The 71,472-nt window shown below is 42.7% G+C and overlaps 3 protein-coding genes and 1 long non-coding RNA gene across 4 annotated transcripts; 1 reads left to right on the plus strand and 3 right to left on the minus strand.

Annotated features, from left to right (window-relative positions):
• The first annotated feature begins 3,933 nt into the window (after positions 1-3,933).
• Positions 3,934-20,044, plus strand: LOC136641198 (F-box/WD repeat-containing protein 12-like). Its single transcript, XM_066616885.1, has 10 exons — positions 3,934-4,063; positions 6,706-6,743; positions 10,180-10,340; positions 10,872-10,993; positions 11,881-12,090; positions 12,430-12,606; positions 13,456-13,663; positions 14,714-14,901; positions 15,012-15,139; positions 19,738-20,044. Exons 1-10 carry the CDS (start codon positions 3,971-3,973, stop codon positions 19,835-19,837), a joined length of 1,425 nt encoding a protein of 474 aa, XP_066472982.1. The 5' UTR covers positions 3,934-3,970; the 3' UTR covers positions 19,838-20,044.
• A 7,155-nt stretch (positions 20,045-27,199) lies between these two features.
• On the minus strand, positions 27,200-28,330 carry LOC136641935 (uncharacterized). The gene is made up of 2 exons (XR_010793929.1): positions 28,047-28,330; positions 27,200-27,280 (listed from the first exon to the last, which is right to left on the minus strand). It is a non-coding gene; the product is annotated as an uncharacterized lncRNA (long non-coding RNA).
• Positions 28,331-39,136: 10,806 nt separating this feature from the next.
• On the minus strand, positions 39,137-45,756 carry LOC136638939 (tripartite motif-containing protein 54-like). The gene is made up of 4 exons (XM_066612967.1): positions 45,583-45,756; positions 42,375-42,533; positions 41,349-41,519; positions 39,137-39,679 (listed from the first exon to the last, which is right to left on the minus strand). The coding sequence occupies exons 1-4, from the start codon at positions 45,754-45,756 to the stop codon at positions 39,137-39,139; spliced, it is 1,047 nt and encodes a 348-aa protein (XP_066469064.1).
• Positions 45,757-48,838: 3,082 nt separating this feature from the next.
• Positions 48,839-67,235, minus strand: PTPDC1 (protein tyrosine phosphatase domain containing 1). The gene is made up of 9 exons (XM_066616357.1): positions 67,151-67,235; positions 61,822-61,993; positions 60,901-60,981; positions 60,617-60,735; positions 59,633-59,770; positions 57,216-58,351; positions 53,511-53,693; positions 50,612-50,722; positions 48,839-49,078 (listed from the first exon to the last, which is right to left on the minus strand). The coding sequence occupies exons 1-9, from the start codon at positions 67,233-67,235 to the stop codon at positions 48,962-48,964; spliced, it is 2,142 nt and encodes a 713-aa protein (XP_066472454.1). The 3' UTR covers positions 48,839-48,961.
• Positions 67,236-71,472: the final 4,237 nt, after the last annotated feature.

Here is a 71,472-nt window from a genome sequence, read left to right on the forward strand (position 1 = left end):
CCTGGGATTTCTTCCTTATCTGAAGCATCGTGCACATTCAGGAATTCTCAGCTACTTAGCGTTGCCAAAAGTTAAATAGTTGTAATAGCTTATTTCCTGGCATTATAGCAACTGCCTCACTTTTTATTTATTTTGATTGTTCTGCAGAAGGTCTGAAAAATAGTTTTAGAGAAGCATTTTATTATTTTTCTGTGTAGCATCCCAAACAATCACATCATGACATTTTATTGAAGATGAGTCCTCCCAAAGAGCTTGTCTCCTATCTGGTTGCTAACTGTTCCCCCCATTGACATCTATGGTTTCACAGGCATTTTGACTTTCCGACAGTTCACGGGAGTTGACAGATCATGCCGTTACCTCGGAAGGGCACTTATCATGGTTAATCCACCCACCAAGGTTTTTCCTCAGGATAATGGCAGTTTGGGTGATTCATCCTTACAGACCCTGCCCTTCCTTATTTGCACAAAATATCCTACACCCTGCAATAATTTCTGGGTCAGGCATATGCCACACATGTGATTTCCTTTTGGACAGAGAGACAAGAAAAGATCAAGTTAAAGGTCAGCCTCCTAGGTCAACCTACTCCACTTCAACTTCTAGGTCATTTCAAGAGCTCCTAATATGATGTTATCAGATCAGTGAATATTCTCAGGGGTACAGCAGACATGTCTGGGAGGCAGAGTTTACTGTTGCCTTGCTGAGGGAGGAGAGGGGAAAATAGGACTGCTGTTGTGCTGGAAAATTTCACTGTTTCTTTCTGTCTCTAGTGGAAAACAGTTATCACTAACACATCCTGGCATGTAATTTGCCTCATTTATTATTGTCTAGCATTAGCTTAGAAATGCACAATAAGCACTAAGGTACTACCAAGGGCTGGGGTTCTGTAAGGAAACATCACACAGAGATGCCAAGAACTTTCAGTTTTTTCTCTCTCTCTCCCAAATTGAGACATGCCTTCAGAACTCTGCAAAATATAATTCAAGCAAACCTTAAAGCTGACAAAGAAGGCCTAAGAGAGTGAACATTCTGAGGGCATCAGAGGGAGTCCCATAAAAATCAGTAAACTTCTGTTCCTGTTGCGTTATGGATCCCTATAGCATGGAAAAATAACAAAATGTTTAATGATGTCACCATAACAGATTAAGGGCACAATCCTAACCCCTTATGTCAGTGCTTTCCAGCACTGGCATAGCGGTGCCAATGGGACGTGTGCTGCATCCTGCAGTAGGGTGTCACTCACAGGGACCTCCTCAAAGTAAGGGAAGGTTTGTTCCCTTACCTCGGAGCTGCATTGCCCTTATGTCAGTGCTGGAAAGCACTGGAAAGCACTAACATAAGGGGTTAGGACTGCACCCTAAGTGAGGTTATGATGTTTAATAAACTCATACAAATTAATTAAAATTTTAGCTATAGATGCAAAATTGGCCTCTGATCAACTGATGAGGCTGACAAAAGTGCAACATTCAAGTTTCAAGTCTTGCGAGTTACCCACAACTCTGTAGGGCACGCATGGGTGCCACTGACTTCCTTGCCAATCCAGACCAGATAAAAAAGCCCCTTTCAAAGATTACTTGTCCTGCCAATGTCTAGTGGAAAATAGAAGATGGTGTGTCATTCAGCTATGACTTTCCTGGAATTAAAAGAACCACAGGACTGAGGCAAGTGATGGTGACGAACTAGGCTGGTATACACAGCACCAAGCTGGGGTTGGGAAGAGGGAGGGGCCTTTGTGGTTGCCCAGGTAAAGTTTGCATTTAACCAATTCTGTCTTGCTGTTTGTCAGACTATATGGAGACATTGTCAGACATTGTCAGACATTGTCAACAGCAGCCTGTAGAATCAGCTTATTCATCTCTGAGTCGGAATGTGCAAGCTCCCAAGAATGACTGTAACACAAACGCGTCTCCTAGAGCTTTGAGTGTCTCACTCCAGATTTATGATTTCAAACCGCAAGGCAGGAGGAGGAAACGCGAACCACGATCATTGGTGCGACAACAAAAGCAACTACTGTATCCAGCATCACTGGGCAGGACCGCACGTGCGCTCAGTAGGGGAAACACCGCCCTTCACGGAGCAGCAGACAGGTGGGCGTGGTTTCCTTCCCGGGGCCACGCCCATCGCGTTCTAATTAGAACCCTGGATCAAAATCCATGCGAGGGGTGACGGACTGGAATGCTTGTCGCTGTTAGCAAGCCAGCCAGGAGGGGCCAAAGTGAAAGAGGTCGTGATTACTCATTTAACAATAAGTAATCACTTACTGGGTTGTGCTTTTGCCAGGGTGACCAGATGCAAAGGTAGGCAGAGTGCTTATACTTTAAACCATCGTATAGAACAGGGCTGGGCAAACTTTCAATTTTAGGGATCCTGGACCTTGTAGGAGAAAGAATGTCAGCAGAGAATGTCCACAATTCTGCAGGAGAGATAATGTCAGCAGGTGCAGTGCAGCTTGTTATCTGTGACAAGCTGTAAGGTGTGAGATGACAAGCTGCATCTGCAGAAATTCCCTCTGCTGTACAATTGTTAAAGGTTCAGGATCCCTAAAGTTGAAAGTTTGCCCATCCAGATCCACTGCATAGAAGAGGGAATTTGGGCAGGTGCAGCGTTTTAAAGCCTTCCATGTTGAGCCTGCACCTGCCCAAATTCCCTCTTCTATGCAGTGGTTGAAGGCATAAGCAAAGTGGTTAAAGGCACACTGTCCTCCACTGTTTTTTGCGCTTCTACGTTGTGAAATGTACATTCTAAGTCAACCGGGAGCTGGAGCCTCTGCGTGAGTCTAGAATTTCATAAGTCTATGCGATGCCCATGACACAATTTTCAGAGAAGGCACATCTGAACGGAACAAGGAGGTTCAGTTCCAATATTGATGTAAGGCTGCTTCCGGTTCCCGGTTACAGATTTTTGAACCTGCTGGATGGATGGTACTGGACTGCATTGTGGAATTGCACAAGAATCCATGTAAACTCTCAAAGCTGATAGGCGCCTTTTCCCTGTAGAGTCCCCTGCCCTGCCAAAGTGCAAAGGAAGCTAGACCAGAGGATTGCAGCTTTCCCCCTGCAGATCCCCTTCTCTCTTCATTGAGGCTCCCGTTCCACCAGTCAGCAGATGGACACACAGTGTGTGATGATGAGAAAGGCGTGGGCGAAGGGTGATCATCACGAGGATTCTAAAGTCTCAGGAGCTGCTGCAGACACTTCTTTGCAAGGGACGTAACTTTCAGTCAAGGCAGTTTTTCAAAAGTTACTTTATTTCCCTAACCCCTTTAAACCTCACATTTGCTTACATTGCAACCCTGCATATGTTTCCTCAGTACATCCCACCATATGCAACGCATTGCAGCCTAGGACCAGTGGCGTAGCTAGAGGGGGTGCCCAGCACTAAGTTTTGGAGGGAGCCTCACCGCGGCGTGCAAGGAGCCATTCCGAAGGGGAGTGGGAGGGCAGGGTGACCAGATCCAATGGAGGACAGAGGGCCTCTGCCTCTGCACAGAAGAAGGAATTTGGGCAGGTGTAGCTTTTTAAACCCTTCCATGTTGAGCGGCACCTGCCCAAATTCCATCTTCTATACAGTGGTTAAAGGTATAGGCACTCTGACCTCCATTGGATCTGGTCATTCTGGAGGAGGGTCTCTGCAAAACTTAGAGCTGGGCACCCCCTCCAGCTACGTCACTGCTTAGGAGTTGCATCCGTTAGGACTTTGATCAGCTACGGAAAGATGATTATTCTTAACAGTAGGATGGGCGGCGCTGGTGCAAGCGGGGATACCCATCCTTGAGAGGAAAAGGGGGTTCCAAGGCTGCGTGGGATCTGCCTAGAGATCTTCCCCGACCCGTGGGATCTGCAACCGCAAGGCAAGCCACAGAAAGCGGCGTGACGCCTTCGCCCCGCCTTTGCCTTTGCAGGGGGTGGCGACACAAGTAAGAAAGCTGCCGGTAGTTGGCTTGGAGAGAGCGGGCGCTCCGGGAGGGGAGACGATGAGTGGCGATTCGCTGACCTTAGACTGCCTGGCCCACGTCTTCTCCTACCTGGAGGCGCCGGATTTGCTGAGAGCAGCCCAAGTGAACAAGGTACAGTGTCAGCGCAGGGTAGTGTCAGTGCAGGGCTCTCCGGTGCGGGGGGGGGGGAGTGGTGCCTGCGGAACGCCTGGCTACAGAGCTCGTTTGCGAGATCTGGGGTTCAGCTGAGATCTGGGGGCGACGCTTCCTCGCCATCGAAGCCACTGCAAAAGCCTCGCACTTTGCAGGGTGGATCTCCGCCCCGTGCCACTGTGTTCCCTGAACGTGCCTTTGCAGGGGGCGGAGCAGGCGAGGCATTCCGCAGGGTACACCCAGGCATAACTTCCTGGTTGGAAGACTGCGGGTCGCTCATTCGCAGTGCTCTGTGGGGACATCTGAAGTCTCCCGAGCTCATCTGGGTGATGACAAGCCCTGCTGAGCCTTCATCGCAGGGACAGCCGCTCCCACAAGGGGCACTCAGGCTGCAACAGTCTGTCTGGCCAGTAAATGAGATCAATAAAGGGCCCTGAGGAGCCATTCCTAAATCAGCCCAGCGCAGGCACCAGCTTGCTGGGGGTTGTAGGGCAAAGCCCTGCACTGCCCCCCCCCTCCCTAGTGTACCCCACTCAACCCTTGATGGCACATCTGGTGTTGCCACTGCCACCTGTACCAAGCTGAGGTTGTCTGGATTCTCTGCCTGGCTGACTTCTCACATCACCCAATCCAATTCTAAACCATGTGTGTGAGTGTATGAGAGATTTTCTAATGTCCCAGAGACCAGCTGATTATGACATCTTATGTCACCTTCTGCTTCCCTCTAGACCGGGCCCCATGCTGAGCCTCATTTCATCATATGCCTGACAGTTAAGATTGGGTAGCCCCCTCAGAAACAGTGGTCTCCTAGAAATATTGTGTGGCCCTCCCTTGGGAGCCATGTGGCCCACCTTGAGAACTAGTGATCTAAGCTCCACATTGGACATTTCTGCAGTTCAGTGCATTCTATACTTGTGGTTATGTGACCTGCAGAAACAACTGCATTAACATATGCAAACATTTTTGTGCTTCCATTTGTACTGAAGGTGAGAGGGAAGCACCCTATGCAGACATAGCCAGTAGTGTACCCAGGAGGGCAATGGGGGCAAATTCCCCTTGGGGGGGGTGGCACCCCAAACCACTCTCCCCACCGGTTTTGTCAGTGTGATCTGGAACTGTGCTGACAGTCGGTACCTGACTGCATCTGAGGGCCATCCTCCCCTTCAAAGACAGGGGAGAAGAGGGTGGTCCTCAGAAGGGCTGGGTAGCTGGCCAGAAGTGCTCCAGTTCTGAAGGAGGCACATGCTGTTTTTAGCTTTGATGGAGCCTTTTGCACCATCCCTAAGCAGCATGAGAAGCTTCATTGGAGCTTTTTGACACTGCTGGTAGCAGTGTCCAGGAGGCGAGCATCGCTTCTAGGAGGTGGGTGGCACTTGCCTTCTAGGCACCGCTTCCAGTGGTGTGAAACAGCTCCAGTGGAGCTACTTTCATGCTGCTTAGCAATGGCGCAAAAGGTTCCATCAGAGCCTGGGCTGCCTCCTCCCCCCACCCCCATGTTTTTTTTCAAAGGGGGAAAGGAGGAGGCGTCATGGAAGTAATTGTGCTGACAATGACGTTACCACAATTACTTCCGGATTCGGGGTGGCAAATGAGGGGATGGCCCCTTGCAGAAAAACCACCAGGACTGCAACTGGACATAGCCACAGGCATAAAGCACCGCCTCCCCAAATTTCACAACTACATAGTCAACTACTTGGATTAAACTTACAGGAGCTGCTTAAGACTTGCCTGCTACTTGAATGAACAGCTACAATGAACATAATGCTGCCAAACAGAAAGAAGAAACGTTTAAAACATTGAGAAGATAGCAACTTAAACCAACAGAATTGAACATAGCATTGAATTGCTATGAGAAAAAAAACCTGCTTTTAAACTGCGGGGGGGGGGGACACCAACAAGCTTACCATGGTGTGTGTGTATGGGGGGGGGTGCGTCCTGGAGTGTGTGTTGAGCTTCATGCTCATGAGATGGGGACCATTCTGGTGGCCTTGCATTTCCCTTTACTTGGTCGTCGATCAGAGCCAAGAGCCACTTGCCTGCTTGTGAGTAAATGGCTCCGTTTTGCTTTCCATAGGGCTCGAAAACTTTGTCATCTTGAAGGGAGGGACTTCCTTCTCAGGTATTTTGGTGGGGCCTGTGTTCTTCGGATTGGGACCATTTCTCTTGGCCTGCCCTTTGAAATGAACTGAAGCACATTTACCTACTCATGAGTAAGTGCACAGTGTGGCTCAGTTTCATTTTCCATAGGGCCTGGGAGGGAGCAGGGATCAGAGGTTTCCGCTGGATCCTATTCCCCTTCCCAGGTCCGATCCAGCAACATGGGGCTGCACATGCCTGCGCCAGCTGGTGCAGGACCGAGCAGCCCTATAGCAGCTGCATGGACTTTTTCTGGGGCAAGGGGTCAAAATTCCCTTTCGCTCAGGGAGACCTCCAGCCTCCTTGTTGCCTGCACTGGATACAATGGTGGCTATTTTGGCACCGCTGCATTGCGGCGCAGGCAGTTCAGATAGGATTGGGCTGTGAGTATGTGCAGCGAATTTCCCCAGGTTCCACAGGCATTGCATGCTTCAGTCCAATGAATTCTGGGCTGTTGCTTCCTAATATCTATGTTTCCCTTTTAGACATGGAACGAAGCAGCAGATACCACTTTTCTTTGGAGGTGAGTGCCATTTCTGTCATTTATAAGAATGTATTGGATGTGGCATATTAATTGGGACAAAATCAAGTGTGAACATGACACTTTTCGCTAAGCAAAAAATAGTTTTGCATTCATGAAACCAGTAGTGATCGCGATTGTGATTTTGAGGGGCTCCTCAGCATGAGGATGCCTGGTAAATGGCAGCAAGCCCCTGCGAAACCTCCAAAGCGATGCAATCCAGCAGGTCGGGTCGTTGCCCTTCAGGAGGCAAGGGCCAGGGCTCTCTGGCTGGGGCATTGCAACGCCCCAGTGTGAGAACCACTGGACTAGAGAATGGATTATAGTAAAACTTTAACCCAGTGATTTTCAACCTTTTTCATCTCACAGCACAATGACAAGGCACTAAAATTGTCAAGGCACACACCATCAGTTTTCTGACCATTGAGGAGGCACACTGCCCTGACAGCACCTGGCCCTACCCCAGTGGCCCTACTCACAAATGATCCTTCCCAAACGCCCGCAGCACACCTGCAGACCATCCACGTGTGCCACTGCACAGGGTTGAAAATGGCTGCCTTAACCTATCTCCTAAAGCACAGTTAAAGTCAGTTGCAGTAAAACAATAATAAAAAAAAATAGCTCCTACATTTGCTTCAGGTGGTTGTAAATTAGAAAAACCAGTAGGGACATCATCTGTAGCTGTGTTTATTTAGCATTTGGACTATTGTTTGAGTCTCTAACCGTGTGGGCATTTTTCTATGTAAACTTTTAAACTCAAAGTTGATTAATAATCAGACTTGGCAGCTGTCCCAAGAGGCAGTATACTTGTTACAGCCCAATCCTAACCTGCGCTGGAACAGGCAGGCCAGCTGGTCTATGGTGTATCCAGCATAGGGTTTGAGGTGGCTCCTGTGCAATTTGGAGTAAAGGGTTTATTTCCCTTTACCTCATGTCATGCAGCAGCCACCTCAATGGGGCTACTGCGCAAAATCACTGGCACAAATCTGAGCAGCCCAGTATAGTGCCGGGCTGCTTGGGAGTGGGGTTAGGATCCGGGAAGTGCTGGAGGCCGGTCCCACCCCCACTCCTGGGCCCAATTCACCTGTCAGCCCTTCCCCACCCAGAAATGCCCCACCTTCCCTCTGTCTTCTCCAACCATCCCCCCCCCCAGGCCAGCCACTGTTGACCAGCACAACCTTACCAAGTGTCAATGTATGGGGGCTGGATTTGGTCTCTGTGGAGCAGCGCGCATCTCACACCAGCCCTGCCAATTCCCAAGTTGTCACAGATGTGTCTTACAGAATGTTTGTGCTAGTCCAAGAGTGTTCTGGATTGCATCCTTAGTCATCCTACTATGCTTCCAAAGGTTAGTGGTTTTCTTTTTAAGATAAATTAATATGTGTAGTGAGTGCAGCAGAATTTGTTTCTACTGCTTGTGTTGTGTGACACTACTGCAAAAGTCTTGGGCTATGATATGAAGGCCCTTCTGTTTAGTAGCAGAATTATAAACATTTCTCTGTGGGTCCAGCCCTTACAAAGTCACCCAGCATTTGGATGAGGAGGGTCTCTAAGAGGAACTTTATCGGGGTACAAAGTTTCCTTTGGGCCCTTCCAAAGGGGGAAGGGTGAAACAGAGTGGGGGAACATAGGTGATTGGGATGGGCAGAACAGGGATGGGGAGGTGCAAAATTGGGCGGTTGAGGGTAGCAACATCCACAAAGATATCTGGAGTCCAGGTTTTGGGGCTTCCCAATGCAGAGCTCAGACTTGCCCACCTGGTAGACCTGGCCTCCCAGCAAACCTGGCCTCCATCTTTTGCTCTCCATGACACCAACTGAGATCCCAGGAAATTAGTGGGCCCCATCCTTTGGCTGCTAGGCCCCTTTTTGACCCTGGGCCCAAGTACAATTTGCCCCCGCCAGTGGCTTCACTAGGGTTTATGTCACCCAGTGCAGGAAGCCAGTGTGTCACCTCCATGATGAACCTCCTCCCACGCAAGCAGGATGGGCCAGGGCGTCACCCCAGGCAGTAGTCCAGCTGGATGTTTTGGCATTAACTTTTGATAGAATCAAGATATTTCAACGTGGTTTATTTCATTGCGTTCTGCATGAAATCACACATCGATTGATATATAACATGATGGTATTATTCCAAACACCAAGATTTTGAAAATTCTGGCAGTAGTGATGTCACTCACCTGTGCGTGTTATCCCCCACACTCCTTACCGACACCACACCCCCCTGCACCCCCCTCTCATAGGTCTTGTGGATGAGTCTTTCCTCATACATTTGGGTGTCTAATCTTTCAAGAAGAAACTTTTACAAGAAGCTTTGGGATTGCTATGTAACAGCAACAAACTAATGGCTCTTAGCACTTTACTGAACAACATCTTATAATAATTCTAGTTATTATTTATACATAACTTTTTCAGATTTGAAAATATTCCATGCCAACGGATATGTAATGACAGTTCTTGGTCTGTTCCTATTTTTTACCCTTTTGTTTTCTGAGATGCCTCAGCATTCTAAAAAGGCTGCTTCCTGTTGCAGTAGGTATGCTACCTGGAACACTTTAAAATTTGTGCCAGGGCAGAAAGCCCACATGGTCAAGCAGACTTGTTGTTCTGTTGATTCACTATCTTCTCATCTGACTTTTCCTAGCAAGCTCACCTCCTGGGAAAGCCAGCCAATTGGGCATCCAGGCAACTTGACTGGGTCCAAAGTTGGTAGGTATACCCAGGTGGCAGCAAACTGTTCAATTAGATGGACCTTTTGCATCATCAATCCTCAATTTTTTAATCACAAGGATGCTTAGACGTATTGCCCCAGTCTGTCTTTGAAAGTTGCTGCTGTTTTTGTGAAAGTGTGCCTACTCACTGTGTGAATGAAGAAAGTTGCTAAGGTAGAGAAAGTAGTAAAGACTTGCTTTATTTTCAGCTTCTTTAAACCTCCTTGCCCACTTTGCCAATAACCCCCCTTTTCATGCCTATTCAATCTGTGCCTTATTTTTATCTCTTGTCTCTTCCCACCCATTGTTTGTTTTTACTTTTTTCCCTAACCCTTTAATAAATGTCTTACGCTTTACTGATGGACCGATCTGGGCCACGTTCACTAGGGAGCAGGTTGCCATGCATACCAGATTGCTACACCCCACTGCTGATTTTCTTTTAAGGAGTTAACCTGGGAAAGAGTTTTGTTTGAGTTGGCCTCTTTCCCTCTGGGCTTTGTAATCTTGGGTAGTGGCAACAAAAAGCCTACTTCTTTTTAATTTTTTTTAAATTCATTTCACTCAATCCAAGATGCTTCAGCCATCAGTTTTTCATCTCTTGGAAGCATCCCAACTGAAAAGAGTAATTAGCACTAATTTTTTACCAGTCTGAACCAACTACTCATTCAAGGAGCTATGGAGAGAGAAATTTAGATTTCAAGATAATGGCAATCTAACTTGTATTTCTAGAAACATGTGTCTGAATCAGTGGTCCTTCTGCAATATCTCAGTGACCCCAGGAATGAAGACCTGGAAAAAGTACTATCTCCATCGTTCCAAAATTGAAAAAGGAATGCTGTCAGGGCGGCCTGCAGTTGATTACAAATGTAAAGCCATGAGAGAACATGAAGGTATGTAAAATGTGGCTAAAAACATGGACATTTATTTCCTATTTTAAAAAAGAATGTTTACAGCTTCCTCCCCATACACACATTTTTTAATGTACTATGTATTATGTTTTTAAAGTGTACAGAAGGAACTAGCTTGGACACCAGAGATGTGCAGGTACTATGTGCCATCACATTTACCAAGAGGCAGCTACTCTCTAAGCTCCTCAAAATCTGTTCTAAACTGCCCCACGTTTAAGGAACAGTTTGGTACAAGAGCTGTTCATCTGATATATAAATTTTGAAGTCAGAGAGTTTCCCTAACAGCAGTAGCAAAGTTGCCCATTTTCAACTCAAGGGATTTTAAACACAGCTAGTGTGTGTGTATGGGTAGGGGGGGAGTTGGGCTTATTGGTGAGCTGCTTTTAGGGAGATACTAAGAATACCATGAGTGTGCTGCCCGCATGTACTTAAATGTGCTGAGTTAATGGAGTTTCACCAGGATTGTACATATAATTGCATGTGATCAAAGAAAATTATGTTATGTTGTTGTAGGAAGAATCCATGCAATGGCTTACCTATCAGACAATGAGCACATGTATGACACAGGAAAGGTCAAGTCTGTTGTATGTTCTGCATCTCTTGATGGTACTATCAGGGCATGGAATGTCCAAGAGGTAAGATAAAAAGTGGTATAGAAGATGATTGTAAAGAACTGACATGTATCAGCACTTCAAACATGTACAAATTTAAAAAGCAAATGAACCAAGATTTCTAATTGGTGGAAATAGGCAAATCCATATACAGTGGGCCCTCCTTATCTGTGGACTTGGCCTCCATGGATTTGGGATTTGGGTATCTGCAGATGCCAGGGCTGCACCTGGAGGACCTCAGAGGACCTCCCGATGCTACCAGAAGTTCCAGTCCCCTGATCAAACAAGGAGGACAAGCTAAACTGTGATCCAAAAGAATTATCCATTAATTGAAGTGATGTAAATTTTATTTAAAAATGTTGGCTACAGATCAAACTTTGAAACATAGAACTAAGAAACCATGAAGACAACTACGGGCCCAATCCTATCCAACTTTTTAGCACCAGTGCAGTCGTAATGCAACCCTGATGTAAGGGAACAAATGTTCCCATACCTTGAAGAGGCCTTTGTGACTGCCTCCCCACCACAGGATGAAGTGCATGCCCCACTGGTTCAGCTGCACTGGCACTGGAAAATCGGATAGGATTGGGCCCTAAGAGTCCAATCCTGAGCTACCCAGGACGCATGGCTATGGCGGCACCGAAAACGGATGCTGCCGCATCCTGCACCCCCAAGGCAGCCACGGGCGGCACCTTGGGAGAAGGGGACTTTTGTCCCCTTCCCCCGGGTAAAGGGAGTAGCCCCGCAATGGGGTAAAAGCCTCCGAGTCAGGCAGCGAGCCTGACGTGAAGTCTTTGGATCCAGTGGAGCATCGCCACAATAGTGTCAGGGCTGACAAGAAGTTATGTTTTTTGTTTAGAAAAAATAGTTATGTCGGTGAAATCTTATTTATTGTATTTATTTGTAATCAGGGTTCACAAATTTGGTCAAGTCCCAAACAGGAAGCGCCAATAATAAATATGATTACACTCCCTAAGCACAACCTGGCAATCACAACAGACAGCAGTGGGATGATCAAAGTCTGGCATGGAGATACAGGGAAAGAGCTTGCAGCATTTTCAACATCATGTCACTCAAATTCTATGGCAGCCTACACAAAAGACAACAAGCCGTTCCTAACAGTAAGTACAACAGTAGTTTGAATTACTGACAAATTCTTCAACAAGATTCCTTGTGTATATCTGTATAAAAATACAGTCTACTAAATGTTAAAGCTGTAGAAAGAGATGGAATGAGATAGACTAGAGTAGACCAGGGTGCACTTTGTTGTCTGGGATTGTTTGCAAGCACCCCATCCCCCAAACAACAAGCTGATGCCAAATGATTCACCAGACATTGGTAGACTGCTGTCCACCTTCCATTACTACTGATTTATAGTAACAATCTTCAAAGGTTGATCATGGCTTTCAAGTTGCTCAGTCATTAACCATATGTCTAAAATATTTTCCCCTTTGATTTAGGTAGGCACTACAGCAGGCATACTTTATACCCTGGCAGTTATGGATCTAAGCCAGATTTCACGCACAAAAGTGTTTGAAGACTATGGCATAAATTTGTCAGACTGTTCACCAGATGGGCAATGGATAGTTGTTTTTCCGACTCTGACTGAACCACACAGTGGTTTAATACCACCAAAGGTATTGTTATGCTGCTGTGCCTTACATATTTGTGGAGACCTTCCTTAAACTTGCTTAAGCAAAGCAATGCTGCTTCCTGTTAGTCATCCTCTAGCTACTTATTTGAGTTCCTAAGTCACTTTGGATACCATGGCTACCAAAAGCTGCGGATAAACAAATCCACAATTTTTGGCCCCTTTTGAAGGGGACCAGAACTGCACTCCCCTCTGGAGGGCTGTCTGAAGCCTGCAGAGGCAGCATGTGTCCACCCACTGCCTCTACTGGCTTGTAGAGCCAAAAGAAAACCAAACCGGAAGTGATGCTTTAATGCCTTTTAAGACATTCTGAGGCCCAAGGAAGCCCCCCCCCCCACAGTGCAGCTTCAGTTCCCCTCAAGGGTTTAGGTGGGGCCAAGTAACTTCCATTTTACTCAGTTCTTCAAACTGTCTCCCTGGAAGGTCAGTTCAAACCCAGCATCTCTTGTAGTGAAGAAAAGTGCAAGAATTCATTCCACTTCTCTGCAATCTCTACATCACCTTTCTGTTTGTTTCCTTGTTAAAACATCCAGTCAAAACATCTTAAGAGTCTTGCCTTTGACATATTTAAATAATTTTTGTTTGCCTTGATGTTTTTAACTCGTTTGCCACCATATTCTTTTTTCATTCCAAGGGGACTTTGTATTGGTGGTTTTGAACAGCAGCTCCTGCAAATGTCTTTGAAGTTTGACAGTTTCAAAAGCCATTTGTGATGAGATTTAGACCTCTACAGTTCAGCAGAGAGAAGTCCCACTACTCTGCATGTTCAAACCCTTAGATGCATCTCAAGTAGTTTTTTGTATCCCAGCCTCTGATTCTTATTTTTATATACCAGGTGCTTTACACACATGCTGCAACTAACCCAGAAGATGATGAACTGATGGTATCTAGTCCTTTACCAGTGTCAAATCAGAGTCTCATCACCTGCTGGCTACCTGGAGAATCAGCAAGGATAGTCACAATGGAACCAAAAGGGATAGATTTTCAGATAAAGAGCTTTGATATAGTTATCAAGAAGTCTAAATATAAAATGAATATTACAGGTAGATTCTGTTACCTAATGAGATGTTTTCACTTTTTCAGTATTATTCCAAAAGGTATCCTGAAGTATTAGCTATTCCTTTTCTAATAGCACAGTCCTATTCATTTCTACTCAGAAGTCCCATTGACTATAATGGGACTTACTTCTGAGTAGACATGCATAGGATTATGCTGTCAATTACTCTTTCCAAACATCCAGTGATAATGGCTGCAACTTCTAAGGGATACTGTTTAGGTATCCCTTACTTGCAAACTGATAAACCATGATCTCAGTGTGGGAGAAGGGTAGGGTGTAAATGCATTAGATAAATAAACAAACCGTGAGAGGTCAGACACATTCACTTCTGCAGCGCTGCAGTATCAAACCACAGCAAGAGCTAACAATGCTCAATCACAAGGCTGGCTGAACCCCAGCTCAAGGCCCGGAACCAGGGTTCAGCAGAATCCTTCCCTCCCGTGACCAGCATCTTTATTTCTAGAGTGCTGCAGAACTTGATGACCCCAGATCGGGATGACACAACAGTCCAGCCAGTCACGTCTTCACGGAAATCCAGGCACAACGCCCACTGGGGCAATGCACCATAGAGGCAACTGGGGACATGACGTCCCACAGCACTCTGGAACTAAAAGTGCCAGATGCACCGGGGACCTCATTCCTGGTGCGCAGCAGACGCCACTTTGAGCGCTACTGAATCATAACAACATTTTGTCAGAAACAACTACAAGTCATGCAACCAAGTCATGCATCTAGTTCTTCAGGCTATCTACTATCTTAATTAAAATATTAGTCCATATCTGTTGTCACTCCTGTTCAAAGTGGCACTGACAAAGAAAGAATTCCTTAGGCATGAGCCATCATGAAATTTTAAGACAAATGAACAACTAGCTCAAGGTGCACAGGTCATGCCAGTTTTCAGTTTAAATTGGTTAATGTTGGGAACAGCTTCAGTACTCTTTGAAAAACAACATAGCCATTGCAGTACTAAACTGTGTATATAAACGAAAGTGTCTTAAGTGTGTATCTTTTAAGTTTTTGCTTTCTTCTGCAACAGCTCACCAGGTTGCAGAATTCATATTACCAAATCCAGAAAAATGGATACGAGAAAGGACTATGAAGGGATTTGGCAAACAAACCATTCTTATAGCATCTGGAATGGATCTGAGAGTTTACACGTTGACTGGGGCACACTTACATACTTTCAATGATCACAGCCCCTTTCTGCTTACATCTATCTGGGTGGTATATATCATTACTATACTACTACTACTACTACTACTACTATTGCTACCACTACTGTATGCTACGCATTCTTCTACTAAAAGTGTTTTGGTTTCTGTTTGGGCGCGCAGGATCCTTTTCATGTTGTCACAGCAGGTGATGATGTCTCTCTCCGTGTGTATTCTTGGAAACATGAGAACAAAACCTCTTCACTGATCAGTCGCTATCAATTACTAGGAGGATCCAGCCAATGGTCACGGTAAGGGTTTAAAAAAGACAGTTTTCAACTGCCAGTCTAGAATTTCTATTCATAGCCTCCATTGCCAAAATAACTATTTATTGGGGGGGGGGGGAATTTCAAACATGAACACAATATTAATGCCCACAAACCCAGTGATGGTGGCATACTCTAAACCAGCAGTTTTCAATAGGTGTGCCATGGCACACTAGTGTGCCACAGCGCTTCCTCAGCTGTGCTGTGAGACAGTGACATGTGGAGAAGTGCAGGATGGGGAAGCAGCTGGTTTTAGTTCCATGTGCACAGAGGTGTTTGGTGCCGTGTGGCAGTACAAAGCCAGGAAGCAGCTGAGCAAGGACCCCACAGCTGTGCCTAGCAGAGAAGTGGCTGAGCAACTACGAGGCAAGACATGGCTGTTTGCAGTCCCTGCTCAGCAGCTTCCCGGCTTTGTGCAAACGCAGGAGGCCCCCTGCTATGGGCAGCACATGCCAAATCTAGGCAAGAGCCCTGAGGAGCCTGGAGTATGCATGCAAAGCGGGCGATGGGGCTTCACTCCTGAACTTCCCTGCAAGAAGAAACAGTGAAGGAAAAACTTGGCAGACTCAGCCCAATCCTATGCATGTCTACTCAGAAGCCCCATTATAGTCAATGGGGCTTACTCCCAGGCAAGTGTGGATAGGACTGCAAGCTTTACATCGCTTCCCCAGCCCCCCAGGTGAGTTCCACCACTGAAGAGGCGGGTGGGGGAGACTGGGGAAGCAGTGTCAATCAATCACAAACATAGTCATTTCACTTATCAGCTGAGTCTGCCAAGTTTTTCTTCCGCTGTTTCTTTTGCAGGGAATTTCAGGAGTGAAGCCCTGTCCACCCCCCCCCCACACACACTTTGCATGCATGCTCCAGGCTAACCCCCCCCCCACCAAGTTAAATAAAAAACTCTCCAGCTTTTTACCTTTCCATGACTGCGGCTGAATTGCATTCTTAAACCAACCAACCAAAACCAGGGCTCATGTTTGTTAGCAGTTGTCCATTTGTTCTGAATTATGTTAATCTTCTGAGAAAGTGACAAGTAAATGAAATCAAAAGAGCAGGTCCTGATTAATAAAACAATCAACCCCAAATATCCTAACACTGGAGGAGGACTTGAGGGTATGCTTGACAACCATCCACCCTCAGACAAGGGACAAACTGCAAGAGAGGAGATATCTATTAGACATCAGGAAAAAATTCCTGAAGGTAAGGGCGGTTCGGCCATGGAACAGAGGTGGTGGACTCTCCCTCACAGGAGATATTCAAGCAGAGGTTCAACAAGCACCTGTTGGAGATGCTCTAAGAGGATTTCCTGCCTAATGCAGGGGGTTGAACTAGATGACCTATTAGGCCCCTTCCAATTCTATAATTCTACATCATGAAACATAATCAAACACAGACTTCCCAGATTTATTTATTTAAAAAAAATAGTTTTAAATAAGTTTGTTGAACTTTAAAAGTTTTGATTAAAAGTTTGTTGAAACAAGTTATTGATTAAAAGTTAAACACTTTTTTAAATGATAAAATATATTCTTTAAAAACTGATGGTGTGCCTTGGCAATTTTAGTGCCCTGCAGGTGTGCCAGGAGATGAAAAAGGTTGAAAATCTCTGCTGTAAACCAGTGGTTCTCAAACATTTTACCCACTTTACCTGTCCAGGACCCACTGGAAATGATGTCATTAACCTGGAAGTGATATCATGACCAGAAGTGACATCACCAAGCAGGACGTGCTGCTGTGATGCCAGAGCCTGCTACTTTCCTTAGAATGCAGCAATTAAGTTAGGTTATTTCTCTGTCATTTTCCAATAGCAGTGAATCAGAAAGGGAAAAAAGCCTATTTACAAACTTAACACAAGTAAAATGACCACACAGCCCTCCCCCTTTCCAGTGTCCCATCTTCCCAGATTTTCTGTGGTAGCTGCACCAGATGCTATGAAACCCACCTGAAATTGGCTCCTGACCCACACTGAGAAATAATCAGCATTCAGAAATCTGCTCTAAATTATACTAATAGATACTATTACTGACCAGAGGTCAAAGTTAAATAACTGACAATCAGAAATTTTAATTAACCCTAGACAATGACTAATACATTAAAATGGAGATTGCAAAGGAGAATTGAGTATGCATTTTAAAGAGGTCTGTGCATAGCATGCAATCAATTTGTTCCTGGCACAGCCCAGTCGCAGGCCTGGCCTGGGGGAGCAAAAGTCCCAGGTGCTGCATGCATGGGCCCTATGGGGGTACTACCACCACTGCCACCCACACACTGCCGCCTCTGCCCACCCTTTGGAGCCATTCCAGGGGCAGACAAATCCCAACACTTCCCTCAGTGATCTAAAAGGCTTCTGAGGCTCCTAGAACACTTTTAACAGTACTTCTGGTTTTCTGTTGGAAAATCGGAAGTATTTTGAATGGTGCTCCATAAGCCTCAGGTTTTTGGAGCGCCAAGGGGAAGGTTGCATGTGGCTGGGGGGATGGAGTGTTGCGGGGGGGGGGCGCGGCATCCTTGCTAACCTGGCCCTCAATGGTATTCGGGCCAGGTCCATAACTGGTGCAGCCACTGCACCTCTTCTCCAAAGGCATGCTGACCTAAATGGGAGGACCTTTGGGTTTCTGTTTTTGGGATGGAAATAATGCAAAGCACTAATAGAACAGGGATGCTTTGGAAACAGTGTTGCAGATTCACTAAAATGGGGGTGGAGGGGGAGAAATGGTAATATAGTCTTAACAGGCCTCTCATGCAGGTTGTTGCTTAACATTTATTAGATCAGTGGAGTATTAAATAACTGCTACCTTTGTTTCTGAAGAACAGTAACAACCCAATCCTTTGCATTTCAACTCAAAAGTAAGCCCCATTGTGTTCAAGGGGGCCTACTCCCAGGAAAGCATGGATAGGATTGACTGCAAAAGTCCGCAAAATTTGAAAAACTATTGTACAATAACATTTGAGCTCTCTTTACCATCAGCTAAAACCAGATTATATGCCAAGTTATCCTTCCTCTTATGTAATAGGGATTGTGCACATGGAAGGAGTAGCACGGGATTCTTGCACACCAAAATTTGAATAGAATTCTGACTTGGCTTTGCACATCTTACACAAGATGTCAAGCGGTTGTTAGAACATCATTATCTTCCACATGTGAAGCAGCACAAAATTCCATTGTATTGCTACTTGCACTCCTTAGAATACAGCACATGAGATGGGATGGTCCATTCTGCACCACTTGATGAAAATCATTAGGGAAAGGGCACCACAGGCCAAACTGGGCCCTGGAGAAGCACTGCTTTAATATCTCAAGAATGATGGTGCCCCCTAGCCAGTGTTAAGAACGAGTACCTGCATTACTTTATCCAAAAGTGGTAGGATCAGCTCTGTAAGAAAGGTCTGCCTCTTTGGTGCTCTCATCATCCCTATAGCTCATCCTCCTTCCTAGAGTTGTTCAGAGACTCAGAAACTGAGGGGTCACTAGACCAAACCTGGAGACTAGGCCATTCACGTCCCTAGTACTTTTCCCTGCTATAATTGTTAGAGAGCATGGTCTGTCGCAGGCAGCTTAGCCACTTCCCTTTTGGGGTTCTGTGCTCTGCCTGATTACCCAAAGCAGTGGATCACAAGCCAATTTCAGGTAGGTTCCCATTCATTTCAATATATTAGACTTGATGCTACCATGGTATGTGACTGCATTTGGGGAAATTACAAACCTGCACTTTAACAAGCTATGTATATTCTTTTAACAATGATAGTAAATGGCACTTACTCCTAAGTGTGGGTAGGATTGCAGCCTAGGATTGTTAAAAATTTTCCTGCTTGATGGTGTCACTTCCAGTCACGAGATCACTTCTGGTGGGTTCTGACAGATTCTTATTCTAAAGAGTGGGTCCCAGTGCTAAATGTCTGAGAACCACTGCTCTGAAGGGTCCAGGTGGGCTTCAAATCTGGCTCAACATGGGTCTGGGGGATACAAAAGCACCACCTGTATCAGTTCCATATTACTAGCCTGCCAAGGTGATGCTTGGGCTATAAGGATTACCAGGCTCATTAATAATAAGCAGGTGTATGCTCAAGACTGTAGGTTTGTATGTTCAAATTTCATTTTGTACACTACAGATGTAACAAATAGCACTCTTATTGTAACAAATAAGGAAGCAAACCTAAGGGTTTCTCCTGGCCTTAGTATGCCTTAAAAGTCTTAAAACATGACTTCTGGTTTAAGTCACTTTTGCCGCTACAGGTCATTCTGAAGCCCACAGAGGGTGGACATGCGCTGCCTTTCCAGGCTTCAGAAAGCCTCCTATCCCCTTCAGAGGGCATAAGGGGCTGAAAATTGCAGATCCACTTATCTACTATTTTCAGTATCTGCAGGGGGTCCAAGAACAGATCTCCCAGTGGATACCAAGCCCCCATCTATAGTTACAGCAACATGGTATAATCATATTCCAGAATTATCCAAAATTGAGATCCTTTTTATATTGCTTGCAAAATCTGGAAACTATTCTATTAGTGAATCAGATGTGCAAGAACTAAAATAACTTTACTACATTGAAAACTAATTGCAGATTCTGCTATCTATTCCCCCCTACTAGTGGATTTAGACTCGTGGCTTGTGATGATGTGAGCATTGTTGGCGTGGTGATTCGAACTGATGGGATGGACTACTTAAGAGCATACTCCTTTAACATGTAAGATTTCTACTATTTGACATTCTCATGAGATTCATAGATTTATTGACTGGTACATGAAGCCTGGCAGACCAGTCCACATGTGCATGTAAGTGGCATACAAGAACAGTCTACATGATCTGTTAGTATAACAAGACATTTCATGCCATCCAAAAATATGGACATAATCAGGCTTTGTTGTATATACTGAAAATAAAAGCTAGTTGTGCTGTTGGCAACCATGTTCCTTGTCTTCAGTGTAAGTTTAGATCTGTTTACTCTTGAATGACTTAACAAGTTCAATCATACTCTGAAAGAGACCCATAATATTTTCACTTTTTTAATTAAATTTTCAATCGCAATGCAAATACACAACAAAATAAACTGTATAGTTTACATCAGCAAAACCTATCTACAGTTTTAGAAAAATGAAAGTGCCATTGACAGGCCAAGCTACTTTGGTGTGCATTTCCCCCATCCCTACCATTACTGTGTCAGAAAGACTGCTGACAATGTTTGCATGTGTGACAATTGTCAAATGTTGAGATAGGACCAGGCAATGGGTTCCTAGGAACTTAGAGCAACACTATGCCCAGTGTGGCCAATCTTGTCAAAACATATCACAATTTTTTTTCTTTATTCAAGCAAGGTCTCATAAGGATCACAGAAGACTGCAAAGGTAGAAGGCTAATTTCACCTTAATCTCCACTGCATTTAAATGAGATTAATAGATGTACCAATATTTTTCACATAGCATTATAAATCCACAGAAAAACACTGAAAGGGTGTTATGACAATGTTACATTTTCCAGTTTCCCAAAGAATTCATGTTAATGGAGATGTCTTAAAGACTTTGTAGCAAAAGATCTTGTAGCAATAGACACATTGTAAGCCACAACAGTTTAAAGTGTTCCATATTACCTGATAACGTCCACAGCCACCTGAGAACACTTTTGTAGTAAGCCTTGTAATCTCTACCATTCCTTAGTGGAGGATTTAGAGTGAGCCAACAGGATCCAGTTGTAATATTAAAGCCCTAAGAAAGGCAGCAGGTTGTATAGTTAACTCCTTGGGGGCAAAACCACTGCCCTAAAACTATGCAACCTACTACCTCTTCCTAGGAACCCATCACTATTTCTGAAATTGTTAAAAAAATAAAAATAAAAAATAGCAGCTTTAGCAGGTCAACTTAAATATATAGACTTCAAAACTTGGTATCAAAAACACACATTTTGCTTAAGTTTTACGTGCAAACAAGAAATACTTACTACTTATGTTAAAAACCATCATTACTGACATGATTTTAGTAAGTATGAGTATAGTCTTGAGCACTACATTGTTCATAACCCACATGCAGTGTGACTAGGAGATATACACAGTTAATAGCATCCACCTATATTCAACCTAAAAACAAAGCAATACTTTAGAAATCCAACTCAGCTTATGCCAAGTGGAACAATATTTTCAAAATGCAGTGACTCAAGATCATGAATCACATGACACAAACCTGACATACCCACCCCTTTCTTCATCAGGCAGAAGGATCATACTGAAGGGGATACCACTGAACTAACTTTAACCTTAAGGCCTAGTGCAGCGGTGTCAAACATAAGGCCCGGGGGCCGAATGTGGCACTCAGAAGCTTTTTATAAGGTCCTCAGGCTCTCAGCTGTTGAACAGTGCTGAGGTGTTACTGCTGAAAGGGCAGCCCACTTGAAAATTGCACTCTCTAATATCCTGAAATATGATCAAGATTTGTGTATTTTTCTCTTCTGTCATTTGCAGCTAATGAGTTCCTAAGTGAGAAAAAGTGCTTATTTTTGGTTTTGACCTGCCTAATGACATCACTTATGGCCCTTAGCAGGCATTATGAATGCTATTCGGCTCTGGGTATGAAACAAGTGCATATAGTTCATTCTGGGTAAAACTGAGATATACTCATTGATATAGTTGTACTGTACTCATGAAAAAGATCAGGTTTTTTCCCAATTTATGAAAGCACAGATACTAGCTCTTAACAGTGGTTTTGGTCATCACGTGTTTTCAGAATGACATACCAATGTGATGCTAAAAAGAAAGCAGCATTATCTAGTTACAACTCTTTTGCACGAACAGATGCATTTCATTCCCTTGTTCAGAAGTTCAGTTTTGGTTGCTAGTAACTCAGCAGGCATAGTACTGCAGAAATTTTACTCCACAGGGAAGGCAATAGATTGTATAGTTATCTCCCGAAGAGGGCAAAATAACTGCCCTACAACTATACAATCTACTACCTCAACCTGATAAGAGAAATTAAGAAAAAGCATCTATTTTCAGTTAATTTGCTATAAGAGATCTACTGGTCATTGAAGGGGCTGGACAGCACTACAACAGAAGTTTCCTTGCCCAGCATACCCTCTCAATTATCTAAGTAGTTTAAAGTCTAGGCAACATTATTTTCACCATTACAAACCAATCCTTTTGAGCTACTGAAACCATAGCAAAGTTGTCACTGATGAACGTCCGCCTCTTTAGGAAAGACAGTAGACTGTATAGTTATCTCCCAGTGGTGGGTATGACCCTAAAACTATACAACCTACTACCTCATCCCACAGCGCAGGTATCGTCATTAACAAATGATGATCATGGTTTTAAAATAGAGGAATTTTAACAAGGAACAGAATTAACTCAAGAAGCAATCATTTAAAATTTTGAAAAGCTCCCCCCCGCCCACTCCCACATAGCTGCTAGGATAAGAATAGTTGCACTTTTAAAGCATTTCTTTGGACAGTAGGAATCAGCTGGCTGCAGGCAAGTACAGTATTCTTCATCCTGTTCCATGCTCAAACCTGAAAGAAGGAAGTTAATGAAAATCATTCTAAAGAAGCCCATTCCATTGCTTTCAATATTAAGAGTGAAAAGCACTGTTTTTACAAGATGTGTGTGCGTGTGTATCAACTAAATATTAGAATTTGGTAAATATCAGTAGTTTTTTCAAAAGTCAAGTGGAAATCTAGCAATAAATCATAATTGCTGTTAAGTGCTAATTTCTAAGAAGCAAAAGTCATTTTTTTATAAAAGAAAGGTAATCATGTGGAACATTCAACCTTCACAGTTAAATCTTACCAGAGGTTCTGAACATTATAAGGGATTGTTAGCATGTACTGTACAAGTATTTTTTTTCTACCCTCTGCCATAAGCTTGCATGGTGTTTTAGAACAGAAGACAGGGCTCTGCCCCAGGGAGAGACAGTGGGAGGCAAAGGGACGGAAAGGGCACAAGGGTAAGTAGGGAAGAATATGCATTTCAGGTACACAAACTTAGGCATTCACAAACAATTGCCCTCTTGTTCAGGATTTCTAGGTACTATCCAATCAATAGTTTGAAAAATGTGCCTTAAAATACTATTGGATTACTGTATATTTTGAAACAAACTTTATTCCAATCTAACATTTTACACAATTAGATTTTGCAAAAGTTCAACAAAATCAAAAACCTAACAATACTAGCAATCAAGAAACTTCAATAATATATACGTCAGCAACAAGAGAAAAAAATGTGATTGTTTCAGTACATAAGGAAAATATATGACACAATGAATATCTATAAATACAGCGGTCAAAACAGTAGACACCTTGTTCTAAAAGCATTTTAAAATCTTGATAAAAAGCAAAATACTTCTAATACTCTGTATCTCCATTTCATCTGGAAGTAGGGAGATGTGCTGCTTCTAAATTGGTGTCTCAAGATCAAACCAGGCTAGATAAGGTTGTACAAGACAGAGGTATTATTCATTATATCTGTGACCTGCCTGTTTGGGATGGGGTTGCACTCCCATTGAAGAAGCAAGTTTGAGAGTGCTCCTGGATATGGTCTTCCACTTGGATGTCTAGATGGCAGCAGTGCTTTTTATCCAGCTTAGTGTGGTGTGTCAGCTTAATCCTTACTTGAGTCAGCAAAACCTACCTATGGTTATTCACACATGGCTATATCAAATCTGAATTCCTATAGTGCTCTACACAAGGTCACCCATAAAGACCATTCAAAAACTTCAACTACCACAAAATAATGTTGCATGATTGTTGGTCAGCACAAGGTACGGTGAGCACATCACACCCCTGCTTTACCAACTACCATCAGTAGTCAGTTTGTTTCTGGGTATAATTCAAAATTCTGGTTTTGACATTTAACCTGTGAAATGTCTTCAGATCAACATACTGCCTCTCCCCTGAAATCAGAGGATTTTCTTGTATGACCCAACACTGCCAGAGGTACATTTGGCAGCAACATGAGAGAAGGGCTTCTCTGAAGTAGTAATCAGGCTAGGAAACGCCTTGCCCCTGGATGCAAGACTGGCTTCATTACTTCCCTTGTTTTGACAGTGACAAAACACAAAAAATTGTGTTTTATTCAGACTTTTGGGTCTACATTTGTTGATTTGCCCTTCTTCCTCTTAGTCGTACGGCTTTAATTTTTTTCTGGTGGTGCATGCAGTTTCATTTTTTTTGTTTGCTTTTTAATATGGTGAGAGTGCCTTGTTGGGGAAAAAGGTATGATATAAGAATTTTAAATATGGCTTTTGAATACTAGGAAAAATTCCTTGCTGATCTATAAAACCTTCTAAGAGTAAGGCAGGTGCTAGGAAGAACAAATTTGCCATGTGCAAGACACCCAGGCATAGAATATCAAAAACATTATCCCAGTTATGTATAGCTACACTTATTGATTCAGAACAATGCAAATCAATGATATAAAATTCAGTTTACTTTTTTCCTATTAATAAGAAAATGAACAAGATACTAGCCTAGTTTAGTGTGTTTAAATGACTTATATAAATTGTGTATTATGACTTGTTGGCAGTTAGCCCCATTAAGGTAAGGAACAATAATATTAAGTATAAACAAAGGTTCAACCAATCCCAGAGTGTTACGCTACATGTCTGAGGTCAGCAGTAACTCAACCTATAAAAGCCTGCTCTATTTACAAAGTTGTCAAAAGAATAGAAACAAACTTCTGAAGCGTTTGAAACAAATTGTGTCATATTAACCCAGGTTAAAAACAGTTCTATTCAATTGTTCATTCAATTTTTCCTCCCTTTACTATGTATAAATTATCATTTAAAAACCGTTTTGTATAGTCAGTCCAGTCACACCTGCCTAATTACCTTTCAGCTGTGCTAGTCTTCCATTGTACATGCATTGTTATCAGTATTGGTCTTTAGCTATAACTAAATCACAACACCTAAACATTTTAATGGCATTCCCACAATGTTTCTCATGAATTCAGACACACTTTTTTTCCAGTTACCCAACAATGGAAAAGGTAATGACTTAACATAAGTCCTGCTTTAATTAAATACTGAACTCTCAAGACAATATAAGATAGTATTATTTGTTCCGGTTAATTCACAGCATTAGACCACAGGATAGATCTTACAACCTGAGAAGTTATACAAGAGTAACTAGCCAGCTCCTTACCTACCTGTTAAAGAGGAGGGCCAAGAAATATAACTATTGCATAAGAAACAAAGATGTAAAGCAAATTAAAGATGAATGCTTCAACACAGCATTAGGCACATTCAGCACTGAACTATCCACAGTGGCCCCATTTCCTAGAGGGCTTCCTGCCCTGGGAAGCACGCAATTCCTCATGAAACTAGGTATTCCATACACAGAAGCTGGCTTCCACAACAGGGTTTCTAACAAGTGTATTTTTCAGCTCTATTAGAAGATGCCAGACACTGAGACTAGAACCTTCTGCATGCAAACACAGGCTCTACTGGTAAGTTATAGCCTTCCCCTGCATCTGCTTCCACACAGCTATGGAATTACCCAGACCAGACATGCTGGATTTGCAGATATCAACAACTGTGATCGTTATACAAAATTACTGGAGTGACTCAGTGCCCAATCCTATCCTACTTTCTAGCACCAGTGCAAGGACAATGCAGCCTCAAGTTAATGGAACAAACATTTCCTTACCCTGAGGAGGCCTCCCCACCACAGGAAGCAGTGCATTCCCCATTGGCACTGCTGCACCGGTACTAGAAAACCGGATAGGATTGGGCCCTCAGTTGACAACTTTTTAAAATTTCACTATTTCATTTGAAAACATTCAGACATCTCCTTAAACGTACCATTACAATAAGCAGTATGTAGGAATGCTCAACTTCTGGCTAACCAAATTTGTTATTTGAATGAAAAGGTCATTCAAAAAGATCCACGCAAAAGATCAAATATGAATCTGAGTTGGGGAAAACAGGTTGTTTCTGGTAAAGCAAATCCTAAATCACACATTAAAGATTAGCTCTGCAGAAAGTACACAAGAGTTCTTACAAATCATTTTATATTTCATCACTACCAGAGCTGTTTTAATTTATCCTATAGATCATAAAGTCATAAAAGCTTAAAAGTCATTAGCTTTCAAGATGCCATATAAATGGCACTATAATAAACTCTCGACATAAATTGGACTACAGATCAAGAATCCTATGTGGTTGGATCTCTCGTTTGGTAAAGCTTTGTCTATTTTTTTTTAATACTTTAATAACCACTACCTTGCTTAACACTTCTGGAAACATGCAAGCTTAGTGCATCAATTATTTTAACATTCATGAAATATCTAATGTGGAAATTACTAAACAAACTGAACTTCCTTCCTCCTAAGGATAAAAAAAAGTAACAGAGTTCTCACACGTGCTCTTATTCAGATTTTTATCAGGCTTAAATCTGTATAGCTTTGGAGATGGAACTGGATCAAGCATAGCCTTTTCTAGATCTAGTATTGGAAGTGTTCCCCCCTCTAAAACTCCTATTGAACATATTAAAAGTTTAAGGTATTCATTTCAACAAAACAGATTTGCATACTTGCACACACTGCAATATTACCAATATACCATTTCTGCCATGGTGAAGAAACATAGAATGCATCCAAGTTATTCAAAGATACCTGAACTATTAGTAGTTCTTCTATATTGCTTGTCAAAAGAGATCTGATTTAACATCAATCACAGTGCAATCACTGAACTGATTTAATGCCTAATTAGGAGCCACATCAATGAAATGGATCTAGGTTTGCAACACCAATTGTAGCAGCAAGATACCATAATCCCTGCATATATATTTAATTAGTACCGAGAGACTTTATATTCTGTACAATCATTTTGTTTCCTGAAAACAATCAACTTGTGAGTTTGTGTCCTGCCCTTCTCCAGAATCATTCTCTCATTATTCCATGCCATGATCACAGCTTCACACACACACCATACACTTTAAGAAGTTTAGTAACTTTTAACCCATTTTTGCCCAGCCCACAGTTTTGATCCCTATTGTGTAAATGCAATATTGGGCAGAAATGGCTTAAAATCTTGACAGGTAAGGGTCAACAAAAACAACATTTTAAACACAAATTGTTTCCAAAGACTTCCCTTTATTGTCTTCAGTGCCAAGTATGGCGACTACATCCAAGGCCAAAGCTGCTCCTTCCTCAGCTGTGAGGGGGGAAAAAAGATATCACAGCATGTCAGTCTTCAAATCATATTTTCACATTTTAACAAACATTTTCTCAACAAGGGCATATGCATTTCTTTGCACCCTCTCTGTACTAGAAATTAAACCTGAATAACCTGATTAATGAAATACTCTCACAGTGCATAATTCAGAAATGCAGCTTCCTAGAGGCTGTCATGGGAAAGAGAGGTAAAACTACTGTTTAAAAACAAACAAGCAGAAGCAAAGAATATGAATCCTAGTTTTAGAAGTATGAAGCCTTGGAGCACATACGCAATCTCTCAAAAGTCAGAGTTTGGAGATTTCAGCTGTGTCAGAGGAAACTGGGCAGCAGCAAAAAGCTTCATTTTAATCTAGAGTGGAGATGAGAGAAGTAAGGTAGGAGGAATGAAAAGGAGACTTAAGCCCATCCTAAGCCTCCCCATATCCAACAAGCCAGGACTTGACTAGGGTGCTAAAACAGACTCTGCTTAGGGCCTGCTCCAAGGGCGAGCACTCCCTCCCACCCCATCTTCCACAGGGAGATTATAGCACTTTTCAAGCTGAGTGGCCTTCCAGGCATGTGGGTGAGACTGGGGCAAACCCAGCCCGCTCTGATGGCCACTAAAGAGCCCTTTGCAACCCAGGCTAACTGGGGGGAGACTAGTCCCGCTGCATTCCAAATGCTGGTTCCAAATTCCACAAGCAGGGCTGCAGCCTATCCATACTTTCCTGGCAGTAAGCCCCATTGACTATAATGGAACTTACTTCTAAGTAGTCATACAGACGCGTGGGCTCTGAGGCTGCAGTTCTAGTCACACTTTCCTGGGAGTAAGCCCCGTTGACTCTCATGGGACTTACTTCTGAGTAGACATGCATAGACGGGGCTCTGAGGCGGCAGTCCCATCCACTTCCCTGGCAGGAAGCGCCACTATCACAGGCCCTACTTCCGAGTAGGCAGGCACAGGAATGCGCTGGGTCCGCGAGCCAGACAAGAAAGAGCGCGCGGGAAGGAGGCGAGGCGGTGCCTCGTGGTGAGGGAGCCGCCTGCCAAGAAGCAGCAGCCCAGCCCCCGCCCGGCCCTCCCTTCCCCTCCCCCGCAGCCACTGGGTGCCCGGGACCTTCCTCCTCCCGCCCCCGCCGGGCTCCGGGGCCCAACGCCCCAGGCTCAAGCGGGGGAGGCGAGCGCGAGAGGACGCAGCGCCGGTGGGGGCAGCAGGAGGCGGGAAAGGAAGAAAGGGGGGCCTGAGGGGGCGGGGCCTGCCCGTCTGCTCGGGAGTCCCGCCGCAGCATCACCCCGCGCCCCACCCCCTCAGCCCAGCACGGACTTGCTACGGGAAATGACGTTCCGCGTCACGGGCAGCGCCCCCCGCCAATGGGGACGGAGAGCCGCGGCCGAGCGGCCAATCGGCGGCGGCCGTGGAGTCGGCGCTTCGCGGAGCCTGGTGCTTGCCGGGGGAGGGGGTGCGAAGGGAAGGAGAGGTCAGGGTCGGAGCCGGAGCGGAGCGGGCTGGAGCGTCCCTCGCGCCTCCCTCAGGCAGCGCTTCCCTGTCCCGCGTGGGGGGGGAGCGGGACGGGCGGGCGCTCAGCGCAAGGACCGCCTCCCGCCGCTCTACTCACGGTATCCTCGCGCTTCCCGAGCCTTCCCTGCAGTGCTGACACGGCCACAGCCTCGCCAGGACCCGGATGAAGTCGCCGTTGGCGGCGATGCCGCTGGCTCCTGCAGCAGCGCTACCGCCTTTCGCCGCAGTGGGTCACGGGAAAGCGGTGCTGATGACGTCGCCGCTCCCTCCCTCGGAAAAGAGGGTAGGAAAGCCCCGCCCTCAAGCCCGAATGGCGGGTAGAAGGGGTGGGGCAGCGGGACCCGTCCATCACCCCGCCTTCCTGCGCTCATTGGAGCAGCTTGCCGGTGGCCCTGCCGCATGGGTTCTGATTGGAGGAGCGCTGAGCGACCGAACGCGCCCCAGGCACCGTCTGGTTTCCTACCTGGAGAAGAAGAGGGACTGTCGAGGATGCGGCAGGCCTGGGGCGGAGTTTTTCTCAAGCCTCCCTGGACAAGCAGAGGCCTGTTCCCCTGAAGCCGTCCGCACTTGCCTGGGAGCAAGCCCCACTGACTAGACTGGGCCTTACTTCTGAGTAGACCTGTAGGAGCGGGCTCTGAGGGTGCAGTCCTCGCCACACTTGCCTGGGAGTGAGCCCCACTGACTCTCATGGGGCTTACTTCTGAGTAAACATGCATGGGATTGGGATCCAAGGCTGCAGTCCTATATACTCTTACCTGGGAGTAAGCCCCATTGACTCTCATGGGACTTACTTCTGAGTAGACATGCCTAGGATTGAGATCCAAGGCTGCAATCCTATATACACTTTCCTGGGAGTAAGCCCCATTGAATCTAATGGGACTTCTTACTGCATAGACATGCATAGGCTTGGGGGTCTTCGCTCTTCTGGACCTTTTGTCCTCAAAGATGTAGAGCGTCATCAAAGGTTTAAAATAAGACACCTAAAATAGTGAAATTACTAGGAGTGGAGATGTGACACTAGAGCAGGGGTGTCTAGTGGAAGTTTTTGGAAGGAGGGCCACATCATCTATCTGACACTGTCAGAGGCCAGGGAAAAAAAGAATTGATTTACATTTAAAATTTGAATAAATTTACATAAGTTTACATAAATGAATATATTAAAGATGAACTTATATGAATGAATGAAGGTCTTACACTAGCTTAAGACCTATAAATGGCCTTTCGCAAAGGAAGGCTTGCTTTTCCTTTGCTGCCCCTACTGCATCACAGACATGAAACAACAAGCAGTGGAAGGAGCTCTCATCTCACAGCTCACGTACGAACATAAGAACAGCCCCACTGGATCAGGCCATAGGCCCATCTAGTCCAGCTTCCTGTATCTCACAGCGGCCCACCAAATGCCCCAGGGAGCACACCAGATAACAAGAGACCTCATCCTGGTGCCTTCCCTTGCATCTGGCATTCTGACATAACCTATTTCTAAAATCAGGAGGTTGCGCATACACATCATGGCTTGTAACCCATAATGGATTTTTCCTCCAGAAACTTGTCCAATCCCCTTTTAAAGGCATCCAGGCTAGACGCCATCACCACATCCTGTGGCAAGGAGTTCCACAGACCAATCACATGCTGAGTAAAGAAATATTTTCTTTTGTCTGTTCTAACTCTCCCAACACTCAATTTTAGTGGATGTCCCCTGGTTCTGGTGTTATGTGAGAGTGTAAAGAGCATCTCCCTATCCACTTTGTCTATCCCCTGCATAATTTTGTATGTCTCAATCATGTCCCCCCTCAGGTGTCTCTTTTCTAGGCTGAAGAGGCCCAAACGCTGTAGCCTTTCCTCATAAAGAAGGTGCCCTAGCCCCGTAATCATCTTAGTCGCTCTCTTTTGCACCTTTTCCATTTCCACTATGTCTTTTTTGTGATGTGGCGACCAGAACTGGACACAATACTCTAGGTGTGGCCTTACCATCGATTTGTACAACGGCATCATAATACTAGCCATTTTGTTCTCAATACCTTTCCTAATGATCCCAAGCATAGAATAGGCCTTCTTCACTGCCGCCGCACATTGGGTCAACACTTTCATCGACCTGTCCACCACCACCCCAAGATCTCTCTCCTGATCTGTCACAGACAGCTCAGAACCCATCAGCCTATATCTAAAGTTTTGATTTTTTGCCCCAATGTGCATGACTTTACACTTACTGACATTGAAGTGCATCTGCCATTTTGCTGCCCATTCTGCCAGTCTGGAGAGATCCTTCTGGAGCTCCTCACAATCACTTCTGGTCCTCACCACTCGGAAAAGTTTGGTGTCGTCCGCAAACTTTGCCAACTCACTGCTCAACCCTGTCTCCAGGTCATTTATGAAGAGGTTGAAAAGCACCGGTTCCAGGACAGATACTTGGGGCACACCGCTTTCCACTTCTCTCCATTGTGAAAATTGCCCATTGACACCCACTCTCTGTTTCCTGGCCTTCAACCAGTTCTCAATCCATGAGAGAGGTCCACGTGAGAGGTCAAACAGTCACTTTCATGCTGAGAGCAGTTGCGTAGGGCCAGTGTGGGCTCCAACATAACTCTGGAGGGCCAGAGGCCCATTGGAGACTGGGGGCTCCCTGAGGGCTGCATTGAGAGACCTCGAGGGCCGCAAGTGGCCCCAGGGCCGGGGTTTGGGCACCCCTGCACTAGAGCAAGGCAGACTTAGACCCAAGCTTCCCACAGCTAAGAGTCCACTTGGGCGATGCCACTGGGTAGTCCAATTCAATACCCTGGCTGAAAAGCCCACTCCAGTCACAGCACAGAGCACTCCAGTCTCAGAGCACAGACTGAGAGCACAGTCTCATCTCAGCTTCCAGTAATTTCATTCCTTTAGGTGACTTATTTCAGTTCTTTGATATTTCCCTTCAAAGACAAAAGGCCAGGAAGAGCTAAATGTTTTGAATGTGGTCCAAAATGCTATAGGAACTCTTCCTGGCAACTCAGAACCCCAAAGTCTCAGTTCCTGTATTCACGGGGTTCACGTCTGAATTTCCACAAAGTTTAGTTTGAAGAGCTAACAGACCCTGGACAAAGCAAGGCGAGACAGCACTGTGATAAGGATTCAGTGATCCACGTCAGCCTGTGTCTTGCTTTCCAGAAGAAGCCTTTATCTATTAGAGCAGGGGTGCTCAAACTTTCAACTTTAGGGATGCTGGACCTTTAACAAGTGTATAGAAGAGAGAATTTCAGCAGGTGCAGCTTGTCATCCCACAGATGACAAGCTGCCCCTGCTGAAATTCTCTCTTCTATACACTTGTTAAAGGTCCAGCATCCCTAAAGTTGAAAGTTTGAGCACCCCTGTATTAGAGCAGTGCTTCTCAAACTGGTGGGTTGAAACCTACCAGCCTGGGAAGCACTTCCCTGACCCTTTAAGGGGTGGGGAAGGGGGGAAGGCAGGGCTCCCTGCATCCCAAAACAATGAAAAACACAATCGCATCGCGATTTTTTTTATTGCTTTGAGGTGCAGGGAGCCCTGCAGAGGCTGGCACAGGAAGGAGTAAGTTGCAAAAAGCCCCTTGGTCCCTGGCAGCAGCACAATCCTGCTTTCCCCCGCCCCGCAAAGACTTACAAGGGTCTAGAGCAGGGGTGCTCAAACCCCACCCAGGGGCTACTTGTGGCCCTCGGGGACTCACAAACAGGCCTGTAGGGAACCCCTAGTCTCCAATGAGCCTCTGGCCCTCCAGAGGCTTGCTGGAGCCCATGCTGGTCCTAAGCAGCTGCTCTCAGTGTGAAGGCAACTGTTTGATCTCTCATGTGAGCTGTGAGACGAGGGCTCCCTCCACTGCTTACTGTTTCATGTCTGTGATGCAGCAGTGAAGGAAAGCCCAGCCTTACTTTTTGCAAGGACTTTTATAGGCCTTGAGCTTTTGCAAGCCCTTCATTCATTCATATAAGTTCCATATATAATATATTCATTTATGTAAATTTATTTAAGTTTGAAATGTAAATTAATTTGGCCCCCACACAGTGTCAGAAAGATGACATGGCCCTCCTGCCAAAAAGCTTGGACACCTCTGAAGTAAGCAGTTGAGCAGTATTCTGTATTGGCTAACCCAGTGCTTCTCAAACCAAGTCAGAACACAAATTCTGGTGGGTCCCACAGAGCCTCCAATGAAAACATGGGCGATGGAAAGATCAGATAACATTGCTGCAAGCCCAGAGGCTATTCAGATATCAGATAGCTACTAACTGCCCTGCAAAGAATTGAGCTGCAGTTTACAAGCTTGTGTAAATATGGGAAGATAAATGTTTGGGCTTCTTTTTTCTGGTATAGTTTTTCCAAGTCCATCAATGACAGGTAGTGGGGGCAGGTGAAGGCCGGGCCACATCACTAAGCCCCTCAAACCTTGCGGTTGTTCATCAGGGCTTCTGCATTACAAGAAATGGATCAAGTTTTTTGCAAAAAAAATCAATAAAATATTACTTGTAAATAAATAAAAATATTTATTTCTAGATCAGCTTTGTTTTTAAGTCTCATAAAGCTAGATGGCCCTTGATAGAGTCATTTTAACAAATGGATCCTGGTGCTAAAATATTTGGGAACCACTGAGCTAACCTAAGATAAGGGTATGTCTGCCTAAACACCCCATCTCATGAGCTCCAAATATCTACAATATTTAATATAAACTCTTGTTTTGTCCTTCTTGTGCCTTTTTGACCCACACAATCATTTCATAATGGTTCTTTGAAGAAAAATGTGGTCTGTGTTTTAGCCATACAGTGCAGTGGCTGGACACAATCTATGCTGTGCTTCTGCAGAAACTAGAGTAAGTGTTGCAACCTGGTACAAATTGTGTCCGCACTGGAGTGGGTTGAAAGCTGCTCCTCTGCACAGATTAGACACTATCAGTTCTATTTTCTTTCACAAGGGGGAGCATGAGTCCCACATTGCAGAATAGCTGTGAGTGTTTATGAACGTTGGGCCAGTGGGTCAGATATGAGGAGCTTCCATAGCTGTGGTTCTGAGACATACATATTATCAGCAGCCCCAGACCATGGACTTGTATATGGAATACACAAACAGCTGCAAGCAAAAATACTCCCATTTATAACCAATGATGGATGTAATCTGTTTTTGTATGAGTCACAGGAAATAAGGATGAATTCCAATATGTGTTTATGCCCTTGAAATGGTTTTTTTTAAAAAGACACCCAGAGAAGGAATTCTGCTTAGTGCTTGGCTTTGCCATCTAACTTTACATAGTGGGTTTTTCTGGAAAGACAATTTGACTCTTTAGCGGGCATGCCACATTTTTGCTATGAGATTTTGTCTCTTGCAACGAACTGGTATAGCAGAGAAATGGTTTCCTGTTTTGATATATCACATTGGAGTAGAAATCATAAATGTGTTATAAAATTTTGTAGGTAAAGGGTATCTTTTTTGAAACTGAAGATTTCTGACTGCTTTATTTAGGCATGTCAATTTGATGGATGGAAGCTGACTCAACAAGGAGTGATGATTAGTCACTATCCTATAATGGGACTTCTATTTCTGTTGCATAAGCTATTGTTCTAGATGTTATGGAATCAAAAAGTAATCTTATATATCTGAATGCTTTGCTTAAATATATAGTTTTTACTGTTTTAATCTATTCTGATTGGTATTTGTTAGCTAGGAGATTCTTCTATACTAAGTATTAGTATTTCTTTTAAAAATGTTACTTTTTAAGCTACTCCACCTTGTATTTCTAGAACAGCTATCCACAATACCTACAGCAAAGCACTTTTCAGCTTTCAAAAGCAAATTATGATACAAGGTGAAGAATTTGCTTATTTCTGGAAAAAAAAAGTCAAAAATCCTACTGGCTCTGCCCAAATCCTTGGAAACTTCTGAAGTACCTATTTGGATCTTGCTGCTATTATCAATTACTTCAATGGCCATTCCCACATGTAGAGTGCTATATTGTCCTCATACTCATCTTTATAATGACCTACCAACATTAACTCTTTACAATTAGGGAATTGGCACCAAGGGGGTAAAAAAAGGCTCCAGCTTACCCTGTGAGTTACTGATTAAGGTGGAATTTGAATCCTGATTTTTCCAAGTATAGTAATTCATGCTGCTGCTAAGAAAATTATTTTTCTGTAGTCTGGAATTCTGTGCACACTTAGAGCCCAATCCTGAGCTCGGCAAGCCAGTTCAGCACCTGCATGCACTGTCGCAAATGTGTCATAAGGCACATTTGCAGGCCTGTTTTGCCAGCTCCATAGTCCAAACTTTGCTTAGAGAACCTATGACCACTTTGAGCTAATTAGCTTCCCTGTGTTCCCCAACAATGGGCCCTGGTTTTGCCCTACATTACTACTGGACCCCACCACTAGGGTAGCTCGCTTGTTCAACCTGCAGAGGTCCTCCTTCCTTCCTCCCATCTCCTGCCAGCAGCTCCTCCCACCACTACAGCAACACCTTGGTCCTCTGCAGGTCTTAGGCATGGCAGCCAAACACCAATCTCAGTGTCTCCATCAGTTTCTGCTCCAAAGTCCAGTCACCCATCAGTAGTTCTGTAGTCCAATAGCTCCTCACTCTTTAATACAGTTTCCAGTTCCTCATGCTTTCCTCCTTCTACTACTCACACCCATTAGGTGCTTTTATCCCCAGGGCTCTTTGCCCTCAAGTAGCTGCAGCTGTGCAGCACACTCTCTGCTGAATGCCCAGACCTTAATCCTTAAAGGGGCCACTGCTGACACCACATCCTACCTCCTCTCCAGATCTTCTGCTATTCCAATACAAGGCCCTACCATCAGGTGGGCACAGGTAATAGCCCAGCGCTGGCTGGTGCCAGGCTACCGCAAGGCAGACACCTGACCTCTGCCTGGGGTCCTGGGGAAGGAAGGGAAAGGGTGGGGAGGTGGTGTGCTGGGGGGAGGGAGCTGGTAGGTTGGGAGGCAGGAGGGGTGAAGCGATGCTCCACTGGATCCAAAGCTCACCGCCCAACCTTTTGGTTGGCAGTGAATCAAGTAGCCCCATTGCAGGACTACTCCATTTACCTGGGGAAAGGAACAAAAATCCCCTTCTCCTGAGGAGCTGCCAGCGGCTGCCCAAAGTGCACAGGATGTGGCAGCAGCCATTTTAGGCACCGCCACCGTCCCGTGCAAATAAAAATTGGGCTGTTCCTTAGGAATAAGCCACACTGAACACATTGAGGCTTACTTCTGAGTATTGTGCATTAACCTGTTCTAGCTCTAACATATCTATGTAAAGGGCTTTACAAATCCATGTTAGTACAGGTTGAGTCTCATTATTCAGAAGGGTTCCGTTCCAAGAACTCCCTTGGATGGCAAAAAATGCAGTATAGCAAATTAATTTTAAAAACAAAGTTTCTTTGCTCTGGTGATTAAAAAACAGCCTTGCTGACCTTTTGAAATGCTCAAGGAGGCCATCAGTCTCTCTCCAGGTGCTTAGGCTTCACTAGGAGGCAGCAATCCCTCCACCAGGAGCCCCAGCAAGGGGGGAAGAATGGAGAAGGTGATGATCACTGCCATTTACCCCTCTTTCAAGTGCTGGGGGGGGGGAAGGGAGGAGTGAAGCCTGCAGAGAGAATGATTGATGGATTGTCAGCTGGCTGCTCGCTCTGGCATTATTAAAGGATGGTTTTCCTTTAATTGAAAGGGCCCTTTTCATCAGCTTTGAGATAGAAAAGCGTGTGGATACTTAGGTTTTACCTGTAATCACTTGCATGACTGTCTCTCTGCAACAGTAAGAAGCAGTTTTTTAATCTGTGATTTTAAAGGGGTGCATTTTTTCCCTTCTCCAGGGATCAGCACATTCCTTCTCATTTCCAGGGATCATTCGTGTTGAGTCAAATCCATGTACAACAAGGCTGGACCTCTATTACAACAATCTAGTCAGGTTAGATTGAAGATTTGCAACTAGGCTTTTCAGGGCAAAATATGAAATGGCTACAGTATGTTTCACTGAGGGTGCAATCCTAGTGCCTTATGTCAGTGCTTTTCAGGGCAATGCAGCTCTGAAGTAAGGGAACAAACATTCCCTTACATTGAGGAGGCCTCTGTGAGTGACACCCAATTGCAGGATGCAGCACATGTCAGAAAGTGGAAAGTACTGACATAAAGGGTTAGGATTGCGCTCTCAGTCATGACAACCATTAACTCCTGCATTCATACTACATTCTGTTCCTAGGAAGTGTGCTTGGGAAGACACAAAGGGCAAAGCTTGGTTTGCCTAAACAATGCTAGATCCAGTGTGTGCAGTTTCAGCTGGCAGAAAGAAAAGTACAAAACACCAGAAACAAAATGTTTCTTTTAAAATGCTAGTTGTTTTGCTAAAGAACTGAACCTGTGCTCAGAAGTGATGTGTTTAATCTTCAGTTGTGACTTCAGTCTTATGAAACTTTGAACATCTGCAAGAATATCTTGTTGCTGTCTACATATTAACCTTTGTTGGATGGTTATCTCTGTAGCTGATTGGTAAGTTGTTGATCACATGAATTGCCCAGATGGTGTATTTCCTGTACCATTACCTATACCCAGACCACTGGTTTTGCTATGAAAATTATCCTGCACGCAGCCCCCACGTTCAGGACATTTACGTGTTGCTACGTGTTGTTACGTGTTACGTGGGCCGCTGTGAGATACAGGAAGCTGGACTAGATGGGCCTATGGCCTGATCCAGTGGGGCTGTTCTTATGTTCTTATGTTCTTATGCTAGTGTGATGTGGGATCTGACCATGGAAAATCAGTTCTGGCACTGTAGTAGCAACTAAATGTGTAATTTGGGCCTCAGAATATTGGTACTGTGATACAGCCTTAGAAGCATACATGCTGCTTGCCTCCATTTCTGTATTTGTCAGTGAAAGAAAAGTTACTATCAGGCAGGAAACCTGCTACCTTCTGTCAGATTCCCCTGTATTGCAACATGCCTTCAGTTGTCTTTCTTTTTTAACCCACAACCCCCTCCCCTTTACATATGTCATACATCTATCTCACTTGAAGATCTATGCTTTCTTTGCCCCTTTTATGGCCTACGGACACAATCCTACCCTATGCTGGAACAGGCAAACCAAGAGGCTTGCACTGTATCCAGAGCGGGATAGGGGTCCAAAGTGGCTCAGCCAAACATAAGGGGAAACTTTTCCCCTTACCTCTGGGTAAGACGCCCCTACGGGTCTCCTCAGACTTGTGCCACCTCCTGAGTGGCTTGAAGCCACTTCACACTCCCCGGGAATGGGAGTTGGGATCTGGCATAACTGCTGGATCCCAGCCCCACCTCACACTCCCCACCCAGCCATCCCCGGGGCTGCCCACCACCCACCTTCCCCTGCTCAGGAACGCCTTCCTCCTGCCTCCTCCCTGCCCACCCCAGAGCCTTGCATCAGCCCAGCCAGACTGATGCAAGGCTCGCCACACAAGCAGCCACAGAGGCTAGATTCAGCCTCTGTGTGCTGGCGTGGATTACTCCTGAGGAGGCGCAAACATGCTTTATGGCACATTTGCAACCCATCTGGGCGGGCGCAAGTGACTTCTGCTGCCCAAGTCCTCCTCTGGGTAGCACCCTATGTCATTCAGATAGGGTAGATTTGCCTGCAGCAGAAAAATGATTTTGCAGCATGTCACTGACTAGACTACTCAATTTGTTGCTTCAAAGCTACTGAATGATTTTCTATTATTACTCTCCAAACAGCTGTCACATGAGTTGAAACTTTAATCATTCTGTGATTACTATGAAAAGTCCATACAGTATTAGTCAAGATGCACATTTTATTTAAAAATGTTTCTCTTCCTCTGTGTCCCCATTAAGAAATTCACACAAGACATGAACAGTGCATGAAAAGCTCAAAGGTGCATTTTAGCATTGTGTGAAAATAGGTCAGTAAATTAATCTGTTAATTAACAAAATATCACCATCATCACCATCCCATGTTCATTACGTAGATACTGACTACCAAATCCTTCTTTTGAGTTTCTCCAGTGATTTTTTTCCCCAACAATGTTATTGTTAACTTGTGACCCTTTCTTTACTTGGGTCTTTCACACAATTTGTTGATAGTTTGTGAAGTGGTAATTAATTAACAAGGCACAGCATGTTATGTCTCAAATGCCCATCACATAGTTGCAGTTAAAATATTTTATTTGAGAGCAGCAAAAACCTTTAACAAGGGCATTTGTTTTGATTTTTAAAACTACTTTCCACTTGGATATTGATAAACGTTTTTAAAGCTTTAATTGTGTCAAGGCTTGTCTTGCTGATGGTTCTGCTTCAAATGAGATGCCCATCTCACTTGGTTTGCTGTTGTTGTCACCACAAGATACATTTTTGAGTAAGAACTTGCTTCTAATCATTAGATTTCTGAAAAAAGTCAAGTACTTTTTGGCAGAAGGATTCATTAGGCATTTCATTGGAAAAAGAAAATGCAGGACATTCGGACCTCGATGTTTCAGAAACCTCACCGGAATTTGCAATCATTTCATCAGAATTAGAAGAGATATAGTCGGTGATATGAATGCCCCTGATCAAGTCTTTAAAATACTGCCCAACAGAGATATGATAATCTTTAGGGTCTTGCTGTAAGGTGTTTTCTTCTAGAATTTTCTCTAGTTTGCATCTTAGGATTTTATCCTCTTGAAGAAAATGCACTAAATTTGAATGTTGTTCCAAAAGAGTTTTCATTTGGTGATAGAGGTGCCTGGGGACTTGGAGCTCATTTGCTAATAGCTGCAGCTTTTCTACTTTTGAAGAATAGTCTTTGCCTAATTTTTCTTTTAGTTCAGTCATTCTCCATCTGATCCCTTTCAGTAAACTTGTCCCAACAGCTTCAATCATAACCTTGACATCAGCAATAGTGGAGGTAAGTTCCCCAATCATCTTTTCTATTTCCTGTCAAAGTAAAATTTGTAGTAAGATCCAGAGTATCATTCAGAACAATGTTAACATATTGTTGTTTTTACACAGAAATGTTGATTTGTTCTAAAGTTTCAGCTTTGCTAACCAAAGCATATGGTAAACAACATGGGTTGCCAGCTAATAGCAATGTTATAAAGGCATCCCTTTGGCATATATTGAAGACAAAATACTAGAGTCTTTTGAGTAGAACTTGGAGGTTTTAAAGGACTGCATACTATTTCTGCCTACTGAAAAAGCAGCACTCGGTTCTGTAAGGAAATTATCACGAATTAGCACAGTGGGATGCAGAATTAGTGCTCTGTAACCACCCACTGTACATTTTGCCTCTGTATATTCTACTTATGTAGAAACTGCTTATGTACCCATGGGAATGACATATGTGGGCAGAAATGATTGCCAGCTGTGAAACCTTGACCAAAGGGGAGAAAAAAAATCCATTGCACAGAAGTGCCAATATTTGTAAAACCTCACTGCTCTTTGTTATTTCCATTTTATCTACATTCCATTATCACAAAAGAAGATGCATAAGTGAAGCATGCTCTGGTACTTATTGGAGAGGAGTTTCACCAAGGATTGCTTGGAGCTGGGACAGAGAGAAGGTTGTTTCTTGCACCCACCAGATCCCTCCATCCTCAGAAATGCTGCTGCTGGTTGGCAACCTTCAGTCTCGAAAGACTATGGTATAAGCCTACAGCACCCAGTATTCCCAGGAGGTCTCCCATCCAAGTACTAACCAGGCCTGACTCTGCTTAGCTTCCAAGATCAGACGAGATCAGGCATCTGTAGGTGAGTATATTGTACCCATTGTATATTGTAGGCGAGTATATTGTACCCATCCACTCCCATTCACCACCACCAATTGAAGAATGTAACTGAACACGACTGGAGAAATAATGTAATGCAATCACATTAATTACAGCTACACTAACTGGTAGGAGTGCATTTCTATGCAGTGGTCAGGACAGGCGTACAGTTGTAGCCTCACATTTTTGCACAGAAACAGTATGAAAGAAGGAATGCTTTCAAAGTGATGACAACTCTGCAGATCCATTTCTTTCCAACCCAATCCGGACCCTCAGATTGGGGCAGGAGGAGATTTCCTACCTTAAAAAACAGCTCAACCTTCCCTTAAGAGTGGGAGACAAAAGTGTTGGGCAGGGAGGTTACAAAAGAGAATGCATTACTGAACACACCCCTCCCCTTATCCTGAACTTCAGGTAGGTGTTGGACTACTTCAGGTATGTCCATGATAACATAAGGTATGGGTGGATGAGCTGTCAGTCTTTAGGAATATCTGTTACTTTTTTTTTTTTTTTTACTGATTATGACAGCTTCCCTTGCCCCACTAAAATTAACTTATCTTCATAATAACTGAAGAGTGGCAGTTCAGAAGCAGCATGAATGTGGCCTTTTTTTGGGGGGGGGGGTCACACACCATGCAGACTGAAATATCTGATTGAAGATTGAAAGATCTGTTCAAGGGTCAGTCACAAAAGAGATCAGGATCCCAAGTCTCGTGTTGAGAATATACAGAACGATTGCTCTGTGTCAAAATATAAGTTTTATGGGAGAAGAGGGGAATGCTAATACTTTCCCCTAATGCTAATGTGAGGTGAGAAAAGCCAAGTGTTCTGTACTATACCTTCTTAGCTTGTTCAGCATGCTCAGATTGCTGGAACACCCAATCTAAATCTTTGATTAACCTTTTTTTCCTCTCTCTGTAAACTTCAGATATTTTTGCTACCATGTGGGGCTCATGGTCTCCAAAGAGTTTGCAGATGGCACAGATTGGTTTATCATCCGTCAGACAAACCTAAGTGAAGATAAGGCAACATGTTGTTTGGCACAGCAATGGATTTTTAGGAAATGATAAACATTTCATTCTTAGCCCTTGCACTAGCTCCCATAGATGCTGTGACCCATAGATGCTACCTAGAAGCCTTGTGTTTATATCAGCATTCCCATTGGCTATATCCTTTCCTCCATACACACAACCATGATTTTTAAAAACACTGCGACTGGCAGAGATGCTACCAAATGCTTGCAATCACATTGCTGATCAGCTTATCTATCACCCATGAGGTCCAGTTGGTGGCAATCATGAGCCCATCATAAAGTGAATAACATCATTTAGTGAACCCGGTTTTACTACATAGTGTCCATGGTAAACTGATTTGATGTAAAACAAATCCATTGTAAAGTTGGGGGTCTACCATATGGGTTTTTATACGTGATTTAATAATGGGGACATTGTTGGAGAAGGGATTGAATACTGGTCTTTACTGCTTTTAAAAGTAGGAAGTAGAAAATGGAGTTGTCTAGTGCTAGATCGTATACAGCAGCGGTCTCCAAACCAAGGACCACTTCTTTAGGAAAAAGCTGCCTGGCACAGCACTTTCCATTCTGTGCTGCAGCCTCCTATCTTTCCAGCTGATCTTGTTTGAATCTCGAGCCGGGCAGCTGCTTCTGCTGCCCATCATCCCAGCAGGATCTGTGCCCCACAATTTCTGGGTAGAAGTGGCTGCTGCCATGAGTTTCTGACAAGATCTTGGAAAGATAGGAAGCTGTGATGTATACATGTATTCTGTAGTCTGTAACAGACTAACACTATGCAGTGAAAAAAAATTAGAGTTCCAAATACGACACAGAAAAATGAATTGAGTTATACCAGATTCATATTCTCCCCATGTTCTTCACATATTTGAGACAGCTGGTTTTGTTCTTTGATATGTAGGTTTTCCAGTTCGTACTTAAATTTTTCCAGGATACTCTCCACCAAAATATTTCTTGACAATCCAGTGATTCCTCTTCCTCTCAAATGTATGATCTGAAAGTAAGATGAATGCATTATATACATCCTAATATTTGCATTTCAAGGTTTACTAGGAATGGTACATTATTGTCCTGTATCCAGATTTTCTATTAATAGACATCATCTGAAGTGAAAATAAAATAATGTATACCTATGTTGCATAGACTGCTAGTCTGTTTAAAACCTCTTTTGAATATGTCTATCTTTCATGGAACATTCCAACTATCATATGTCACCATGTACACATCAAATATGAGAAATGTAGGTATTTGCTTCGGAGTAGAGGCAGTGTAGTGGTTTCTTGCAACAGGGTCACCTCCGTATGGAACAGTCAGGTTTTGTTCTTACAAATAATTAAACTGAAATTGCAAAACTAGATTAATGTATATATGTGCAGCGGAAAAGCCTCATGCACAATTATGACATTGGATTATTGCATCTGTGTATGAGTTTTCTATGTGCCAGATCTGGGGGGAGTGTATCCGTTTCCTCCATTTTGTATTAATATTATGTTCTGTGTTGTTAAATTGTTGCTTTAGAAGGGGAAAAACACATTCTCGTTAGTTTCAGTTTCTCTGTAATCAGTAGTATAAGGTTAGCCCTGAGAAATGGGAACAAAAAGTATTGGACAGAAAAATGAAGGGGTGGGGAAAAGTTTTGGGGAAAATAGTAAGCTAAAGACACTGTTTTGGGGAAATCAAACTTAAAATAGGCCATCAGATTGGATAAAATCTGCAAAGAAGGGTGAGTGTTTCCGTGTATGTTAAACTGAGCATGAGCAACAACCAGAGTTTGAAAAGAAAGAAGCAGAGAAGGAAACAAACAGGAAAGAAATAATGGATGAGTATAGTAAGGCCCCGATCCTACCTAAATCCCCCACCACTAATGGAGGAGCAGTCTCGAAAGTGTCCTCAAGGTAAAGGTTCCCTTACCTTGTGGAAAGCCTCTGCTCCCCTATGGGTCTCCTTGGATCAATACCAGCAATTTTGCAGAAGCAGAACCAAGGAATGTAACAATGGCGGAGAGGGGTAGGGCCTCCAAGAGGAATTTTATCAGGAGGTACAAAGTTTCTTTTGGGTGCCTTCCCGAAGGGGGAGAGGAGGGGATGAAACAGTGGGGAGTTGGTGACAAGGGTGGGCAGAACAAGGTGAGGAGGATGCAAAACAGGGCAGGGGAAGGGTGGCAACAGCAGGAAAAGTCTTTGGAGCTCAGGTCTTTGGAGCTTGGCTTCCCAAAGCAGAGCCCACTTCTACCTGCCTATGCAGCATTGGCCCCTAGATACAATAATATGGAAAACCAAACCCACTCCTCTCTAAAACCTTTTAAATATAGAAAATCATGGCAGAAAATTAGCATCATCATATTTAGACTGACACTTGAATGGAAAGTATCCTGTTGCACCAAAACATACTTCTGTAGCAGCTGTAGCCCCACAGCTGAGTCCCTGAGTTCCTATACACTCCTTCATAGCAAGCAAATCTACACACTAAAGAGCAACTGTAGCAGGCCAGTTTCCTCCCAGATTAGACACTGAGTTAAGGAGTGTCACGTATGCATTTCTTGGCCCAGCACATATGGAAATTGATGGCGGCGGCAGCCGCACACCCAGCATCCCATGCAGATAGCGAGTCCTGGTGAGTCAGAAGAAGGCAAGATCCCAGGAAATTTCAGGGCCCCCTTTTCTGGCTTCTGGGCCCCATTTTTGACCCTGGGCCCATGTACAAATTACCCTCTTTACTTTCCTCTCATGGGCCCTGGAGAAGGGGATAGAATCCAGCTGCAGGTGAGTGCTGCCAGTCTCACCCTCCCTCCCTAAATTCCACCTCTCTCCCTGCCCAGACACCCCCATTTCTCCCTTTACTTCCCACCACTGCTGCCTTACACCTTGTACTGGCAGAGAGTGTTTTTGCAGCTAATGACTGTGCTGGAAGCCTCATTGCACTCACTGGCAACTTTGGCTATCACAATTATGTTATGTGCCAGGATCCAAGCTCATCCACTTAGAACCTGTCACCTCCACTGGCAGAACACACATTCCCCCAGCAGAGGACTTTTAATAAGATTGGACTGTTAGTGTTGCAGATGGGCAGGAAGCTATTTGGACAAATGTTGCTTTAATTTGGAACCTGGCTGCAATAGGGAACAAGTTGCATTAAGTTTAGAGCTGGATGCATTTATCCCTGATTTTTCCCCCCCTTACGCACTTATGGATGGGTTTTTTTAAAGTTGCTTTGAAATGGTTTTTCTTTCTATGAAAAAGAAAAATCTTTTTCAAAATCTCTTGTAAAATTGATTCTTGGCGTTCATCTGTCACATGGAGTAATATGCAGCAAATGAAAATACAGAACAAGAAAAAGGAAAGAACTACAACAGAACAAGAGAGAATAAAATTAAAAAGAGGAAAGCTGTCACCTGAGGAGAGTCTCTCAGGATGCCACCACTCTGGTGGTCAACAAGGTGGGAAGGTGTGGGTGATACTTTCATTCCAAGGATCACTGCTTGAATCAAAACTTACTTGGGCTAAGCTCTGGAATGCTCCAGTCAATGCTCTGCCCTGATGCAAGTTACATCAGCATGCCTGCAGAAACCACAAAGAACTTCCACTGGGTGGCAGTGAAAAAGCCTACAGCAGGTAGGCTAAACAAGCAGGTGGATCGGTAGAAGAGGCTAAACAAGTTGTTTTTGTTCACCTTTTGCTGTATCACTCATGGTTTGGTTACTGCTAGTAGCCGCTGTGGCAGCAGGTAGCAGTTATTTATACAATTTATACCCCATTTTTAATTACCCCTGCTTCCTAGGCAAAGAGACATCTTTTTAAAGTGGTGCCCTCTTATATTTAGCAGGGTAAATATTAGTAATTGTCCCTCTTCACCCCAGCAAGGCTTCTTTTCCAATAGCTGTTGCTGGTGTCTATACTGCACTGCTTTTTAGATCATGAGCACTTTGGGGACAGGGAACCATTGATCAATTTATTTTGCTATGTAAGCTGCTTTGTAAACTACTTTTTGTTGAAAAGCAGTATATAAGTATTATTATTATTATTAAGAATAATAAATCTACTTACTTTTCTGCACATAGGGCAGCAGAATTGCCCATTAACATGGCTACAATTCTGGCGGATGAGGATCTTTTCCAGGCATTTCTTGCAGAAATTGTGAGCACAGGATAGGACCAGCACTGGTGGGGTAAAGAGCTGTAAGCACACTGGGCATGAAAGCACTTGTGCCAAAGCCTCCATGACACCGCAATACTCCAAAGAATTAAGACCAACAATCCTCTTCTACCAACATGCAAAGTGAAAGTTCTAGAATGGTACTGAATGTATCCAAGAGATTAGTCATAGCAGCTCCATAGCAACACAACCAGTTTCCCTGTAACTCTTGAAGTCTGTGAAAGAAATCCATTTCTATTACTTGCAAATCCAAACTCTGCAAACAAAATGCAGTTTGAAAACTAAATATATTATTAAAAACTGTTTATATTATGGATATAGATGCTGTATAAATAGATGGCTTACTTTTAACAGATGTTCTTCGATTGGTCATCTGAACAGAAACATTGATGAGATCTATGCACAAAGCAACTTCAGAAACTTCTAGAGAATTAGCCACAAACCTAGCATTTATCCTTGCCTCCCAGAAATGGGAACTATCCATGTCTAACAAGCTGGGATTAGTAGTTTCAGCTCAATTCCTTCCAGCTTCTATTAGAAAAAGAAGCAGAGCACTAACAAGGGACAGGAAATCAGGTTATGCAACAATACATGATCTCTCCAGGAGCATCAGTAACAGGAGTCAACCTGGTTTTCTTCTTCATAGTGTCTGAGTGGGAGATTAGCAGATCAACTCACCTGAAGGGGTGAGGATGCTGTGGCTTCTTGCAAAGAGAAACTCTACAAAACAGATCTTCGAAAGTAGACATTAGCTCTCAAGAGCAGGTGAGTGCTTGATGTAGGCAACTGAAGTTGACCATACAGCTCTTTCATGTTACACATCATCTGCACAACTAATCTAGGGCAGGGGTCCCTAAAGTTCCCCAGTTCCCCTTGCAGTGCCACACCTTGTGGTGCTGGGGGAGGCCTTGGAGTCCTCCTCTGGGTCATGCCAGGCTGCCGACCCACTCTACAGGCCTCCAAAACCACTTCTGGTTTTCAGAAGCAAGCCAGAAGTGGCTTTTGGAGGTTCCAGGTAAGGATGACTCTGGAGACTCCAGGTAAGTCATTCTTGCTTCCAGAATGGCTTCTATTTAGAGCCATCTGGACACAAGGACAGGGGGGTGGGCCCAACTTCTGAACCACCTTGCATGGATTTGAGACTCACACTTTGGGAAGCGCTGATGTAGTGAAATGTCTTTAAGCAAGGCAGATGAGGTAACCATGTTTCTTGTTCCTGAGACTGAAAGTTGAGGCATAAAACTTTAAAACAGTGTATCTTAGATATTAGATAATCAACAGAGTAGAAAGTATGTAATCAGTTTTTTCATCAGTACAAAGTGTCTCCTATTCATTGTATTGTTTTAACTCAATCACTGTTTAAGTACTCTATGCAAATCTGAACTGCCTTCCTGGGTTACTGTATTTACTGTATTGTGTAAGTTCCCCCAGCTAGGAAGACAGTCATTTGACCCTATTGAATTTTGCTGACATCCTGATCTTTTCAATGTTTACCCTGCTGTGTGGATGATGCAAGCTACCATTCAGCTCAGAAAGGCAGAAAAACCCTTTTTAAGAGAGGGCTGCCACATGCTCGCTCTCCCTCCAAGGACACAACACATCTGTTTTGTGTCAGAGGGTCCTCTACACAGGACTCTCCCCACCCCAACTGCTCCACAGGACAGGTAACTATCTGGCGCCTGAAACTCTTTCCTTCTCCCCCCCTTTTTTTCCTCCCCTTCTCTCCCCATCTTTAGTCAGCAACTGGGTTTGGCAGACCAGGGACCCCTAAAATCCTTCCCTACAACCTTTCCCTTTTCTAATTTCATCGGATGCACCAAATACTTTTTACATGCAACCACCATAAAAACTAGGTATACTACGAGTCAAGTACTAGGACCAAGGAACATATACTTATCATTTTTCCATGTGCATTATGTTTACCTTTGTGCTTTTGTAATAAAGCTATGATCTTTTATTAAAAGTTGTCTTTCTCCCAGTCTCCTCTTTAAGCTAAAGGGATTTTCTCTGCATTACGCCATCTTGTTATCCAGCCTGCGATCCTGAGGTTCTAGTAAGGGTAGTGTACTAATTCCCCTAAACAAAACAGCCCTTTTGGTAACAATATTACACCCTTATGATTTCCAAAACTCCACAAAAGTCTCAGACATTACACATGACTACAAGAGTTACAGGTTTCCTGTAAGTATGATTTACATTATATCACTGACCTGCTGAAACTCTTGCCTTTTGGAATATGCTATTTTTGGACATGGGCAACATATGTAAGCACTAAAGATGACCTTGGAAGTTGTCATGAGGTAGAGGACCACAATATGAATATTAGGCCTAGTGGACAGTAGCAACATGTTCTGTGATGAAATTTATCAAGTAGTAGTTGCGAGTTCTTCTGGAGATTATTTCAGGCAATTATGAGTGAAATGCTAAAACTAGTTTGCAGTAGAACAACATTTGGAAAAGAGGCAATCAGAAAGTTAGGACAGCTCAAGCATGGAACATCTTGTTGGATTCTTGGTAAGCAGGGAATTGAATGAGATTGCTTCTTAGCATTTTTTTTAGTTTCTAAGAAATCCCAAATTACTATACACATAAATAAGGAGGCTTGAAAACATTAAATGTTTCCTTTTATTTGCATTCTGCTCTCTGAGACATTGTAATGTAAATCTCACATTTCAGTTTTCCCAGCCAATGAAACAGTTATAAATTTACAGTGTTAAAAAAAGTCAAAAGTCTCAATTTCCTAACAAGAATCTACAGGCAGTGGATTACCCATCTTTGTGCCCTAAGTTAGGTTTATTCTCTCCCCCCCCCCCAAGTTTGTTTTGGCATTTTGTGATTACCAAAGTCAAAGAGGTGTACAACAATCATTACTATAAGTCAGTATCCTCATCACAAAGTAAAATGTAATGTAAACATCATAATATATATTTAAAATGTTAATACACAAATATTTAACTCAATTATATATAAAATGGCACTGAATTTCTGGCAATAGATTGGCATGAAAAAATAGCTTAATAATGAGAAATTTTCTAAAAACAAATTCTTATTTTACAACAAAGCAGTCAAATACAAAATATGGACAAAAAGTGGCAACTCATTAAAAATATCAGCTTATATATACATGCAGATAGAATTAAGGTGCAGTTATTTAATAACCAATATTAATGGAAAAACAGTTAACACAAACCAAGGATTGCAAAATATAATAGTGGGTAAACAAATGGTTGTTTAGAGAACTGCAGAGAACTACAGCTTAAAAGTGTAAACGTCAAAAGAGAGTCTCTTTTCCTTCACTGGAGGTTTGTCTTTGGTGTACCAGTATCTGTTTAAAAACATTCCTTAGAGTGCTGTAAACATATGGTCCACCTTCAGAATCAGAACTCACCTGCTAGAAGCAAATTTAAATTGTTAAATTATAAAACATTAAAACATTAGGCTTTATCAAAATACAATAGAGCCTTAATTAAAATACAAGATGTCACATGATAAATGAATATGAAAAGTTCAAATTGTCTAGTTTCACCAATCACTGGAATATTTGCTACCATTTATCAAGAGCTAAAATGTCTGTTAGACATGGCTTAAAAAGGGCAATAGTAGGAGTTGAATTGAAAATACTGTTTCTGAATTAGATGTTCAAAGCTATTGTGAACTGTGAATCAGACTTCCTTCTCTGCAAATTTTTTCAGTATTCACTGTCACATTAAAGCATTTTTAAGAGGCTAATTTACATTTTTTCTGATACACAGAGAAAAGCGATTAGTTTCTGTGCACAGTGGAATCTCTGATGCGTAGAACAATTATTCTACATGTGACAAACGCTTGTACATGTGGGCAAAAAACACTAATTCAAAGATCTGTCTTGCACTGTCTGGATGAACTGACTGGATGAATAGGTGTAGGCGAATATGCACTGAAGCTCATGGACACGTGGAGTCATATGTGCATCCTTCCACACTTTGCAAAGGGACCCAAAAGAAACTTTGTACCCCCTGATGAAATTCCTCTCAGAGGCCCTGCTGTGCACCATGAATACATATGTCTTGTCAAGCTCTGCTATAGTAAAGAGTCTTCCTGGAGAAGCACCTCTGTAAGCATGGAGAACACAAAAACGAACATTGGGTGTAGCCATCACCAGTGACCAATGCAAATTCTCTAGGGCAGTTTGTATATTCTGTACATATAGCATCCTTAAGGGTATAAGCAAATTTGCAACTCTCTAAGCAAGGACATCTGAATACAGCAATCTCATACACAATGTGGCCAATAGCTTAAATAGGATTTGTAAACAGCTTCAAGCTCCTTTAGCAGAATCTTGCTTAAATGGGGAACATAGTTAGCCTCAACTGTGATGCATGTCACTGCTGATGGATTTGTTTTAGTTAAACAGAAAGGGTTGCTCTAGGAATGGGCTGTGGAGACAGTACGTGATTCTGGAGCTCACTTGCTAAACTGTGCTTAAGAAATTGCCTTTGTTCCAGGTGTACTGACCCATAACAAGGAACTAATCCCAGACTTTCCTTTTTGATATTATTCTCTGCAGTAAGCCTGCCATGGTTCTGAACGTATCCAACTTTCTCACATAGTGTTAAGACAAATTATGTGGGTTAATAGGACAGGCAATTCCATGTGGGTCTGGGGACTAATTGATATAGAGATAGACTAAAGAGGGTGAGGTTTTGAGGACTTTTTTCCCCCTCATCCTAGTCCTCCCCACAACTCTTGACACTGCTCTAGAAAGATTTTACAACACACTCGAAGGCAGCTTTATATTAGCTGCTTTACATTAAAAGTTAATTTTAGCATGAAGTGTCAGTTTGAAACAGCTGAGGACAGAATGATTATGGCAGTGTACTAGGCTGAACTTCAGTAGTTAAATTACCCATAACAAAAGACCACAGTGTCACATGCTCCTTGCCTTTGTAAATGCTTTAATGGCACGATCAAGAAGAAGCTCCTCAACTTCAGTTGGTATTGTCTGTAAATTCACCACACAACTTAAAATACACAGAATAGTGTGATATTTTCCCTGATGAAGCACAAAGCAGATTATTAGGAAAATAATATTCTCAACAGAGCCACAACAAACATATTCTGGCCACAATCCAACAAAGAGATAGACTTGTTTGAGCCGGCCTAAGTCAATGAATTTAAGCTTGCTTGTGTTGGATGGTGGCTCTTATCTGTTACATTCATATTCAGAAGAAAAGGTGGAATATAAGTTACTTAAGAAATATGTAATTACAAAGGAAGTTATATCAATTTAAATAGATATTTACAGCAGAGCCCACTCTAGAAATTTACTGTAAAAAACTACAAAATCTGACAAAAATGGGAAACAGTTGAGTTATTAAAATCAGTGTGATAAAATTTTTAAATGAATCTATACATTTAGAAAAAATAGAAAGAATCAATAGATAAGGCTTAGCATATACAGTACAACTATTATAAATGGGAAAGAGCATTTAACTTAGATGGCGCCCCACTGGTATTTGTCAGATTGTACAAGGATTAGTTTGTCTTGTTTTGAAAGCCTTTAGATATGAAACTGAGAATTTTTAGACTAAAGAAAATACTACAAAATACAGTGCTTGAATACCCGAGCAAGTGGGTCATCACTAATAAAATCCACAAGCTCCACTCTCCTCCATTTTAATCAGATAATAGGGTTCTAAAAACAGTTGCTAAGTGGGCAAGGCTCCTCCCTGACTCTGCAGTAATTCAGACACTGGTGAAATACAATGTGCACTAGTGTGCTCTCCCTCCAGCCATTATACGTTACCAAGAAGAGAAAGAAAAGATATTAGCAAATGGAAGAACATGAATCATTTAGAGACTAAGGAGTAGATATGGCAGAAGGGGCAATGTATCTCTTACACAAAAATGATCTGGTTCAGACATACATAAAAAAGTGCTAAAGATTACTTTTGAAGATGTGTACAAAGGCTAGGGTAACATGAAGAAGAAGATGCAAAATTTAAGGAAGGATTTTCATGGGGGAGGGTTAAGGGGTCAGAGTAAACATGGTGGGTTTACTTCTTATGCCTGTAACGGTACATACAACATTCCATACATCCGATCACCACTATTCTACAGCCCCTCCCATTTAATTAGGTCAAATGATTTCGAGAACTGGATGTATGGCCAACTCATTACTGAGGTTGAATGGACTGGGGAGGCAGGAGTACCACCTCACAAACAACACACACACACCCCAATTCTAAGCTTCCCTGCAATACAGGCGCACCAAACAGCTTGCACTGCATCTTGTGAGGGGGGCAGTCCTGGAGGTCTCCACTGGGTAAGGGAACACTCATTCCCTTACCCAGTGTAAGTCTCTGAGTCGTGGAGGGGTCTACTCATACCTGTGCCAGTGAAATCACTGATGCAGGTCAGCATGGACCTGGGCTAAGGGATCAGGTTTGGGAAGGGGGTTTGTATTCACACAGCTGCCAAACCCACCCCCTTCCTGAAACCAATTTCTCCCTCCCCCATCCCATCACTGCCCCATTCCACCCTTCCCCCCGCCCTGTCTTGCCTCCCCCACTGACTCACCTTCATCTGTGGCCTCCTCCTTTATATATATAAAAACAAATGTCTTGACTGACTCATCAATGCCCAGCCCAAACCCCTGGACCTAGAAACATGAAATTCAGGGAGTATATTCCTTCCATGACATAAGGTCCCACTAAGAAGAGATTTTTAGAAATTCAAACCCTAAGGGGGTTTTCATGGATTCCTCAATATTTCTTAGGCCAGATGATATATCAACTTGGTTTTTGCTTACAAAGGTCACCCATACAAATGCTTAAAAACATAATTCAGGATTTCGCCTTAATAAACCCTAAAGGGGCAAATCTAAATTCAGGGGGTGAATAACAGAACCCTTCCTATTACTTAGGCCTGGCTGGCTTTCCCCCCCTGTGCTATTGCCTGAGAGAGGCCTGTGGCCTACTTGGAAACTGAGGCCAGACTGGCCCTTTTAACTTAACCTTTTTTAAGTCGGTATGGCAAGGGATAGTAACAGTAAAATAACAGTCATTTTAGTGTTTACTCTGACCAGTAAAATGAAGTGTATTTCTGGCTCACTGAGAAGTTATGCTACCCTAAGATTTTGACAGGCTTTTCTCCTGGGAACTATTGCCAGTCCTTGCTCTGTTTATCCCTTCAGTTGCTGAATCCTTAAGATTCAGTTGCTGAAGGTGGCAGGGATTGACTTGAAGGAGGATTGCTTCTCACATGAACAGATCTATGTGGCCTGCTCCAGATGAGCTCACCCAGCAGCCTGGTGATCCTAACACCTGAGGGGAGAACCACCAATGTGGTCTACAAAGAGGTCATAGGTATTTTTCATGATAATCTTTTTTATTTCTTCATCAAATGTTATATTTTGAATTTAACTTCATCATTTTTCTGCATCAACATGCTTTGCTTTATTCCAACTATATATACTTTTTCTTAATTTGTTTTCCTTTACTTTTGCGAATATCTTTGCGAAGCATGGGTACTATGCTATTATAGCACAAAACCAATTCAAAAATAACAATTTATTCAACAAAAAAATGGATGGAACCATTACTTTCAATAATTACAGGGTGTTGCCTGACATGGGGTAATTGTGCTAAATTTTAGTTGTTCATTGCAATCAAAGGAAAGTTTATTGGAGTCAAAATGGATTTAAAGTAGTTAAATACTGTAGCAAAGCATGGGAGTCACTCTAGTGTGTGTATAAAGCCAGTAGATCGGATGACACATACTCCATCAAATATGCAAGCGGTGTAAAAAACAATAAGCAAAGGGATGTATACAAAACTTACCTTTTCGAGTGATCTGAGTGCCTCTTGAGCATCTATATTATTTATCATCACATCAATATCTTCTTTGGTTAGAAGAGGTTCTTTAAGCTGCTCTATCCAGGACCACATCAAACTACTAAGGATAAAAGGGTCTCTCTCAGCACATATCTTATCCCAGGCTCCATTCTGAGAATTGAGTTCTTTCTAACAAAAATTTAAAAAACCCAAGTCAGTTTTCTACAAAGCAGCTTTGCTTTAGTAATACTAGGGTAGAACAACGTAACCTCAACAAAACACAAAAGTTACCAAATCCACATATGCAAAATGAGAGGACAGGGGCAGGGGGAAATTTCTTGGGAAAATTCCAGTGTGGAAAGTGGTAAGCATTCCCTTCACCTGCTACTCATCTTCTACAAGTTTCCTCAACGCCTGCATTGGGGTTAAAGCAAACATGGGATAATGGACTCTGTATTTGCAGCATCCAATTGTTTTCCAGCAGAAGGAGACACACAACTATTCTTACGCTACAGTTTACACAGATGTGCCATTTGTGCCCACAAAAGTACACTTGCTTTAAGGCTGGAGTGTTTCTTAAAGAGAGAGAGGAAAGATAGCTCTAGCCTAGAAATCGTGCTGCTCTAAGATAGCAAATCTGTTGCTTGTTTTAATCAGAAAAATATCTAATCTTTTTCACAATGTATACTCAAGCACCAGAAGAACCACTGCAAGGAAGTTTATACCAATTTAATGGGATGCTCACTTTCCTCTAAGATCAATAGAGAACTAAACTTGTTTTGCTCGGAGGGCAAAAGTTAGATTCCAGGCTATAGGTCTACTCTGCAACTTATATTTATGTACAGTAATTTTTGTATTTTATTGAATTTTTTATTTTACTCTTTGTTAGTCACCTTGAACAGCTAATCGTTTTAAGGGAGGAAAGGTGAAATATAAATATTTAAAATATATAAAGGACTCCTGAATGTCATGCCCACATTTCAGAAACATAACGTGGAAGTGCTTTTATTAGACCAACTAAAATATCACTAGTCAGCAAGCTTCCAAGTTCTCCAGAACATCAGGCTGGAAGCTACAAACAATCAGGGGCACAGAGAGAGAGAGATAAAAAAGAAACAGCAGGATATGCTGTAAAGCCCCACTATCTGTAGTTTGTAATAGTCTAAAACTGGACTGCAAGAGGAGTCATGCAAATGTAATCCCATTGTCAATATTGTTTCTGGAACAAAAACATTAACAATGGCTATTCCCTATTTTTTTTTTTTACATAATTCTAACAGATACTCAGTTATGTCTCCGCAGGTAGTGGTCTCAAGCAGGGCCCAGGAGAGGGGGGTAAAGGGGGTAATTTGTACCCAGGCCCAGGAATCAAAGGAGGGGGCCCAGAAAGTTCCTGGGACATGTCATTTTCCTATCTCACCTGAACTTGCTGCCAGCACATGATGCTGAAGGCACAACGCAGGCAATGCAGTGGCAACTGCAGCTGCAAACCCTACAAACTGGGCCCAGGAATGCATCTATGACCCTCCTTAACACAGTGTCAAATCTGGAAGGGAACTGGCAAGCTACAGTAGCTCTTTGGATTCCAGTAGCTCTTATGGATTCCATAACCATGAAGGAGTGTATAGTCACTCAAGGACCCAACTGTGGGACTACAGCTGCTGCAGAAGTTCATTTTGGTGCACACAGCACACTGTCCATTCTAGTGTGAACCCAAATACGAAGATACTAAATTTTCTGTAATGGATTTTCTATATTTCAAAGATTTTAGAGAGAAGTATGTTTAGTTTCCATACTGCTTTATCTAGCTGCCAGTGCCACATGATCACGTAGACCTGGGCTCCACATTAAAAGCTTGGTAGACCTGGGCTTCAAAGACTATTCTGGCTGCCAGCACCCTCACCCTGCCCTATTTTGCTCTCCCATTCTGCCTACTCCCATTGCCCCCTCCTCCTTTGGGAAGGGACCCAAAAGAAACTTTGTACCCCCTGATAAAATTCCTCTCGGAGGCCCTGGTCTCAAGTGTCTCACTTCTAATGCTAAAAATTAAGCCATTGTAACCAGCCCTGCTAAAACCAGCCCTTCTCCTTTTGAGTGTACACTATATACTTACCAACTGAGGATGACACTATGCATCTGATGAAGTGGGCTGCAAACCCATGAAAGCTTGTACTGAAATAAACTGGTCAGTCTCTAAGGCAGTGATTTTCAACCTTTTTCATCACACGGCACATTGACCAGGCATTAAAATAGTCAAGGCACACCATCAGGTTTTTGACAATTGACAAGGCACACCGTGCTGACAGTGGGGGCTCACATCCCCCATTGGTCCTACTAATAAATGACCTTCCGTTAAATTCCTGTGGCACACCTGTGGACCACTCGCAGCACACCAGTGTGCCATGGCACAATGGTTGAAAATGGCTGCTCTAAGGTGCCACGAACCTCTTTCAGTTCAATCCTATGGGCTGAAACACACATTCCTCCATCGCTGGTTGTGGAAGACCAGCTGTAAAGAGCTTTCTGGCAGCGTGCTGAGTAGTGTGCTGCTGGAGTGCTGGCAGAAAAGCAGAGCCTTCCTGTGAATGTCATCAGAACTGCAAAGGTTTGCCAAGGCATACAAGATGGTAGAGGAGGGGGCAAAACTGCTGGTAAGGAAGCTGCAGATATGGTAGTGCTGATGCTGGATCCTATCTCCTTTGGCAGCAGCTTTCCCAGCCCTTTCCTCTCCTCAAACTTGTGCTAGCAAAATTGCTTAGGCAAGGAGACTCACTGGGGAACAGAAAGCAGGGGTAAGGGGATTTAAATCTCCCTTCTCTGATGAAGACTCCTGACCTCCCCCCCCCCCCCCCAATACATTTTTGGCACAGCTACACCAGGGCGGGAAAGAGGGCAGGATTGGGCTGCTTGTCATTTTCGCTGCAACAACATATATAGCTACATTCTGGAAGTTTTCATATAACATATATCATTGCTGATAGCCTCAGGATCAGTAGGATGAATTGTTTCTTCACTGGTAGAGTAGCAGCCTACTAGGTCAAAAGAAAATTTAGGAGCAATACAAAATGTGCACTCAGCTGGAGCAAGTCCCTTGTGCTGGCCTGGAAGGATCACAAACGTGCCATAAAGCACATTTGTGCCTCCTTGGACACCAGCTGGCAGCTGAATCCAGCTTCTGTGCTAATGGAGACAGGTGATTCCAAGCCAGCTGAACTCGGCCAGTATGGAAGTCTGTGGGGAGTGGGGAGGGCAGGGAGGAGGCATTCCAGGGCGGGGGGGGGGGGAGGATGGATGGCAAGCATGCCCATGGGCAGGTAGGAGGGTGGGGAATGGAAGGTAGGGCCAGGATCCAACACTTGCGCAGGATTCTGTCCCAGTTCCTGGGCAGAGTGGGGCAGTTCTGGGTTGCTCGGATCTGCACCACCTCTTTAGGTGGCGCAGATCCAAGTAGCCCCATTGGGGTTGCTGCGGCTTTACCAGGGTAAGGGGAATTATTTCCCCTTGCCTCAGGCCGGGCCACATGTGACCAGCCCGAAACTCACGCTGGATACAGCGCAGGCCGGCCAGCCTGCCTGTTCTAGCCCAAGTTAGGATTGCGTTCCCATGTATAACAAAAACAAAGATGTACAAACAAAAAGATTCTTTTTGCTTTTGCAGAATGTGCGTATCTATGACAGACAAGTACACTGAGATAATACAAAATGCAAATACCTGCCACTTTTCTACTTTGTCCTTTACTTCTTCTGCTCCCATAAATTCATTTAGATCAGCAAGGGCTTTGGCTGCCAAAATTCTTCGTGCCTCCAAATTCAGTTCAGACTGCACGACAATATGGGGTATTGTTTCAGAAAGGTCACGGGCCTCACACACCTTTTCAGAGGAGTCCTCAGAGGTCCACATTTTTTTACCAAACATACTTGATTTCCTGGCAAAATTATAGTTTAGTGCTTTTAGCTCCTCATCCTCCTCCTCCTCTTCCTGCTCCTCTTTTTCTTCTTTCTGACCATATGTAAGACCTGAAGAAAATGTCTTACTACGCTGTACTTCTTTGGGATATCTGCTTTTAAGGTAAAGTGGAGAATTGCCTTCTTTTACATCTAACTTAAATGTAAATGTACTTCGAACTAAAAGTTCTTGGTTTATGTCAACTTGCAGATTTGAACAATCCTCCCCATTGTTCTGCAGTTTTGCTTTGCTGCCGAGTGGCACATGCACAGGCACTGACCAAGGTGTCTCTCCTTGCTCAGAGACAAATACAGCTCTTCTTAAATCTGAGTCACTGTAGCTCAGGCGCCTTTTTCCACGACACAGAGGCTGAAGGTAATCAACATTCCTCCTTTTCCACAGAGGATCACATTCTTGTTCACTGGAATTTAAAGGATTTGATCCTAAGAGGGAGAATGGCTCTGAAGTGCTACTGTCTTGCCTTGTTAACTCTTTGTCAAGCTCTGTAGAAGCCAACTGTGAAACTGTCTCTTCAATTTCAGCTGACAGGTCTGGCACAGTGATCAGTTCCTCCTCTATCACTTGATGGTTTTCAGCCAAATCCAATAGCAGCTTGCAAACCAGATGAATGAGTTTTGGCACATGTTTGAGGTGTCTGCTCTCATAACCATGGAGCAAATGCCGCTGCCTGATCAGGTACTGGGAAAGAGTCACTGCATGTGCTTTGGGCTCACAGGAAGCAAAAACATTCCTTAGAGGAATTAAGAACTGAGAAAACTCTCTTACACACAACAACTGTCCCCTAGTTTGAATAGAATTGGGCCTTTTTGCCCTCACAAAAAGGATTGCTTGATCTGCAGTCATTCTTGTTGCAAAAACCAAGTAACAAGCTACCAAAACTCCTGGAAGGGAAAAGACAAAAAAGGGTTGAAGGTCTTAGGTGAAAAGGCTAAAATAAAAAGATCACACAGTAAAGAAGCAGATTCATGTGCTTCATATCATAGCATGACTCTTTCATTAATAATGCTAGCTTGAACCTGCTGTAAGAACCAGAGAGGCCTCATAGGAGCTTTTTTGCTCCCAAACTGTGCCCTATTTAGTTATTTTTAATTCTATTCAATAAACCATTTTTGACATACTACAAACAAAGAAGGTACACACATAAGCATAATTATATCAAATAAGGGAATCAACCAAATTCATTCCTCTCTGTTTTGCCATCTGTTTCAAGAAATTTACAACCCTCTCAAAAGTCCTGGCATCTTCCTCTTTGAAGATGCACCATATACCTATTTTTATAAACCAATAAGAAATTTATTCATACAAACATGTATGCGCGTATCTATAAAATGCTGAGCAAACAGCAACAAAACTGAATAAACTGTCAACAAGATTGGAAATTTAAAAATGGGGAAAGCCTTCTGAAACAAAACAGGTCTTCAATTGCTGATGAAATGAGGTCAGCAAAGGTATCTGGTGTAGTTCTGTAATAGTGCGGTATTTCATCGCCACAAGGGAAGATATTCAGAGGAGGGGAAAAGCAGCTATACTCCTTGATTGCAGCTTTAAATCAAACAAAACAGAAGAGATGTGTGCTGAGGAGGTGGAATGATTAGAGTTTTAAACCCTAAATTAAAATAGTAACAACAAAACAAGAGATTCACAAAATCATAAGAAACTAATAATAGCCTTGCTTGTATCTATCATTTTTGGGACTAGATGGGTACTTTTATGACCTGGCAAGTAGACTGGGAAAGATCTCATGGGGGGGGGGGTTGACAATAAACAGGACAAAATTCAAAGAGGAGCTAAAGGGTTTGGCAGGAGAGTTTAACAGTTACTACCCCTAAGAATGCTATTTTTTCCTCACCCCTCCTAATTTCCCCGTAAAAATCCTAATGCCAAATCCCCAACCTACTCCCAAAATAGAGAATGAAAAGAGCAGTTTGGGAGTTTTGCAAGTCATCTTAGGAGAGCAAAATTGAGAAAAATGCAAGTGTTTAAACCTTTTCTCTAGTCTTTAGCAATGAACATTTTGTGGTGGCTTCCTAACAGAACAGCCTTCATTATAGCCTTCAACAGTCTCTTAATAGAGACTATTAAGGAATCTATGAAGGTTCATAAATTGCCATTAGTTTTCATTCCACAAAAATAAATTCTCATTAAAAGCTGAGTGTTTTTACCTGTTCGGCCAAGTCCTGCATGACAATGAATAGCTACTCTCCCTTCCTGTAAGGCAAAAGTCATCACTTTTACCATATCAAGGATAGTAGTAAGAGAAGCCACGCCATAATCCTTCCATCCAAAGTTATAAAAATAAACTAGAAGAGATATTTTAGAATATAATTATTATTTCTGCAGAAAATCAATGACAACTCAATGTATTTAAACAAAATCAAAAATTTGGGGTAGCAGCCCAACTAGTGCTTTCACAACAGAGAGCTCTCTCCACAAATGGAAACTTCACTGAGGAAGCACTAGGGGGGATGCCACCTGCTAAGATTTGTAATTTTTAAAAAAATCAAAGATCTGATCAGGCTCGCTGGCAATTTTTCTGTGTTGTAGCATACATTTGCTTTCAAATAAGAAAGACTGCATTTCAAGTAAGAATTTCAAAAACATTTCACAGAAAACCTCTGAAGGAATGTAAAATCTGTAACGAAACAGAGTGAGTCATACTGTGATTACTGAGCTATATATACAGTGAGAGAACTATACAAGAACAATGCCATATTCTGTTGGAGACTAACAGCTTCTCTGATTCAATTACGTATCTTTCATAAACAGTATCAATTCCATCACAGAAGAAAAAGTGAATGTTTATTGGGAAAAGTCCCTCTTCCTATGAAAAGTAGAAGACAATGCAGTAGAAAATTATCAACCTGTCAAATGTGAACTAATGTCAAACATTAATATTGCTACCATAAATTCAAAGTCACAGATATTACTGTGCATTCGCAGAGGCCCATTTTACTGATGTCTATGCCTGTGTGCAATGCCTGCACACTTGAGCCATTAATCTTTCAAGGTTGTCAGCAGCTCCAAGTTATTTTCTTTGGCAAATATCTCTCAACTAGCTGTTTTTAACCTAAGAAGTAGGTGGCAGAAACAGCCTGTAAGCACCACACTTTATAATTAACGAGGAACAGCAGCAGGAGCAAACTTACTTCCCGCCTCCATGAAAGCTTCAGGAAGGTAGGTGAAACCACTCTCTTGTTCCAGTGGATTCCCGCAGCTAGCATGTTCCCCAGGACGTTGAAGGTTAATTACTGTTTTTATGCCACATCTTAGGGAAAGGAAAAGAAGATGCATTACTGAACTGCATTACTTTCACAATCTTTCTTTTCTTAGTTCAGAATACATTGTTACCAGCAACTCAAACCAACGCAGGAAGAAAATAATAGCTTTACAGCAAAAAGAATTATAGTAATTCATTACCAATATCTTTTACCTTTGGAACTGCTCGATTATATCATACTTTTCAATAATTTCTGTTGAGGGTCGAGACATGGCTAATATATTATCTGTTATCCTGGGAAAGGGGGGGGGAAGAAGTCAAAAGTTAATGCTATAATTACTGACATTCATAGGTAATGTTCTAAGGAATGAATCATGCCACTTTAAATAACTGTGTGCTTTCAAACCATTAAATGCTTATTAACCCCTTGTAGCTGAAAAAGTTTACATAACAAAATATCATTGGGAGGCAAGATATTGCAATAATAAAAATGTAGAGAACATATTGTATTCTTTGTTTTAGATTAAAATTTCTATTAAAAAATTATGTCACATTTCTTTAAAGAGTTCTTTTAACAGCTTTATAAAATTTCCCTATAAGGAGTAAATTTCAATAAAACATTTCATTTAATATAATTCTTTCATTAGAATCAAATCCTATTATTCTACCTTAACATTTCAATTACATTTCAATATGAATACATATGAAATGTAACTGTATTTAACTTTGGGGTAGAGGTTTGTCTAATAAAATCATGAACTTAAGTACAGACTATTTTAATGTGTTACATAGACAAATATTTTGCACATCAGTCAAAGGTTCACAGAACCCAAAATAAAGTTTACATGCTATATACACACCTAGTTCATATATACTGTTTACAGTTCTTGATACTACATTTCAACCAGGCTGCATGTGTGAAAAATTTAATGCATAAGTCTATCTAGATCTGGCTCTCGTTTACTGAATGTGCATCACATTCTTGACATGTTTATTCAGAACTGTTCCACTAAGTTTATAGGGCTTATTCCCAAGTACTTATGCGTAAGAGTGCAGCCTTAGATTTAAAACAAAAACCAAACCAAAAAACCCACTATTTTTAGAAGCCTAGTAGAAACAAATGCTGTATATTACCAGGAAGAGTAAAGCCCTTTAATAGCTTGCTCTTGATCACTCCACCGAGTTGGATTTTCATATTTGCAAGCCCGGCCACCACATGCCATGGAACACTGCATATGTCCAGGAATTACATGGCGAAGACGTTCACCGACTTTTGTATATTTTGCAGTTGGACGCCTAGATCTTCCTGCAATACACAAACGTGAGACAAAATTAAATCTTTCAACATGCTGTAGTTCCAAAACAAAACTTTAGTGAATGACACTGAAACATATGTGTGTATAGTATATATTTAAAACTGATAAAATCAGCAAGGTTATGAAAGCATAAAAGCTGAAAACTACTTTCTCTTTCTGCAACTCTTTCTTCCAGGTGTCTTTTTATGTAACTTCTTCCTGAAAAAGTGTAATAGTCTTTATCAAACAGAAGCAATTTAAACCTTTTCCTTCTGTCTTATAATGAATAAAGTTGCAACAGTACTTACCTAAAATACTTGGAAAAAACAGTACATTAAGATTTTATAATATAAAATAATAAGCAAGAAGTCAAACATTCACTATGATAAAAATATGCTAACTTACTTTGAACATTCATGTATGCTAAATTATCAGAATCGGATTACACACACATCACTATATAATCATAAATACCCACTATGGCTTTTACAAAGGAAATTGTCAATACTTTACTTTTTCTCTCAGGGAAAGCAGCATTTAGCTCCTCGGGACTTATAGAGGAAATGGCCACCATAACCCTGTGTGTAGAAGTCGAAAGGACCTCTACAACTGAGCTCCGTCGCCTTTGGAGTACACGGAGGAGAGGATCAGAGGAAGAATGTCTCCGACCCTGGAAAAAGTTGCTAAAAATATTCACTGTCAAACGCCTCTTGGGTGAACCTTGCATGGTCATTCACTATTTGCAGCAGTTTAGAAATGCTGTAGGAAGACAAACTGAGTGAGAAATCAGAGTTGCTTGGTACTGAACTTACACGGAAACACGCATCTTTCTGTATGATCTAATGGCAGTTCAGGATAGGCTGATCTGTCTCCATGGAAACCAACAATGAACTCACTGATGGCAGTTACCCTTTTGGCAGCTGAATTCTATATACATTGATCCTGTGTGGGACAAACTGTTCCACTGCTGATGAGGATTAGAATCATTTGAAGCAGATAATTCTGAAATGGACCAGAAGCTCCCAAACAGCTCACCCATGAACACAGATTTCTGGAATTTTGAAGTATTAATTTTAACAACTCTATAGTGGCTTCTTCAGAGCATTCCTGGACAATTTTTAAGAAATACTTTTCAATAATTGTTGACTTTTGGCAAGAGAGACCACAAACAACCAATGCAGGATTGAAGATGAAACTCAGAAGTGTCTGGAGAATTTATGCATGAAATAATTCTTCCGCTGGACGAAGTTATGTAACTTGCTCATTATAAAAACAAAACGAGTTCTACATTTTTCTTTTAGTGATAGTGTGGAAATCAAGCTTTTAAAAAAAATTGTGGAGTTCTGAAAAGCATCCATTCAATCATTTCCTAGCATTTCATTATAAGCAAGGAAAGGTAAGGCTCCTCTGTAAAAACAAGTTATCATGCCATCTAATGAAATATGCAAAATTAGATGTGCATACTATTTCAATGGTGAAGTAGAGAAATATGAGAGAGAAAAAGCTTGAATCTAACAAGAAATATCAAAGCACCCTATCAATATCTAGGGGTACTATTATCCTTTTAATAATATTTCGCCAATCTAAAAACGGATTGTATATTCACTAATTCTGAATCCAACAGTGATTTTTTACATTATGGGACCTCACATCCATACAGGAACATCAGAGACTGTGAAATTAAGGATAACATGCCTATAAAACCACACTACACAACTGAAGCGCATTTCTATGAATTTCTGAAAACAGTAGAAGTTCTTAAATATAGTCTGATGACCAAGCAAAGTGAGTTTTTAACCCAACTGAAAGGTGCTTATTACAGCCCACTCAAGAAATGTGTTGTCTGCTGAGAGCAAATGCATGAGAAGCTCCTCAGGAAGTCAGCCCCATCCCCAATGATTCTTCCCCAAGCACCACACGTTGCGTATTTGCTCTCAATGAAGAACATGCATCTGAAGAGGGCTTCAGTCAAGTCTGCTTGGAGATCTGGTCTAGAGGGTAGAGCCTCCATTTGCCTGAAGATAACATCCACAAGGTCGCCAGTTCGAGGCCACCAGCACCGTGCGACCTTGAAGCAGCTGACAAGCTGAGCAGAGTTATTCCATCTGCTCTGAGTGTGGGAGGATGGAGGCCAGAATGTGAAACCAGATCAGAAAGAAACATCTGAATGTTGTGGTTCTTGGAAGATAGAACCTTCTTTCAATCGTAAAAATCCCTACAGGGATTTAAATAGCCTGCCTATGTAAATTGCCTTGTATAAAGTCTTGAATAAAGACCAAGAAAGGCAGTATATAAATACCTGTATTATTATATTATTATTATTATTGTGAGCATTCAAAGCAACTTATAAAAATCATAAAAATATAAAGAGATAAAATATAAAAATAGAAACATTAAAATCTCCTAAAACCAGTAACAATCTAAAAATCTCATTAAAAGACTGTTTTGTTTTTAAATGTCTTATTGTTTATGATTTATATGTATACACACACCCCACACACAAAAACATAGATGATAAATAGATATAGATCTCTCTCTCAATGTTTTTGTATTGTTTTATTCATAAGCTGCCTTATATATTTTTGTGTGCGGGGTGTGTGTGGGTGTGTATATATATATTCTCCAAACAAACAAACAAACAAACAAACAAACAAACAAACAAACAAACAAACAAACAAACAAACAAACAAACAAACAAACAAACAAACAAACAAACAAACAAACAAACAAACAAAGTGTTCTCCAAACTTTTCAGTACAAGGGCTACACTGTATACTTTACACATTTTTGTGGGACAAAAAAAAAAGTTTTATGAATGAATAAGTTTTACTTGGGTCTTTTTTTGTAATCAGCATGATATGATTCAGAACGAAAGAGAAATACAACAATTACAAAAGAAAGAATACCACGTTTAAACTGAGAAATGATATATTCTGCTCTAATTGCAGTTTCCGAACCATCTTCAAGGGCAGCCCCACGTACAGAGTAGCATTCTAACTACTGTTAAAATAGTCTAGTCTTGATGTCACCATGGCATGGATCACCGTGGCTAGATCAGCACAATCTCCAAATACATTCATAGCTGGTACACTAGCCAAAGTTGGGCAAAGGCTCCCCTGGCCACATCTGCCATCTCAAAATATGGGAGCAACTGTGAATCCATGCGAACCCTCAAGCTGAAGACCTGCTCCTTCAGAGGGAGTGCAACTCTATTCAGTGCAGGAATACTCTACTCTAGTACCTCCAATGTGGATTTCTGAACCAGAAGAACCTTGGTCTTGTCTAGATTGAATCTCAGCTTGTTAGCTTTCATCCAGATCCCAACCACCTCCAGGCAGCGCTCTAAGGCCTCAACAGTCACCTTGGAATGTGGTGGAAAGGAGAGATAGCGCTGAGTATCATCAGCATGCTGGTGACACCCCATTCCAAATCCCCAGATAACTTGTCCCAGCAGTTTCATGTTGATGCTAAATAGCATGGGGGAACCCTGTGACAATCCACACCTCAAGGGTCAGGGTGTTGAACAGGCATCCCCTAGTACCATCATCTGGAACCTATCTCCCAAGTAGGAGCGGAACAACTGCAACACAATGCCTCCAATCCCAACTCAGTCAATTGAAGGACACCACGGTCAATGGTGTTGAAAGCTGCTGCGAGGTCCAGCAGGACCAACAAGGACACACACCCCTTGTCCAGTCTCTGGTGCCAATGCTGGTGCCCAATCTTCAGGAGGTTTTGGGTATGCAATTTCACCCTTTGACATTTTTGAGAGGGCAAAAAAAACACATGACCACAGCACAGAAGGAGTGGGCACTGATGTGGACACCCAGGCTCTTATGTAACTTTTGTCATGAAAGTTATGGTAACAGAGATCCTGTCAAGAAAAGGGGGTTGTAAAACACAGGCTGGACTTTCCAAAGCGTGCTACAAGCCTCAACACCAGGTAAGTACAGGCACCTACAAGACCTGAGTTTCAATGCAGGAAGAAAAACAAGCCACTTCAGTATTTTAGTTAGAATACCTATGGAAAGCTATGGTTTCAGGACATTTCAACTACTCCCATTTTACTGGGATTGCTGAGATGGTATGCAGGAGGGATTGTATGCAGCCTGTTGAATGTTTGCTGAAACATACTTTCAAGAGATCTTTATAACTAATGTTAAAACTTGTCTTTGAAGTTATACTCTCACTACTTCAATTCTTTAAAATATAAACTATTATTATCATACTTATACCATATCTCACACCCTTCCTCCAAGTATCTCAAGGTCGCATATGCCTTTACACTCCCCACAACTCAGTGAGGAAGGTTAGGCTGTGAAAGTGTGTGACTTGCCCAAGATCACTCAGTGAACTTCATGTGGAGATCTAAACCCCTCACTAACTACTACAGGTATAACCTAATTATCCATAGATTTTTATCGCAATTTTATCTTTTATGAGTTTTATCTCAATGCGATGAGAAGAGCCCTTTCAATTAAAGGAAAAAAGTTGTTTAACTATAGCCTCGTTAATGCAAGAGAGGGCAGCCTCTCTTCAATCCATCAATCATTCTCTCTCCAGGCACTCAGAACAGCTTCACTCCAAGGCAAGTGATCCTCCCTTCCCCCTTAGCATGTGAAAGAATGCTAAATGGCAGTGATTATCACCTCCTCCATTCTTTCCCTGTGATGCTGTTCCTAGTGAACAGAGGGATTGCTGCCTCAGAGTGAAGCATATCTAAGTGCCTGAAAAGAGACATTGTCTGCTTGATGCATTACAAAAGTCAGCAAAGCTGTTTTTTAAAATCACTAAGTAAAAGGACACTGTTTAAATGGATTTGCTTTAATGCAATTTTTGCCATCCATGTGAGTTCTGGGAATGGAACCCTTGTGAATAACGAGACTCCTGTATATCACAACAGAAATGACAGTGTGGTGAATGAAAAACAGGTTGCTAATACTGAGCATATCTAAAAATTATGCTAACAAGTTTTTTTAAAACTTACACATCTAAAAACAAACACAATGATTCTGATTTCAGCAATCAAAATAATAACTTGTAACGGGATTTTAGGAAACTATACATTTTGCAAGAATAGCTTTTGGGTTCTTGTATTTATTTTACACCCTGTTAACATTGCTTTCAAAATTTCATGCACTAAAAATAGTATCTTAAAACATCATTACCTGAACTCATGGTTGCAAGATATGCACTGCTGTTCACCAAAGAACAATAAGGTAATTCATTTTGCAGCAATACTCCAGCAGCCATCGCAGTACCTATAAAAACAGAACATGTGCAGTAGTTAAGTTTTGATTGCTTTTTGTATATTTGTTGCACATATACAGTACAGGATCAACCTGTTACGCTTGATCATGGTACGAACACCAGCCCATACATATTGCTTATTTATATGGATTTTTAACCTGTAGGTTAAAAATAAAGAACACATTTTTATATACTGAAAACATTACACATAACACTAATGCTGCCCTGTCCCATAAATGCAAATAAGACCAGTGAGTGTAAGTTAAACCTTGAAATGACATTTGATGAATTCATTCTAGCAACTCTTCTGTCAAGATCTGTCTTTAGATTTATTATCATCATTATTTAGAATATTTATATACTGCTTTTAAAACAACAAAGTGGTTTACAAAGGATAGATAAGTGGCCTCTTGACCCAGGGTCCACAATCTAAGAGAGCCACCAATGAATGGCCACTGCAAAGGTGAATATGCTGGGGTGAATAGGAACAGTTACTTGTAAATAAAAGAGGTCCAAGAAGCACTTGCCAAGGTGCTCTTTACCCAGCTTTACAAAAAAAATTTTTAAATAACCATATGACCCAATATATTTAGGGCTTTCACAACAAACCAATGAAACGCAAATTATGCCTACCACACTGAAGTAGCCTGCATAGACTCTAGAGAAGGGGCATTGTTTCATACAGTTTGCTAAACAGCATTCATGGTGTCCGCTGAGGAATGAAAGTGACATCATTAAGTAGATGGTGGCCAGAAAAAAGCACTTAGTTCTCACATAGGAACTCATTGGCAACAAATGACAGAAGAGGAAGTATGGTAATTTTGATCATATTTTCAAACTATGGGAGAGTCCAATTTTCACATGAGCCACCCTTTCAACCAACGTTACCACTTCTGTCATGTCATTTCACAGCTCAGCAGCTGAGAGGTGCTCTGCAAAGTGATGTCTTGATCCTTGTCTCTCCCTCCCAGTGCCTCAGCAGCAGCACTGAGTATGTGACCTGTGGACTTTGTTTGGTTTAGAACACTGATGTAATATGATCCTATACAACTTATCCCACTGATGGCTCAACTTATCCTACTGTCACAGGCCATTTATGACAGCCATTCTATCGATCCACTGTTGTTAATGGTCCTCTGACGCCACAAACGTCTTGCCTTTCCAAATGCAAGAGCCATAGCCAGTGGCTCTGCACATATGCCAAAATCACTTTACTACCAGCCAAGATAAGGTGGTGGAGGGGGATTCATGGGCAGTGCGGGGTGCGGAGGGCAGACTAGGGGGAGTTATCTCAGTGGCAAAAGCATAGGCCAGATTCTATTTCCAATTTTCCAACCCGCCCTGCCCCCTTCTCTCCCGAGATTTTTGCCAGCAAAATTGCTGGTGTAAGTCTGAGGAGACACACAGGTGATTAGACATCCTACCGGGAGGTAAGTAAAAAAGCTTTTTATTTACCTCTCACTGGCCATCTGATCACTCCCCCACCATAGCATGCAGCACATGCTCTACTGGTGTGGCTGTATGCTATGGAGTGGCAGGGGAGAGGATTGAGCTGCAAGTGAATTACCATCAAGTTCTGTCCAGCTAAAGCTCCAAGACAGATAGACTTGCCTAGGACGTATCCTAACATACATCCTAGCACTGAGGGAACACAGGTTTAATGAAATACAAAAGGGACTATGAATAAAACACAAAGGGCACAATCCTAACCAGGTCTACTCAGAAGTAAGTTCTATTTTGTTCAGTGGGGCTTACTCTCAGGAAAGTGTGGTTAGGATTGCAGCCAAAATCAGTAAACATCCCCATAATGATCTCCTCCCACACACAGTAATCAGTCCCCTAAAGTCAACAGGTGAGGCCCTCATAGCCCACCACTGATGGAGGTGTAGTTGATGAGAACAAAAGGATGTTTCTGTGGTGGCTCCTGTTCTGTGGAATTCACTGTCATGAGAGATTAGGTTGCCCTCCCCTTTTTATTTTCAGTTTGTTGCCTGCTAAGAACTTTTTTTTTTTACCCAAGCTTTTGAATCTTTCCTTAGTGATTATAGCTCTGCCGTTTAGTTTTTGGGATTTTCTTGTTGGGTGCGATTTCTTATGGGGTTCTGTTGCTGCCATTTTTGTGTGTTTGATTTTAATTTAGTTTTCACAGACTATTCTGGGTGCCCCCCATTTGGGAGGGTAAAGGTGGGATACAAATGTTTTCAAATAAACGTATTATACTCAAAATTATATTTAATCTGTATGTCTAATTATTAATTAACATGCATAAGAAATAAAGAAAATTACAGAGATTTAGTAAACTTCTCTCTTTACCATATTGGTACTGTAATTAGATATTTTCAGAATTTAGAACTTTTCTTCCCACCCTTTCTCCTTCCATCCCAAACAGCTATTTTCTCTTTGACATCGGCAATCCTTACTTCATTGTTTGCGTCCTTCCAGAACACACACACTTAAAAAACAAATCTACAGATGAACTTATCAGTCACCTGTTCTGAATTCTGAGTAATACTCAGCTTCTGCATTTATAACAAAAAGGAAAGTGGGATGACGAACCTCAGTGGAAAGAGGAGCTCTTTAGAGCTCCACTTGCATATCCTCCGTCAAAATGTGACAAGAAAACAAAATTCCTCATGCACAATTATCTCTATACAAAAGTGTTTCATCTTCACTCACTCAGTCGTGGGCTATTCAAACTTGCTAGGTTTCTTCAAAATACATTACTGAAATCTGATACATGTATTTTCTACACATTCTGATGAAGAGCAGTTCAATCTGAAAAGGGTCATTTTACTTTTGTGCCTTGAAAACTGAAGATATGAAACTTTAAACAGCAGCATCCTATATATAGTGCAGAAGGAGCCAAGGCACAAATGGGTAGAATATGGGGCTGTGGGAGCACCGACCCAGCCTTGTATTGGGAAGGACAGGGATTTCTAGTGGCAGAAAGGAACATACCTGCACTTGCAGAAAGCAGGTTATATTTACTTACTAACTGAAAAAAACACCACAATTCAGTTCAGCTCACTTTATCTTCATTGTTACTTTAGACTTTGGTTTGTTTTTAAACAATTTTTATTACGCGATTACAAGGAAGACGGATGATGAAAGCTTCTTCCTGGAAAATATCAACCATTGGTTCATATTTCTTGACCCATATTTCTTGTATATTTTTATATTTAAGTTGTATTTTGTACAACTTAAGTTGTACAGGTAATCACATGACAAATACTGCGTGTTATTTCAGGCCATGTTCCTAATTCTCTTGTAGAGCTAATAAAGCCATGTGCCCTTGGATAGTTAGGCTACTGGGCTAATCAGATAAACTGCATTTATCCATGTAACATGCACCTCCATTGCCACGACAGCTAAGAAACAAATTCTTAATCTCAGAAGCATGATTACATATCACAGGCAAGGTCTCATCTGCTTGCATTCAACTGTATCCTTGCCCTCTTCCCAATTATAACACACATAAATGAAAAAAAGGAAATAAATGCAATATTTACTTATTGCCTCTGGAAAATATCACTTACTTTCCAGATACCCTGTACAACAGTGGTATTCAAACTGGGGCATCATGATGCCCCAGCCTGAGGGTCCTGCTCCCTTTCCTCTTAAGGGGTGGGGGCAGCCAGGAGGCAGCGGCGTGATCCCCAGGATTGCGCCACTCAGGGGGGCTGCAGGGGCTTGGTGCACTTGCCCAAGCCCCCTGCAGCCCCCCGGGTTGCGGGGAGCCCTGCGCGACCTTCAGCAGGGCTCCCTGGGTCAAGAAAGGTGACAGCGGAGTGGGCACTCTCACTTTCCCTGACCTGAAGAGCCCTGCAGGCGCTCAGGGGCAGCTGCTGTAGGGACTGGACGGTGCACCCCAGTTCCTTAAGCCTGGTCAAAAGGGGAAGTGGGATGATGGCGCACCGCTTCCAGTTTAGCGGAGAAGGGTGTGATCGCTCCGCTGTCACCTTCCCTGACCCAGGGAGCCCTGCCGAAGGTCGCGCAGGGCTCCCTGCAACCCCAGGGGGGCTGCAGGGGGCTTGGGCAAGTGCACCAAGCCCCTGCAGCCCCCCTGAGCAGCATGATCCTGGGGATCGCGCCGCTGCCTCCCCGCCCCCCCGCAAAGACTTACTGTGGGATTCAAACTCCCTGCGAGTTTGAAAACCGCAGCTGAACACCATCCTTCCTCCTCTGAATCATTATTACACTTTGGGTAGTGTCCTCCCTCTTTTTCTAATGATTGGTGTTC

Source organism: Tiliqua scincoides, chromosome 2, assembly GCF_035046505.1.
Source record: "Tiliqua scincoides isolate rTilSci1 chromosome 2, rTilSci1.hap2, whole genome shotgun sequence".
Lineage (NCBI taxonomy): Eukaryota > Metazoa > Chordata > Lepidosauria > Squamata > Scincidae > Tiliqua > Tiliqua scincoides.

Excerpts from the sequence above, each read along its gene's own strand:
- LOC136641198 (XM_066616885.1), top strand. The coding sequence starts at position 3,971 with ATGAGTGGCGATTCGCTGACCTTAGACTGCCTGGCCCACGTCTTCTCC. Across the intron at positions 6,744-10,179 it reads GATACCACTTTTCTTTGGAG|AAACATGTGTCTGAATCAGT; the intron begins GTGAGTGCCATT and ends TTGTATTTCTAG. Across the intron at positions 10,994-11,880 it reads GGGCATGGAATGTCCAAGAG|GGTTCACAAATTTGGTCAAG; the intron begins GTAAGATAAAAA and ends ATTTGTAATCAG.
- PTPDC1 (XM_066616357.1), bottom strand. The coding sequence starts at position 67,235 with ATGGCTGCTGGAGTATTGCTGCAAAATGAATTACCTTATTGTTCTTTG. Across the intron at positions 61,994-67,150 it reads TCTTGCAACCATGAGTTCAG|GAAGATCTAGGCGTCCAACT; the intron begins GTAATGATGTTT and ends TGTGTATTGCAG. Across the intron at positions 60,736-60,900 it reads ATAATCGAGCAGTTCCAAAG|ATGTGGCATAAAAACAGTAA; the intron begins GTAAAAGATATT and ends CCTTTCCCTAAG.
- LOC136638939 (XM_066612967.1), bottom strand. The coding sequence starts at position 45,756 with ATGGAGGCTTTGGCACAAGTGCTTTCATGCCCAGTGTGCTTACAGCTC. Across the intron at positions 42,534-45,582 it reads GCTGCCCTATGTGCAGAAAA|ATCATACATTTGAGAGGAAG; the intron begins GTAAGTAGATTT and ends TCTTACTTTCAG. Across the intron at positions 41,520-42,374 it reads ATGGGGAGAATATGAATCTG|GTTTGTCTGACGGATGATAA; the intron begins GTATAACTCAAT and ends ATCTTCACTTAG.